Source organism: Bos indicus x Bos taurus, chromosome 15, assembly GCF_003369695.1.
Source record: "Bos indicus x Bos taurus breed Angus x Brahman F1 hybrid chromosome 15, Bos_hybrid_MaternalHap_v2.0, whole genome shotgun sequence".
Taxonomy (NCBI): domain Eukaryota; kingdom Metazoa; phylum Chordata; class Mammalia; order Artiodactyla; family Bovidae; genus Bos; species Bos indicus x Bos taurus.
This window is the reverse complement of record NC_040090.1, coordinates 1768965-1838190: the sequence shown is the minus strand read 5'-3', so window position 1 is coordinate 1838190 and position 69226 is coordinate 1768965. Positions and strand designations below refer to the sequence as shown.

The window sequence follows — 69226 nt, the reverse complement described above, 5'->3', positions numbered from 1 at the left end:
CTTGTGCTTTGTCCAGTCTGGCATTTCTCATGATGTACTCTGCATATAAGTTAAATAAGCAGGGTGACAGTATACAGCCTTGATGTACTCCTTTCCCAATTTGGAACCAGTCCATTGTTCCACGTCCAGTTCTAACTGTTGCTTCCTGACCTGCATACAGGTTTCTCAGAAGACAGGTAAGGTGGTCTGGTATTCCCATCTCTTTATGAATTGTCCGTACTTTGTTGTGATCCACACAGTCAAAGGCTTTAGCGTAGTCAATGAAGCAGAAGTAGATGTTTTTCTGGAATTTCCTTGTTTTTCCTTTGATCCAAAGGACGTTGGAAATTTGATATCTGGTTCTTCTGCCTTTTCTAAATCCAGATTGTACATCTGAAAGTTCTCAGTTCACACACTGTTGAAGCCTAGCTTGGAGAATTTTGAGTATTACTTTGCTAGCGTGTGAGATGAGTGCAATTGTGCGGTAGTTTGAGCATTCTTTGGCATTGCCTTTCTTTGGGATTGGAATGAAAACTGACCTTTTCCAGTCTTGTGGCCACTGCTGAGTCTTCCAAATTTGCTGGCATATCGAGTGCAACATTTTAGCAGCACCATCTTTCAGGATTTGAAATAACTCAGCTAGAATTCCATCACCTCCACTAACTTTGTTCATAGTAATGCTTTCTAAACTATCCCCTGGCTCAGATGGTAAAGAACCCATGTGCCAATGCAGGAGATATAAGAGATGTGGATTCAATCTCTGGGTCAGGACAATCCCCTGGGGAAAGGAATGGCAACCCACTCCAGTGTTCTTGCCTGGGAAATCCCATGGGCAGAGGAGCCTATAGGGCTATAGTCCATGAGGTGACAAAGAGTAGGGCATGACTGAACACCTAATACTTTCACTTTACTAGAGAAGAGAATGGCAAACTGCTTCAGTACTCTTGCCTTGAGAACTCCATGAACAGTATGAACAGGCAAGAAGATTGGGGGTGTAGAGTAAATTTAAAACATAGTCTACTTAGTATGAAGGCCATTTGCAAGGAAATCTCCTTCACGTGGACTTGTCATTGTAACCTAGGGCTCATCATTTAGTAATCAGCCCCTTAGTAACTCTTTATGAAATTATGCCCTATGACCAAGAAAGTTACTGAGAAATCTCTATAAACTCTTAGCATTTGTTGGAAATGCTAATTTATCATCAAAATATGTGCTGTGCTGTGTTTTCTATTGTCCTTTCATAAGATAAAGTGTTACACTGGACAGAATGTGGGCTTTGGAATTCAGCACGTTGGAATTTGAATAAAATAATGAAACCTTTGTGTGTGTGTGAACTTAGCCACTCTAAACCTCAGTGTCTTCATCAATAAGGTTTCAATAATAATATTCATACACAGTGCCCTGCAGTAAGAACCAGACAGGGCACAACTGACTGGTTCAAAATTGGGAAAAGAGTATGACAAGGCTGCATATTGCCGCCCTGTTTATTTAACTTATAAGCAGAGTACATCACGTGAAATGCCTGGCTGGATGAAGCACAGTTTGGAATGAAGACTGAGGGGAGAATTATCAACAACCTCAGATATGCGGATGGCAGCACTCTAATGGTAGAGAGCAAAGAGGAACTAAAGAGTCTCCTGAAGAGGGTGAAAGAGGAGAGTGAAAAAGCTGGCTCTAAACTAACATAGAAAAACTGAGATCATGGCGTCTGGTCCCATCAGTTCAGTCCAGTCGCTCAGTCGTGTCCGACTCTTTGCGACCCCATGAACTGCAGCACGCCAGGCCTCCCTGCCCGTCACCCTTCATGGCAAATAGATGGGCAAAGTGGAAGCAGGGACGAATTTTCTTTTCTGAGCGGACAAACTCACTGCGCACAGTGACTGCAGCCATGAAATTAAGACTCTTGCTCCTTGGGAGAAAAACTATGTCAAACCTAGATAGCATATTAAAAGGCAGAGACATCACTTTCCTGACAAAGATCCATCTAGTCAAAGCTATGGTCTTGCCAGAAATCATATAGGGTTGTGAGAGTTGGACCATAAAGTAGGCTGAGTGCCGAAGAATTGATGCTTTCAAGCAGTGGTGCTGGAGAAGACACAAGGAGATCAAATCAAGTCAATCCTAAAGGAAATCAGTCCTGAATATTCATTGGGAGGATTGATGCTGAAGCTGAAGCTCCAATACTTTGACCACCTGATGGGAAGAGCTGACTCTTTGGAAGAGACCTTGATGCTGGGAAAGAGTGAAGGCAGGAGGAGAAGAGGGTGGCAGAGGATGAGATGGTTCGGCAGCATCACCAGCTCAATGGACATGAATTTGAGCAAATTCTGGGAGACAGTGAAGGACAGAGGGGCCAGGTTGCAGTAGTCCATGGGATTGCAAAGAGCTGGACACGACTTACTGACTGGACAACAAAGAACAATGTTTCCCAGCACTAGACTTGCCATCAGGAAGGAAGTTGGCCTCCATCAGTTTTCCCTCATTGGCCTGCCTCCTCTCCACTGTAACTGGGTTTTAATGGACTGAGTACTGGGAGCCAGAGAACCGTGGCTTTAGTCCTGACTGGCCACCATCCAGCTGTGCTTGATAGTAGAAGCCATTTGCCTCCTAGGGCCTCCAGTTCATTCGAGCTGGATGATCTCTTCGATCTCTGAGCTCTCAAGTTCTCTACACAGAGGCTATGAGTCACCCCCTCAAACTCAGGACTCCAAGTTACTCAATCACTTGGAGATTTTGAATCCTCCTTTAGTGAGGCTGGGGTAGAGGAAACTCAAGTCCCCAAGGAAGAATGGACTGGGTCATTATGTGTGATTATATCTCAGGAATAAAGATGGCCAGAAGAAGTAATTAAAAAAAAAAAAAAGCAAAACGTTACTTCTGCATTTCGGATCTAACACTTTCTTGGGCAGCTGCAGTCTCTGAGTACCATTCTCCCTGTGTCCTACGTGAATCCTTTGGGGTTGATGATGTTGACAAACAGATGATCAAATTCCCACTCACTCTTCATCCAGCCTCAGGGACAGGCAGGTATCTGTTTTGCTAATCTATGAGGCCAGCTCATCTTGACTGAAAAAAATGCACAACTTAGCAGTTGAGAATTATGTTTTATTCATCAGATTTTTCTGAGGATTTCAAGCCTAGGAGACAGTGTCTCAGAGAGCTCTAAGGGACTGCTCTGAAGAGGGAGTAAAGAGCCAGGACGTATGGGAGTCTGGAACAAAAACCAGGCAGTGAGCCGGTTGGAAGATGACTATTAACTAGAGAAAATCAGACCCCCAGCTAATGAATTTAGTGCTTTCTTGAAAACTTGACGGATACTTAATTTACAGTGCTGTGGTAGTTTCAAGTGTACAGCAAAGTGATGCAGTCCTGTCTATATACTCTTTTCAGGTTCTCCTCCATATAGGTTATTACAAGATGCTAGTATAGTTCCCTGTGCTGTATGATAGCCCCTTGCTGTTTACCTGTTATATATCATTTCAGTCATTCAGTCACGTCTGACTCTTTGCGACCCCGTGGACTGCAGCACACCAGGCCTCCCTGTCCGTCACCAACTCCCAGAGCTTGCTCAAACTCATGTCCATCAAGTCAGTAACGCCATCCAGTCATCTCATCCTCTGTCGCCCCCTTCTCCTCCCACCGTCCATCTTCCCCAGCATCAGGGTCTTTTCCCATGAGTCCGCTCTGCACGTCAGGGGGCCAAAGCATTGGAGCGTCAACTTCGGCAGCAGCCCTTCAGGCATATGTGCCTGTTAAGATAGTACTCCACATGTGCCAACCCCAGACGTGTAGTGTATGTCCTCCTCCCCACCCCACACCCAGTACTTTTCTATGTATGGGAAGATGCAAAAGTCCAGCTTCGCCGAAATCATCCCTTTGACATGGGCCTCAGGATCTGGGCAGGCATCCTTGCTTTCAGACCCTGAGTCCTCTCAGGGTGCACCATGTGGGCCTGACTGTGGGGGTGGGAATCCTGCCTCCATCCTGAGTCTCCCTGGGACTCGCCTTTGATTGTGGGAGGCCCGGCATGGCTGGCGTGGCTGGTGGCCACAGTGTCCTTTGTCTTCGGATATGGCAGGAGGCACACTTGGTCCACAGTTTCATTTTTTGTGAAAAGAATAACTTCCCACAGGGTTCCTCAACATTTTTTCCCCCAAATCTTATCAATGGATTTCTTTTTCTCTTTCTAACCCTCGAAGAACGCAACATCAGTGAAGTCTATTCCAACCCTCTGGAGAACTTCCAGGAATTGCTTGAACCGCCAGTGATCATTCACTGGAAGCAAGAGTTCTGGTCCCTGGCCAAGGGTCACATGACAAAAGGTCAGTCCTCAGTATGGTGCAATCTTTATGCTCACACGTGCCAACACCTCCTTCACGTCCTGGGGTGCTTCACAAGACCATTGCTGTTGTTCAGTCCCTCAGTCATGTCTGACTCTGTGACCCCATGGACTGCAATACACCAGCTTCCCAGTCCTTCAGCATCACCTGAGCTTGCTCAGACTCACATCCATTGAGTCAGTGATGCCATCCAACTATCTCATCCTCTGTCATCCCCTTTTCCTCCTGCCCTCAATCTTTCCCAGCATCATGGTCTCTTCCAAAGAGTTGGCTCTTCCCATCAGGTGGCCAAAGTATTGGAGCTTCAGCATCAGTCCTTCTAAATGAATATTCAGGGTTGATTTCCTTTAGGATTGACTGGTTTGATCTCCTGCCTGTCCAAGGGACTCTCAAGAGTCTTCTCTAGCACCACAGTTTGAAAGCATCAATTCTTTGGTGCTCAGCTTTCTTTATGGTCCAACTCTCATATCCATACTTGACTACTGAGGAATAGCTATTGGGGAGCATTATAATGGTTGGAAAAGTCTGACAGTATCTGGACCTACATTCATCTGATCATCAGAAAAGAGAAACAAAGACACTTAACATTCACCCTAATGTGGCACAGTAGAAAGTGCACGAACACAATTATGAGATGTTCTTGCTGTAGAATTAAAACCGAACCTGATCAAGACTCTTGATATAACTGCAAGTTTACAGAAAATGCAGGTGGTAGAGAACAGGTTAAACAACACATAGGCTTTGGAAAAACAAATAAAATTCAGAATTTGGGAATATCTACAGGACAAACAACCCAGTTTTTTTCAACACACAAGTGGTCATAAAAAGAGGAAAAAAAAATGGTGGAGCTCTTGTTTGAATTTTTATCCAAGCAAATCAACTATAAAGAGATGCTTATAGGTAAATCGAATGCTAAATAGACATTCTAAAACAGCAAGAAACTGCTAATTACTTTATCTGTGTTAACTGCACTAAGTATATATGTATATTTTATTTTATTTTGTATATGTATATTTTAAAGATTTGTTTATTTATCTTTTGGCTGTGCTGGGTCTTCGCTGATGGGCCTGGACTTTTTTCTAGTGGTGGCAAGTGGGAGGCTGCTCTCTAGCTGTGGTGCAAGGGCTTATCCTCGTGGTGGCTTCTCGTTGCAGATGCCCTAGAGTGCAGGCCAGCAATATTTGTGCATGTCTCCTATCTTGAGGGACATACTTGCTTCAAGAGTTTCCCGAATGTTTCCAGTGAAATTGTAACAACAATGATAAAAATTTGTTGAGTATTTACAAAGAATCAGACACTGTGTTTGGTAGTTTATAGGAATTCTTTAATTTGTCCTTAAAGCAAGTCAGTAGGAAGTGTGCCATATCTCTTCAGATTCTACAGATGATAATCTGTAAATCTGTAAAGATTCTGGTCTCAAATACCATTTTAACACTGGAACATGGAAAAGCAGCTGATTCCATTTTTGGGGAAAGCAGGTTCTTCATAAGACTTAACTAATTAAAAAAATTTTTTTTTAGTGTTAGAAATTTTCATGCTGTAAAGCAAGAAAATACTTAAAAATTAATAGATCAGATCAGATCAGATCAGTCACTCAGTCCTGTCCGACTCTTTGTGATCCCATGAATCGCAGCACACCAGGCCTCCCTGTCCATCACCAACTCCCGGAGTTCACTGAGACTCACGTCCATCGAGTCAGTGATGCCATCCAGCCATCTCATCCTCATCCCTTTCTCCTCTTGCCCCCAATCCCTCCCAGCATCAGAGTCTTTTCCAATGAGTCAACTCTTCTCATGAGGTGGCCAAAGTACTGGAGTTTCAGCTTTAGCATCATTCCTTCCAAAGAAATCCCAGGGCTGAGCTCCTTCAGAATGGACTGGTTGGATCTCCTTACAGCCCAAGGGACTCTCAAGAGTCTTCTCCAACACCACAGTTCAAAAGCATCAATTCTTCAGCACTCAGCTTTCTTCACAGTTCAACTCTCACATCCATACATGACCACAGGAAAAACCATAGCCTTGACTAGACGGACCTTTGTTGGCAAAGTAATATTTCTGCTTTTCAATATACTATCTAGGTTGGTCATAACTTTCCTTCCAAGGAGTAAGTGTCTTTTAATTTCATGGATACAATCACCATCTGCAGTGATTTTGGAGCCCAGAAAAATAAAGTCTGACACTGTTTCCACTGCTTCCCCATCTATTTGCCATGAAGTGATGGGACCAGATGCCATGATCTTTGTTTTCTGAATGTTGAGCTTTAAGCCAACTTTTTCACTCTCCACTTTCACTTTCATCAAGAGGCTTTTGAGTTCCTCTTCACTTTCTTCCATAAGGGTGGTGTCATCTGCATATCTGAGGTTATTGATATTTCTCCCAGCAATCTTGACTCCAGCTTGTGTTTCCTCCAGTCCAGCATTTCTCATGATGTACTCTGCATCTGTTTATTTAAAAATAAATAAGATCATGTCAAATGAACACAGCAGTTGACCTATAAGGGAAACCCCTGGCCAAAGTTATAATTTGAGCATGAAAAGAAGACTAATGCTTGTAAAATACAGAAATGCATTCATCTGAACCCACAATAATACACAGAAAATTACAGAAAGAAAATTAACAGAAATGAGTCTAAAAGAAGTTGATGAATATTATTGATTATTCTTATCAAAGGATAATCTGAAAGCTTCTAATGCTTAATAATGCTTTAAAGATTATATGTTGGAAGAATTTCAAGCTTATTAAAGTTGAAGAATTGTACAATGAACACCAGGTACTCTTTACATAGAGTCACATTGTTAACGTTTGGAACATTTTCAGACTTCACCCTTTAATCTTTAAATATGTCGTGTATCTTATAGGTACAAGGGTGTTTTCTCCTATAATCACAAAAACAGGAGACTTTATTAGACTTTATCTTTTAGAGGAGTCTTGGATGGAGTCTAAGAATTTTCAAATAATGCCAATGATGCTATTTTGGGGAGCAAACTTTAAGCGACTAAAATAAGTGTGTGCACACGAAGTTGAGGCAAATTATGGACAAAAGAACACAAAAGACCACAAACACCCAACTGCTACTGTTAAAAGCTGGGAGCAAAAATCAGGGTGCTGGGAGCAAAAACAGAGTACTGAGCATGTGTGTATGCATGCATGCATGTACTGAGTATGTGTGCATATGTGTGAGTGGGGGCCTTAACCTCCGATTGCAGAGCCGAGTTTCAAGCTTAGACGGACCAGCGGAAGCAGGTTCTTGACCTGGCGACCACCGTCTTGCAGCTGCTGTTTGCTGCCGGCTCTGGTGCTCAGGCTGCTTCAGGGCTGGGGCAGGAAGCTCTCCCCCTAACCCATCCTGACCAGGAGGAGCAGCTCAGCACACCAGAAACCAGACTCTCCCCTGAGACAACAGTCGACCCGCACAGAACTGGGCATCCTGAAGTGAGGTGCCAAGCTCAAGAGGAGCAGCAGAAATGCACACTGTGCCACCCTCGTCCTCAGCTGCATTCTCAATAAGTTCCCGCCTCATTGGGTCTGGCTGTGCCCACTGTCCTCTCCCCAGGCTCACTCATGCTGTCCCCGTCACGAACGGCTGAGCTTCAACTTGTACAATTAAACACAGCACAGCATCTCTTCATTGTCTGAGGGTGTCTGGTGGCTTTAAGAAGCTCAGCTTTCAGAAACAACATTGAATCATTTTCTCTGGAGTGACAGTAGGGAGTGGGCAGGCTAACAGATATGTTTTTTCTTAGTAAGGCTCCCTGCTACATCACGCATGTGGTGTTTAACGTAGTATCTCATGTATCCCTGCATGTAACATGTTTAATGTACCTGTGAAGCAGAAAGAAGAGAGGTGACCTCAACAGACCTAATGAGTAGAGTCTACTTGCTCTTCACTAAGGGAAGAGCCACAGAAACTCAGGACTAGGTCATAAGGGCCAGGAGGTATTATCCTTCTGGAAAAAGTGGTGAGGCTCTCCCCACTCCTGCCCTAAGAGTCCCAGGGGAATCCATTCAGGGCAACATGTGGCTGATGAGGAAGCCTGGCAGGGATGCCAGGAATGTGGGGAGCAGAATGTGTGCACCCACCACAGGAGGACCGGCCACTGCTCAGGTGGAGACCTCTGAGGCAAGCCCATCATGACCTGAGTGCAGGGCCAGGAGCGGGCCTGCTGGCCATTCACATGGCCTCCCCAGGGCTCCAAGCACACACGCCTTCACAGTGACCGCAGCCACACGCCTTCACAGGGATCACAGCCACAGGCCTTCACAGGGATTGCAGCCACACGCCTTCACATGATCACAGCCACACGCCTTCACAGTGACCACAGCCACACGCCTTCACAGTGACCACAGCCACACACCTTCACATGATCACAGTCACACGCTTTCACATGATCACAGCCACATGCCTTCACAGTGACCACAGCCACACGCCTTTACAGTGATCACAGTCACATGCCTTCACATGATCACAGTCACACGCCTTCACAGTGACCACAGTCACACGCCTTCACATGATCACAGCCACATGCCTTCACAGTGACCACAGCCACACGCCTTCACATGATCGCAGTCACATGCCTTCACATGATCACAGCCACACGCCTTCACAGTGATCACAGCCACACGCCTTCACATGATCGCAGTCACACGCCTTCACAGTGACCACAGCCACACGCCTTCACAGTGATCGCATCCACACGCCTTCCCATGATCACAGTCACACGCCTTCACATGATCGCAGTCACACGCCTTCACAGTGATCACAGCCACACGCCTTCACATGATCGCAGTCACACGCCTTCACAGTGACCACAGCCACACGCCTTCACAGTGATCGCATCCACATGCCTTCCCATGATCACAGTCACACGCCTTCACATGATCACAGTCACACGCCTTCACAGTGACCGCAGCCACACGCCTTCACAGTGACTGCAGCCACACGCCTTCACATGATCGCAGTCACACGCCTTCACAGGGATCACAGTCACATGCATTCACAGGGATCGCAGCCACACGCCTTCACAGGGATCGCAGCCACACATCACAGCCACACACCTTCACGGGGATCACAGCCACATGCCTTCACAGTGACTGCAGCCACATGCATTCACAGTGATTGCAGCCACACGCCTTCACAGGGATCGCAGCCACACATCACAGCCACACACCTTCACAGGGATCACAGCCACACGCCTTCACAGTGACCACAGACACATGTCTTCACAGGGATCACAGCCACACGCCTTCACAGTGACCGCAGCCACACGCCTTCACAGTGACCGCAGACACACGCCTTCACAGTGACCGCAGCCACACGCCTTCACAGTGACCGCAGCCACACGCCTTCACAGTGACCAGAGCCACATGCCTTCACAGCACCCGCAGCCATACACCTTCATGGCAATCGCAGCCACAACGCCTTCATGGTGATCGCAGCCACAATTTATTCTTCCTTCCACCGCGCTCTGCCCCCCATCACGTCCTCATACCCCTCCACCCTGGCTCCTGCTCAGGGCCGCTCACAGAGGCTCACAGTTCCACTGGTTCCAGTCACAGGGCATGGGCATGTGGTTGAGGCTCTGACCCATCTTCTGCATGATCTGGTTCTTGGGGTCCACGTGAGCATACACAGGGAAGCCCCGCTTGAGCAGACACTGGGCCTGCTGGTAGATGGCGTGGGTGACGAGCCCCTGGGCCCAGTACTCAGGCAGGGTGCCTGCCATCCGCATCTCTCCTGTCTGGTCCATCAGGGACCAAGACACAGGGGTCCCCTCGGGCCCCAGCAGGCAGAAGTTGGGGAAGCTCCGGATACAGCGCTCGATGAACCTCAGGCTCCTCTCATTGCCACCGAAAAGCCAGAATCTGTTCACCACAGCTGCGTGGCTAGGATCCACAGATGAGAGCTTAAACATCTCTGGGTCAGCTGTGGGTGTTCCAAGAGAAAAGCACAGTCTGTGACTTTAGAGGTTTGCATCTGTCCCCACCTCTATCATCCTTATAGAGAGAGAGGAGGCAGAGGAGAGAGGGCACACAGAGTCCTGGACTGTGGCTGAGCTTGTGAGGATGGAGGACGAGAAAGAGGCTGCTGCTGCTGGACTGAGTGAGCTAGAAGGGCAAGACAGGTCAGAGAGGGCAGCACAGGCCTGACACGCTCCAGAGGAGAGGGCCTGGTGGCCTATTTTAAGCAGGGAGAAACACGGCTTGAATTACATTTTTTCAAAAAGCTTATTCTGGCTGCCTTGAAGAAGATGGATTGTGGGGAGCCAGGGTAAAAGCAGGCAGACAAGGCTGGAGGCTACTTGCGTATGAGAGGTGTAAGTGGTGCAGAGTAGCTTTTATCAAACTCACATAGCCTTTGGTTTGCCATCGCTGACTGGTAAGTTCTTTACATCCAGCAGGGATGGAGTCAGTTCCTTTATTGTCTCAGATGCCATGTAGAGAATGTTTTTTGATCACTTGACTTTGAAGGATTTCGTGGCTGCAATATTTTGTATTACTTCATTCAGGCTGGACTGTGTACCTAGATGGGATTATAAGGAGACATGCCATGATTTAAGTCCATTCTAAGGAAAAGCTCTCCAGTGGAGTAGGAGTATCTGAGGGTTTATAGACAGAAAACTTTGGAGATGGGCCTGGGGCTGCTTCCCTGGTGGCTCAGCCAGTAAAGAATCTGCCTGCAATGCCAGAGACCCGGATTTGATCCAGAGTTGGGAAGATCCCCTGGAGAAAGGAATGGCAACACAGTTCAGTATTCTTGCCTAGAGAATTCCACTGACAGAGGAGCCTGAAAATCTACAGTCCATAGGGTCACAGAGAGTTGGACAGGTCTGAGCCACTCACACGTTGGTGGTGCTGCTGTATGACTGGGGTTATGTAGTCAAGATCTGTACAGTTTTCCTTGTTTTACAAAATTGAAAACATGTCTAGGAATTCATTCAGTCATGGTCATACCTAGACCTAAGTTTCCTGGGCTACATAACCATGTGGTTCTGATGACCAAAGAAGGTGAGCTATCATCATTAGAGTTGCCACCATCTATGGAGAACTTACTGTGTTTCCAGTATGGTAGATGATTGCAGAGATGACTGCAGGGATGGTCCTCAGTTTGCCCACATGTCCTTGTATCCATTCCCTGGAATAGTCCCCCTCCTGCACTGCATCTGACCTTGGCCATATGACTGGATTTCACCAATTGGGAAAGAGTATATTGATGCAGGGAGGGGCTTAAAAATGCTTGCACGTTATGGCTCACCATGTCTTTGCATTTCTGTTTCCTTGAGATCAACACCGCGTGAATAGGCCTAGGCTAGCTTGCTGAGGAGGTGTGCGCCTATTGTATGTCCACAAGTAGCCAGCCCTGACAGTCAGACCATCATTCAGACATACCTTAGGCCATGTTAGAGAAACCAGCCCATGGCCCACCCATCAGCTGACTGCAGTTGCATATGAAAACCCAGAGGAGACCAACAGAACAACCGCCTTGCCAAGCCCAGCCCACCTGTCAGTTCACAGATTTATGAGCTTTCCTATGCAGTGAAATGCACTGAGACATCCGGGCATTGTACTCAGCAATCCCTGGTCAAGATTTCATTGAATCTTTTCAACACTGCTGTGTTTTGGGTCCTTCATTGGAAGGACTGATGCTGAAGCTGAAACTCCAATACTTTGGCCACCTGATGAGAAGAACTGACTTGTTTGAAAAGACCCTGATGCTGGGAAAGATTGAAGGCAGGAGGAGAAGGGGATGTCAGAGGATGATAGTTGGATGGCATCATTGGCTCAATGGACATGAGTCTGAGAAAGCTCCAGGAGTTGGTGATGGACAGGGAGGCCTAGCATGCTGCAGTCTATGGGGTCACAAACAGTTGGACACAACTGAGCAACTGAACTGAACTGAACTGATTATTCTCAATTCTATATACCTAAATCATGATCTCAGATAATGTCTCTGGCTAGGATCACATAGCAAAGCCACAGGCAAATGCCATTCTAGGTGGTCTGACTCTGGAGGGGTTGCTCATAACCATGACAGCTGTTCTCTGTGACCTGAGAGGTGATCTAAGAACAGAAGTCTCTGGGGCAAGCTCTGCTCTGATACCCAACCATCCTAAGGCACCCTGCAAGTGAAGGGTGAAAGTCTGCAAGTGAAGTGAAAGTCACTCAGTCATGTCTGACTCTTTGTGACACTGTATGGACTGTATAGTCCATGGGATTCTCCAGGCCAGAATACTGGAGTGGGTAGCCGTTCCCTTCTCCAGGGGATCTTCCCAACCCAGGGATTGAATCCAGGTCTCCTGCATTGGAGGGGGATTCTTTCCTGGCTGAGCCACAGGAAAGTCCCTGGGGAAAGCTCTGCTCTGATACCCAACCATCCTAAGATATCCTGCTTATGTCTGCAAAGTGTGGCACAAATCCTTGGCTATCCGGGGACTATGTACAGTCCTCTATAGCATCCCATACAAGCTTGGAGGGCGTTTCTTCCCCTTTACCTGTACAGTTGTAGTTGAACAACAACAACAAAACTGTTGACAGCAGGTGGAGGGTCTGGAGCTTGGAGAAAGGACGTAGACGACAAGAAGAAATTGCTAGGATGGAGAGGTGAGTCCATTCCTGTTACTTACTTTGGATCTGCAGATGCTGTTTCCAATTGATGACTTCTGGTAAGTCAAGGAATTCCTGACAATTCTTAAGATCTTCAGAGTAGACATGGTAAGTATTAGTGTAGTGATCAAGGTCATCTTTCATGTCCTGTTGTCATAAAGAAATGGGGGACAAAATAAATTTCTTATTTTTCATAATTTTAATCCTTTTTTCCCTAAAATCTACTAAACTGTGGTATTTTTCAGTACTAAAATATTGCTGTCTGTATTTGTGCACTACAAATTTTTCTGAATCATTTAAGCTATGAGGTATAAGCTATAAACTATTCAGGTATTCAAATTATGATGAAAAACTGAAGAATATTATATACATTGTGTCAAAATGTCCTCTCAAACAAAGGCACAACTATCTAGAAAGCACTTTTCTATATTTTCATTTTCTCAACAGGGATAAAAGCAATTGACAAGGAAAAGTTTCTGTTGCAAGAATAAATTTTTCTTATTTCAAATACTTGTTGAACATATCAACTAGAGGACGACAATATTAAATTTAGATATTGATAATTCTGGGTTGAAATTTCTATCTATACTTAATTAGGACAAAGAAGATGAAAACCTATTAGAAATGCTTACTCACAATATTAAACTAGTTAACAAACTGTAATTACAGAAAAACAATGAAATCACTTATGCAGAAAAATCCTGTCAAATTATTAAAAAGGGTGTGAGATTATGTGCATGAAAAAGTCACAGAAAAACATAACAGCTAGTGCAGAATCATAGAATTTAAAAAATGTTTGGAATACGTTTCATAAAAATACATTCACAACTCAGCAATGACGTCATTAACAAATTTTGTTTATAATATCCCATTGAAGACAAAAGATCAAATAATTTTATTTTAGTTCAGTGTTTATCAATATATTTATTCATTAAATATGTTTTTTTGTTTCCAGTTTTTAAATAACATTATTTTTAGGAAAAGTATATTTATATATTTATAAAGCTATAATTTTACTGGATATTTTTAATGAACTTAGAATGTTTTGTCTTTGAAATGTATTAACTATATAGTTTTATGACTTTTTAATATTTTTTCAAAATGCATACAGAAATTCTAATATAAGTTTGCTTTTATAATCACCTTAGCTAACTGTCTTATTTTATACCTTCCTATTTTTGTCCTTGCTACTTTCTCTGGTTAGAATGTCCTCCATTCTTTTTCAGCCTAACAAAGATGTATTTATCAACAAAATCCAGTTCCAATGAAACATCCATTCAGAGGTGTCTCTCACCTGATTCTGCAACTTCCGTCTTCAGCCTCCACAGCTCATCAGTTTTCACCAGTGATTTCTTTGTATGCTGTACATTTTCTGTTCTTGTACACTTTGTGCTAAATTATCATTTATTTATCTATCTATATTTCCCTCCGGACTCTGAGGTTCTTGAGGACAGGGGCCTGTTCACTGTCACTGCGTTTCATCTCCGTGTCTCCAGGGTCCACCACACTGCCAGGCACATGCTAGGCACGCAGCAAAGATAAACGTAACACGTTCACTCCACACCTGCCCCTTACCTGCTCCTGAGGGCGGATAACCACGGTCTGAAAATCAGGCCACTTGTCCACCAGGGCCTTTAGATTGAATGGGTTTCCATGGTTCATGTGCATGACGGTCCCATAAACCTGCAGTGTGCAGAGAAAGTGAGGGGGTCAGCCTATCAGGAAGGGATGGCAAAGTACCTTCTTTGATCAGGACAAGGCCTATTTCTATGAAATCATGAAATTTTATAGTGGAAAAAAGACAAATAGGGCATCTATGTCAACAATCTCCACGTGAAACTTTTTTTTTTTTTTACCTGAAATGAGAAAATTTTCTGCCCATCTAATATAAATCAAATTGCCAACATCTATTGGATCATAGAAAAAGCAAGAGAATTCCAGAAAAACATCTAATTCTGCTTCATTGATTACACTAAAGCCTTTGCCTATGTGGATCACAACAAACTGTGGAAAATTCTTCAAGAGATGGGAATACCAGACCACCTTACCTGCCTCCTGAGAAAGCTGTATGCAGGTCAGGAAGCAACAGTTAGAACCGGACATGGAACAATAGACTTGTTCCAAATTGAGAAAGTAGTACATCAAGGCTATATATTGTTGCCCTGCATATTTAACTCATATGCAGAGTACATCATGCAAAATGCCAGGCTGGATGAAGCACAAGCTGGAATCAATATTTCCAGGAGAAGTATCAATAACCTCAGATATGCAGATGACATATCCTTATGGCAGAAAGTGAAAAGAAACTAAAGAGCTTCTTGATGAAAGTGAAAGAGGAGAGTGAAAATGCTGACTTAAAACCCAGCGTTCAAAAAACTAAGATCATGGCATCCGGTCTGATCACGTTATAGCAAATAGATGGGGAAACAATGAAAGCAGTGGCAGATTTTCTTTTCTTGGGCTCTGAAATCACTGTGGATGGTGGCTGCAGCCATAAACTTAAAAGATTGTTCCTTGGAAGAAAAGCTATGACATACCTAGACAGCATATTAAAAAGTAAAAACATCACTTTGTTGACAAAGGTCTGTCTAGTCGAAGCTATGGTTTCTCCAATAGTCATGTATGGTTGTGAGAGTTGTACCACAAAGAAGGTTGAGCACCAAAAAATTGATGCTTTCAAAGTGTGGTGCAGGAGAAGACTCTTGAAAGTCACTTGACCAGCAAGAAGATCAAACCAGTCAATCCTAAAGGAAATCAACCCCAAATATTCATTGGAAGGACTGATGTTAAAGCTGGAGCTCCAATACTTTGGCCACCTGATGTGAAGAGCTACTCATTGGAAAACTCCCTGATGCTGGGATGGATTGGGGGCAGGAGGATGAGATGGTTGGATGGCATCACTGACTCAATGGAGGTGAGTTTGAGCAATCTCTGGGAGACAGTGAAGTACAGGGAAGTCTGGTGTGCTGCAGTCCACGGGGACCCAAAGAGTTGGACACGACTGAGCAACTGAACAACAATAAATATAACTCATATATGCATATGGCAAAATGTTTGGACAAACAAAGTTAGTGATCTTAAGAACATCACTCTTTTTTTTTTGTAGGGTTTGTTATCTTTTCCCAGACTGTCTTCTAGTCATACCCATGTGCTATGCTTAGTCACTCAGTCGTGTTTGACTCTTTGCCACCTCATTGACTCTTGACACCTCATGTTTGACTCTTTGCCACCTGCCAGGCTCCTCTGTCCATGGGATTCTCCAGGCAAGAATACTGGAGTGTGTTTCCATGCCCTCCTCCAGGGGATCTTGCCAACCCAAGGATTGAATCCCAGTCTCCCACATTGCAGGTGGATTCTTTACCATCTGAGCCACCTGAGAACTTCATGGACATACACAATTTTACAAATGTAAAATGATCAGATACATGATCTTTCCCCCCACTGAATAAATTGTGAAAATACTTCTATGTTCATAAATATAAAAAATTTTAGATTATGTTCTAATTGCTGCAGAGGATTCCATTATATAGAATCAGTACCACAGTTCATTTGTACCTTTGCCTGTTAAAGGTCATTTCAGCTGGTTCCAAATTTTCATTTTAACAGATAGTTCTTCAAAGAGCATGCCTGCACAGACATTTGCATGGGCACCTGCTATTTCCTTACATTATCCAGAAGGTAATTACTAGTTGAAAGTTTATGGACACATTTAAAACTCTTTCACATGTCTTCATAACCCCTTGGTGGCAATTTCCTCCCACCAATAAGCAAAGGCTACAGCAAAATGCTCAAGAGAATGGACTGTGGAATCTGGCGGCCTGAGTCCAGTCTTGGAATCCCAGCCCCACCGTGTTGCACACGCTGTTGAGAGAGAGGGAAGAGCAATGAGAGAATGTATAAGGGCACCCTTGGATCTTAAATACTCTAGTTGTTTGGGGGGTGGGGAATGCAGCAGTGAATGAATTCTACCATGGGCCTCGTGACTCTTGTGGACATGAAACCTCTGCAGATACCAGCATGGAAACTGCCAGAGACCAAAGGTGGAAAAAAAAAAAACACAAGTTATCCAGTTGAATGACTTCTACCGTGGTTAATGGTGACCAAAGACTGTTCAACATCTTTCCCTCCTACCACTCTCCACCTCACATGAACTAGTGATGTTAGATCATGGAGAAAGAGGAGAAAAGTCTATGTTGCCTGATCTTACCTGAATGTATTGTTTTCAGCCATGAATGGAGGCTTGAAATAGAAATTCAGTGGAGTGTTTTTACACATCGGCACCTGGGGGTGTAAAACTATTTTATGTACTTGTGTTTAGTCGCTCAGTTGTGTCTGACTCTCTGCAGCCCATGGACTGCAGCCCACCATGCTCCTCTGTCCATGGGATTCTCCAGGCAAGAATACTGGAGTGAGTTGCCATTTCCTACTCTAGAGGATCTTCCCAATCTGGGGATCGAACCTGCGTCTCTTATGTCTCCTTCATTAGCAGGAAGATTTTCTACCACTAGTACCACCTGGGAAGTCTGTAAAACCATTTTATATTAATATATGATTCATTACAAGATCTGAAAATACGTGTAACTGTTCTCTTTCTTATTCCTCTGGCTGAATTAATTAAAACCTTTTTTCTATTGAACTCTATAGTGAGTCAGGCAACTACTCTAAATTGACTCAACTGGAGTTCACACACAATAAAATGTACTGAATAGCCAACACTGAGAAGGGCAGATGGACATTATCTGAACTGAGACTCAAGTACTGAGTTCCAGGTTACAGTTCCATTAAAAGTACCTGGCAAACAAGTACCGTAGATTTGAACTAGGGTATAATGTGCATCTCCAATATACAACCAATACTGTTTCTTCAGGAAAGCTGGGGACCCAAGAGGACCACCTTTTCTTAACACAGAGATGGTCCACATAAGGGCCTTGGACCCACCAACAGTTTTCTCGAAATGTTTGGAGTCCACTTAACTTGAGGAGAAAGTTTTAGGCTGAAGAATATTAAAAAACAGCTACTCACCATAAAAAATATCTTAAGCAAATGTTCTTAAAATGTATGATTGATCTTATCTCTAAGAAAAAATTGACTGTTTCTCTGAGAGTTTGCCTGGATCTTAAGGATTTATCAAGTGAAAGGTAACAGAGATTTGTATTTAGTGGGATCCACTGAAGGGGGTGGTTTTTTAGTTTTAAATTAGTTGATCTGGAGTCATTTTCAGGCAGTAATTTAAAGACAGGGTGAGTTGTTTCATTCGTCCATTTTTCTCTTTTTCAATATTTATTTGGCTGCCCCAGGTCTGAGTTGCAGCACATGCGTCTCTAGTTGCTGCCTGTGCCCCTTTAGCTTGGCACGTGGGATCCAGTTCCATGGCCAGGGATCGGAACTGGGCCCCCGCCTTGGAGTGTGGTGTCTGAACCACTGGACCATTAGGGAGTACCCCCCTTAGTCTATTTCTAATAAATGAAGCCATATGATCTAGAAATAAAATACTGCCAGCACTTTCCACCTTTATACTGAAAGAAGAAGCAGAAAAATCTATTAGAGAGTGAGGGGGTGAAAAATGCATTTACCTAATCTCAACTGTATGCATCTTGTAGGAGTGTCTGACAAAACAGTAGAAATCTAGTTTCTAATCTGACCTAAGAAACAAAAAATATTTCAGGGAAAAATGATTTTACACACACACACACCCATTGTTGCTGTTGTGCAGTCACTCAGTCATATCTGACTCTGCAACCGCATGGACTGCAGCATGGCCGACCTCCCTGTCCTTCATGATGGCCCAGAATTTGCTCAAACTCCCCACAGACACATGGTTGCATTTAAATTCCACTGGAACGGACACCATCCCTTTCATTGCTAAAGAAAAACATAGGCGAGGACCTCGGCCAGTCAGTAGAGCTGCTATGGAACAGTTCTGGATGGGGGCATTTATGAGTATTCCCTATTTAATCCTAACGTTTCTGATCAATTGTACTAGGTGAACAGAGATCCTCAGTGTCAGCCTGACTATCAAAATAGCCTGATGTGCAGTATGTTCAGAGAAACTTGGAAATTTAAGTCAAATAGAAATTGATTCATTGGTAATTTCAAAGGCGGCTCATGATCTGGCAACTGTTCCTTTAGGGAGAAAAAATTAAAAGTTAACAAGCAGTCTTAGCTAATTTTGTAGGAGAGCTCTGGGCAAATTCCCAGTGCTATTATGGAATGTTTCTTAAAAAGGAGCAAGGGAACACTTTTTTATTCAACTTGGAGAAAAAAAGCAATGTTAGGTCTCAGGTATTCCTATGTTCATACCATAGCACTGCAGCTCACTATCTGGGGTATCGGGCAAATCACTTCACCAAGGCCTCCATCTTCACAGCAGTGATGTGGGCATAACAGTGAACATCTTGCAGAGAGGTTATGCATGTTAAACCAGAGGAAACATGCTCTAAGGCCTGGCACAGAATAGGCACTTAGCAAACACTAGTCTCTCTTCTTCATTTGCAGGAACTTCTTAGTCCTCACTCCCCAAGGGGAAAACTCCCCAAGAATTTGCCGTTCTCACCTTTAAGGACATAGGAAGGCTCTTCCTCAAGGATTTCTCCAGCATCTGCAGCATCTGGGCACCTTGCAGCAGGAACATCATGCAAGACACGTAAGCCTAGAGAGACAACCAGGAAACAGCCATGAGTGAGAGGAGCTGAAGGAGATTCAGGAGCAAGAGGAGCAGGTTCTGTGCTGATTGCCAGAGCCCTCTTCAGTGTCTCTCTTCTATTTCTCACGTGTATACAGCTTATAGTCTAATCATCTCTAGTTATAAACCTATTTATACATATTGATATAGAAAAACCACGCAAATACATAGTCCCATTTTCAATACCTAAAAATGAAATGTCTATTTTGATCCATGTGTCAAAGAACTGGCTCATTCATTCACATTGTATTTGTTTTTAAAATTTTTTGTTGGCGTATCACTGATTTACAATGTTGTGATAGTAGTGGAGGTGATGGAATTCCAGTTGAGCTATTCCAAATACTGAAAGATATGCTGTGAAAGTGCTGCACTCAATATGCCAGCAAATTTGGAAAACTAAGCAGTGGCCACAGGACTAGAAAAGGTCAGTTTTCATTCCAATCCCAAAGAAAGGCAATGCCAAAGAATGCTCACACTACCACACAATTGCACTCATCTCACAGGCTAGTAAAGTAATGCTCAAAATTCTCCAAGCCAGGCTTCAGCAATATGTGAACCATGAACTTCCTGATGTTCAAGCTGGTTTTAGAAAAGGCAGAGGAACCAGAGTTCAAATTGCCAACATCCACTGGATCATGAAAAAGCAAGAGAGTTCCAGAAAAACATCTATTTCTGCTTTATTGACTATGCCAAAGCCTTTGACTGTGTGGATCACAATAAACTGTGGAAAATTCTGAAAGAGATGGGAATACCAGTCCACCTGATCTGCCTCTTGAGAAATTTGTATGCAGGTCAGGAAGCCACAGTTAGAACTGGACATGGAACAACAGACTGGTTCCAAATAGGAAAAGGAGTTCGTCAAAGCTGTATATTGTCACCTTGTTTATTTAACTTATATGCAGAATACACCATGAGAAACGCTGGACTGGAAGAAACACAAACTGGAATCAAGATTGCCAGGAGAAATATCAATAACCTCAGATATGCAGATGACACCACCCTTATGGCAGAAAGTGAAGAGGAACTAAAAAGCCTCTTGATCAAAATGAAAGTGGAGAGTGAAAAAGTTGGCTTAAAGCTCAACATTCAGAAAATGAAGATCATGGCATCCGGTCCCATCACTTCATGGGAAATAGATGGGGAAACAGTGGAAACAGTGTCAGACTTTATTTTTCTGGGCTCCAAAATCACTGCAGATGGTGACTGCAGCCATGAAATTAAAAGATGCTTACTCCTTGGAAGGAAAGTTATGACCAACCTAGGTAGCATATTCAAAAGCAGAGACATTACTTTGCCAACAAAGGTTCATCTAGTCAAGGCTATGGTTTTTCCTGTGGTCATGTATGGATGTGAGAGTTGGACTGTGAAGAAGGCTGAGCGCTGAAGAATTGATGCTTTTGAACTGTGGTGTTGGAGAAGACTCTTGAGAGTCCCTTGGACTGCAAGGAGATCCAACCAGTCCGTTCTGAAGGATGTCAGAAGTCCCTGGGATTTCTTTGGAAGGAATGATGCTAAAGCTGAAACTCCAGTACTTTAGCCACCTCATGCGAAGAGTTGACTCATTGGAAAAGACTCTGATGCTGGGAGGGATTGGGGGCAGGAGGAGAAGGGGACGACAGAGGATGAGATGGCTGGATGGCATCACTGACTCGATGGACGTGAGTCTGAGTGAACTTCGGGAGTTGGTGATGGACAGGGAGGCCTGACGTGCTAGGATTCATGGGGTCGCAAAGAGTTGGACTCGACTGAGCGACTGATCTGATCTGATAGTTTCTACTGGATGATGATCCCTGTTTGTTTCTTACTTCAGACAGAACAATCACTCCCTTTTCTCTGCTCTCGTAAGTGCTTTTGCATACCTGCATTACATAACTTGTTACTCTGGGCTAGAGTTTACTTTTCCAGACTGTATTCGCCTCTGGGGCAGGAACCTCATCTTATTTGTTATCCTATCTGTTACACTTCTTGCACTCAGTTCAGTTCAGCTGCTCAGTCGTGTCCGACTCTTTGCGACCCCATGGACCGCAGCATGCCAGGCCTCCCTGTCCATCACCGACTCCCAGAGTTTACTCAAACTCATGTCCATTGAGTTGGTGATGCCATCCAACCATCTCATTCTCTGTCATGCGGCACATAACATGCCCTCAGTAAGTGGGTGATGAGGATGATTTGATGCAAGAAATGCTGTATTTACCTGTTTAGTAACTCCACCTTCCAGAAACATAGAGATTGATTAAGCCAATCAACATATATGTATTGAGTACATAATATATGCTGGACATGGGAAAGGTTTCCAGTTGCTTTGTACTAAGGTATGTCTTGAAGAAAAGTCCAGGGAGGAGGAGCCAAGATGGCGGAAGAGTAGGACGGGGAGAACACTTTCTCCCCCACAAATTCATCAAAAGAGCATTTAAACGTCGAGTAAATTCCACAAAACAACTTCTGAATGCCGGCAGAGGACATCAGGCACCCAGAAAAGCAACCCAACTCTTCGGAAGGAGGTAGGAAAAAATATTAAAGACAAAAAAACAAGAGACAAAAGAGGGAGGGATGGAGTTCCGTCCCGGGAAGGGAATCTTAAAAAGAGAGAAGTTTCCAAACACCAGGAAACCTTCTCACTGCCGAATCTGTGCCGAGCTTTGGAAGCACAGAGGGCAACATAACAGGGAGAAAAAATAAATTAACAATTAAAACTCGCAGATTGAGAGCCCTACGGTAACTCCCCCAGCGGAGAAGCAGCGCAGATGCCTGCATCCGCCATTAGCAAGCGGGGGCTGGGCAGGGAGGCGTGGCGCGGGCTGCATCGCTGAGAGTAAGAATCTGGCCTGAATACTCTGAGCGCTATCTGAGCGAAATAATTTGGGCTAGCAAACCAGACTGTGGGATATCTACCACGCGAAAAGCCAGTCTTAACCTAAGACCGCCAGGCCCGCGCACGGAACAAAGGACTGAACAGAGATAGCCGGCTGCAGACCTTCCCCCTCCGGTGACAGGCAGCCAGAGCCGGAAGGGGGCAATCGCAGCCCCAGAGAGACATTATCTATAAAACTGTAAGCAGGCTTCTTTGCTAACTAAAACTTCTTGGGGGTCTGGACGGTCAACATCTGCCTGAGAAGGTGCGCCGGTTTTACACCCAGATAACCGAGTGGCCGGGAGGCGTTAAGTCGCAGCATTGGTGCTCACCAAACACCTCATCACCTGAGCTGCTCGGACCTGGGAAGAGCAGAAAACGCAGGCCCAAATGAGTCTGCGCCTCTGAGGACTACCCGAGTGCCTGAACCTGAGTGGCTTGGACCTGGGAGGTGCATGCGACCCAGGGCCGGCCTCGGATTGTTCCCAGCGGAACAACCTAGAGCCCGAGCAGTGTGGGCAGGGTGGCTACATGCGCCGTGAGCGGGGGCAGACCCAGGGTGGCTGAGGCACTGCGAGCCCATGCCAGTGTTATTTGTTTGCAGCATCCCTCCCTCCCTCCCCACAGCGCGACTGAACAAGTAAGCCTAAAAAAAAAAAAAAAAAAAAGTGTCCTCCACGGTCCCCTTTGTGTCAGGGCGGAAACCAGATACTGAAGAGACTAGCAAACAGAAGAAGATATAACAGACGGAAACGCCTTGGAAGCTACAGGCAATAGACCAAAACCCTGTGGTTACTACAGACTACATAGGAAGGGGCCTATAGATCTTGAGAAATATAAGTCTGACCAAGGAACGAGCCAAAAATGAACTGAACCCACAACAACACCAAGAAAGTCCTAGATATATTTTTATTATTTTTACAATCATTCTTTCTTTTTTTTAATTAAAAAAAAATTTTTAAGTCCTCTATTGTTCCTTTAATTTTCACTTTTATAACCTATTACTTTGCAAAAAAAAAAAAAGACCCTATTTTTTTCTTCTTCAGCAAACTTCATATATACATATTTTATAATTTTTTGACCTTGTTTTTTGTTTTTTGTTTTTTTTTTTTTTTCTTCTTTTCTTTAACATTGTATTTTTGAAATTCCAGACTCTAATCTAGATTTTTAATTTTCGCTTTTTGGTATTTGTTATCAATTTTGTACCTATAGTTTTTTTTTATATAATTTCTGTGACTTCTTTTTTTCTTCTTCTCTGTTTCTTTCTCTTCTTCTTCTATATAACATTGTATATCTGAATAATATCAATTTTGTACCTGTATTTTCTTTATAATTTTTGTGACATTGTTTGTTTTTGTTTGTCTGTTTTCTCTCTTTATTTTTCTTCTTCTTCTTCTTTTTTTTTTTTTAACATTTTATTTTTGAAATTCCAAACTCTACTCTAGATTTTTAATTTTTGCTTTTTGGTATTAGTTATCAATTTTGTACCTGTACTTTCTTTACAATTTTCGTGACCTTGTTTGTTTTTGTTTGTTCGTTTTTTCTCTTTCTTTTCCTTCTTCTTTTCTTTAACATCGTATTTTTGAAATTCCAAACTCTACTCTAGATTTTTAATTTTTGCTTTTATGTAATTGTTACCAATTTTGTACCTTTAAGAACCCAATCTTCAGGACCCATTTTTCACTAGGGAGCAAGAATACTGGCTTGACTGCTCTCTCTCCCTTTAGACTCTCCTTTTTTCCACCAGGTCCCCTGTGTCTCCTCCCTAACCCCTCTACTCTACCCAACTCTGTGAATTTCTGTGTGTTCCAGACGGTGGAGAACACTTAGGGAACTGATTACTGGCTGGATCTGTCTCCCTCCTTTTCATTCCCCCCTTTTATCCTTCTGGCCACCTCTGTCACCTTCCTCCTCCTTCTCTTCTCTGTATAACTCCATGAACATCTCTGAGTGGTCCAGTTGTGGAGTGCACATAAGGAAGTGACTACTGGCTAGCCCACTCTCTCCATTATTGATTCACCTCATCTCATTTGGGTCACCTCTAACTCCCTCCTCCCTCTTCTCTTCTCCATGTAACCCTGTGAACCTCTCTGAGTGACCCTCATCGTAGAGAAACTTTTCATCTTTAATGTAGATGTTTTATCAATGGTGCTGTATAGAAGGAGAAGTTTTGAAACTACTGTAAAAATAAGATGGATAACCGGAAGCAGGAGACTTAAGTCCAAACCCTGACTCCAGGGAACTCCTGACTCCAAGGAACATTAATTGACAGGAGCTCATCAAATGCCTCCATACCGACACTGAAACCAAGCACCACACAAGGGCCAATAAGTTCCAGGGCAAGACATACCAAGCAAATTCTCCAGCAACAAAGGAACACAGCCCTGAGCTTCAAGATACAGGCTGCCCAAAGTCACCCCAAAACTATAGAGATCTCATAACTCACTGCTGGACATTTCATTGCACTCCAGAGAGAAGAAATACAACTCCACCCACCAGAACACCGACACAAGCTTCCCTAACCAGGAAACCTTGACAAGCCACCTGTACAAACCCACACACAGCGAGGAAACGCCACAATAAAGAGAACTCCACAAATTGCCAGAATACATAAAGGACACCCCAAACTCAGCAATTTAAACAAGATGAAGAGACAGAGGAATACTCAGCAGATAAAGGAACAGGATAAATGCCCACCAAACCAAACAAAAGAGGAAGAGATAGGGAATCTACCTGATAAAGAATTCCAAATAATGATAGTGAAATTGATCCAAAATCTTGAAACTAAAATGGAATCACAGATAAATGGCCTGGAGACAAGGATTGAGAAGATGCAAGAAAGGTTTAACAAGGACCTAGAAGAAATAAAAAAGAGTCAATATATAATGAATAATGCAATAAATGAAATTAAAAACACTCTGGAGGCAACAAATAGTAGAATAACAGAGGCAGAAGATAGGATTAGTGAATTAGAAGATAGAATGGTAGAAATAAATGAATCAGAGAGGATAAAAGAAAAACGAATTAAAAGAAATGAGGACAATCTCAGAGACCTCCAGGACAATATTAAACACTACAACATTCGAATCATAGGGGTTCCAGAAGAAGAAGTCAAAAAGAAAGACCATGAGAAAATACTTGAGGAGATAATAGTGGAAAACTTCCCTAAAATGGGGAAGGAAATAATCACCCAAGTCCAAGAAACCCAGAGAGTCCCAAAGAGGATAAACCCAAGGAGAAACACCCCAAGACACATATTAATCAAATTAACAAAGATCAAACACAAAGAACAAATATTAAAAGCAGCAAGGGAAAAACAACAAATAACACACAAGGGAATTCCCATAAGGATAACAGCTGATCTTTCAATAGAAACTCTTCAAGCCAGGAGGGAATGGCAAGACATACTTAAAGTGATGAAAGAAAATAACCTACAGCCCAGACTATTGTACCCAGCAAGGATCTCATTCAAGTATGAAGGAGAAATCAAAAGCTTCTCAGACAAGCAAAAGCTGAGAGAATTCTGCACCACCAAACCAGCTCTCCAACAAATACTAAAGGATATTCTCTAGACAGGAAACACAAAAACAGTGTATAAACTCGAACCCAAAACAATAAAGTAAATGGCAACGGGATCATACTTATCAGTAATTACCTTAAACGTAAATGGGTTGAATGCCCCAACCAAAAGACAAAGACTGGCTGAATGGATACAAAAACAAGACCCCTACATATGTTGTCTACAAGAGACCCACCTCAAAACACGGGACACATACAGACTGAAAGTGAAGGGCTGGAAAAAGATTTTCCATGCAAATAGGGACCAAAAGAAAGCAGGAGTAGCAATACTCATATCAGATAAAATAGACTTTAAAACAAAGGCTGTGAAAAGAGACAAAGAAGGTCACTACATAATGATCAAAGGATCAACCCAAGAAGAAGATATAACAATTATAAATATATAGGCACCCAACACGGGAGCACCACAGTAGGTAAGACAAATGCTAACAAGTATGAAAGGAGAAATTAACAATAACACAATAATAGTGGGAGACTTTAATACCCCACTTACACCTATGGATAGATCAACTAAACAGAAAATTAACAAGGAAACACAAACGTTAAACAATACAATAGACCAGTTAGACCTAATTGATATCTATAGGACATTTCATCCCAAAACAATGAATTTCACCTTTTTCTCAAGCGCACATGGAACCTTCTCCAGGATAGATCACATCCTGGGCCAGAAAGCTAGCCTTGGTAAATTCAAAAAAATAGAAATCATCCCAAGCATTTTTTCTGACCACAATGCAGTAAGATTAGATCTCAATTACAGGAGAAAAACTATTAAAAAATCCAACATATGGAGGCTGAACAACACGCTGCTGAATAACCAACAAATCACAGAAGAAATCAAAAAAGAAATCAAAATTTGCATAGAAACGAATGAAAATGAAAACACAACAACCCAAAACCTGTGGGACACGGTAAAAGCAGTCCTAAGGGGAAAGTTCATAGCAATACAGGCACACCTCAAGAAACAAGAAAAAAGTCAAATAAATAACCTAACTCTACACCTAAAGCAACTAGAAAAGGAAGAAATGAAGAACCCCAGGGTTAGTAGAAGGAAAGAAATCTTAAAAATTAGAGCAGAAACAAATGCAAAAGAAACAAAAGAGACCATAGCAAAAATCAACAAAGCCAAAAGCTGGTTCTTTGAAAGGATAAATAAAATTGATAAACCATTAGCCAGACTCATCAAGAAACAAAGGGAGAAAAATCAAATCAACAAAATTAGAAACGAAAATGGAGAGATCACAACAGACAACACAGAAATACAAAGGATCATAAGAGACTACTATCAACAATTATATGCCAATAAAATGGACAACGTGGAAGAAATGGACAAATTCTTAGAAAAGTACAACTTTCCAAAACTCGACCAGGAGGAAATAGAAAATCTTAACAGACCCATCACAAGCACGGAAATTGAAACTGTAATCAAAAATCTTCCAGCAAACAAAAGCCCCGGTCCAGACGGCTTCACAGCTGAATTCTCCCAAAAATTTAGAGAAGAGCTAACACCTATCCTGCTCAAACTCTTCCAGAAAATTGCAGAGGAAGGTAAACTTCCAAACTCATTCTATGAGGCCACCATCACCCTAATACCAAAACCTGACAAAGATCCCACAAAAAAAGAAAACTACAGGCCAATATCACTGATGAACATAGATGCAAAAATCCTTAACAAAATTCTAGCAATCAGAATCCAACAACACATTAAAAAGATCATACACCATGATCAAGTGGGCTTTATCCCAGGGATGCAAGGATTCTTCAATATCCGCAAATCAATCAATGTAATACACCACATTAACAAATTGAAAAATAAAAACCATATGATTATCTCAATAGATGCAGAGAAGGCCTTTGACAAAATTCAACATCCATTTATGATAAAAACTCTCCAGAAAGCAGGAATAGAAGGAACATACCTCAACATAATAAAAGCTATATATGACAAACCCACAGCAAACATTATCCTCAATGGTGAAAAATTGGAAGCATTTCTTCTAAAGTCAGGAACAAGACAAGGGTGCCCACTTTCACCATTACTATTCAACATAGTTTTGGAAGTTTTGGCCACAGCAATCAGAGCAGAAAAAGAAATAAAAGGAATCCAAATTGGAAAACAAGAAGTAAAACTCTCACTATTTGCAGATGACATGATCCTCTACATAGAAAACCCTAAAGATTCCACCAGAAAATTACTAGAAATAATCAATGACTATAGTAAAGTTGCAGGATATAAAATCAACACACAGAAATCCCTTGCATTCCTATACACTAATAATGAGAAAACAGAGAGAGAAATTAAGGAAACAATTCCATTCACCATTGCAACGGAAAGAATAAAATACTTAGGAATATATCTACCTAAAGAAACTAAAGACCTATATATAGAAAACTATAAAACACTGGTGAAAGAAATCAAAGAGGACACTAATAGATGGAGAAATATACCGTGTTCATGGATTGGAAGAATCAATATAGTGAAAATGAGTATACTACCCAAAGCAATTTATAGATTCAACGCAATCCCTATCAAGCTACCAACAGTATTCTTCACAGAGCTAGAACAAATAATTTCACCATTTGTATGGAAAAACAAAAAACCTCGAATAGCCAAAGCGACCTTGAGAAAGAAAAATGGAACAGGAGGAATCAACCTACCTGACTTCAGGCTCTACTACAAAGCCACAGTTATCAAGACAGTATGGTACTGGCACAAAGACAGAAATATAGATCAATGGAACAAAATAGAAAGCCCAGAGATAAATCCACGCACATATGGACACCTTATCTTTGACAAAGGAGGCAAGAATATACAATGGATTAAAGACAATCTCTTTAACAAGTGGTGCTGGGAAATCTGGTCAACCACTTGTAAAAGAATGAAACTAGACCACTTTCTAACACCATATACAAAAATAAACTCAAAATGGATTAAAGATCTAAACGTAAGACCAGAAACTATAAAACTCCTAGAGGAGAACATAGGCAAAACACTCTCTGACATACATCACAGCAGGATCCTCTATGACCCACCTCCAAGAATATTGGAAATAAAAGCAAAAATAAACAAATGGGACCTAATTAACCTTAAAAGCTTCTGCACATCAAAGGAAACTATTAGCAAGGTGAAAAGACAGCCTTCAGAATGGGAGAAAATAATTGCAAATGAAGCAACTGACAAACAACTAATCTCAAAAATATACAAGCAACTCCTACAGCTCAACTCCAGAAAAATAAATGACCCAATCAAAAAATGGGCCAAAGATCTAAATAGACATTTCTCCAAAGAAGACATACAGATGGCTAACAAACACATGAAAAGATGCTCAACATCACTCATTATCAGAGAAATGCAAATCAAAACCACTCTGAGGTACCATTTCACACCAGTCAGAATGGCTGCGATCCAAAAGTCTACAAATAATAAATGCTGGAGAGGGTGTGGAGAAAAGGGAACCCTCTTACACTGTTGGTGGGAATGCAAACTAGTACAGCCACTATGGAGAACAGTGTGGAGATTCCTTAAAAAACTGGAAATAGAACTGCCTTATGATCCAGCAATCCCACTGCTGGGCATACACACCGAGGAAACCAGAAGGGAAAGAGACACGTGTACCCCAATGTTCATCGCAGCACTGTTTATAATAGCCAGGACATGGAAGCAACCTAGATGTCCATCAGCAGATGAATGGATAAGAAAGCAGTGGTACATATACACAATGGAGTATTACTCAGCCATTAAAAAGAATACATTTGAATCAGTTCTAATGAGGTGGATGAAACTGGAGCCTATTATACAGAGTGAAGTAAGCCAGAAGGAAAAACACCAATACAGTATACTAACGCATATATATGGAATTTAGAAAGATGGTAACAATAACCTGGTGTACGAGATAGCAAAAGAGACACTGATGTATAGAACAGTCTTATGGACTCTGTGGGAGAGGGAGAGGGTGGGAAGATTTGGGAGAGTGACATTGAAACATGTAAAATATCATGTATGAAACGAGTTGCCAGTCCAGGTTCTATGCGCAATACTGGATGCTTGGGGCTGGTGCACTGGGACGACCCAGAGGGATGGTGTGGGGAGGGAGGAGGGAGGAGGGTTCAGGATGGGGAACACATGTATGCCTGTGGCGGATTCATTTTGATATTTGGCAAAACTAATACAATTATGTAAAGTTTAAAAATAAAATAAAATTTAAAAGAAAAGAAAAGTCCAGAGCCTTGTTGTGTATTGGAGGATTTTTTTTTTTTAATTTATTTGTTTTATCTATTTACTTTTGGTTTTACTGGGTCTTCCTTGCTGTTCAGGCTTTCCTCTAGTTGCAGCGAGCCGGGGCTGTTCTGGAGTTGCAGTGCACGAGTTTCTCCCTGCAGTGAGTGAGTTTTTCCCTGCAGTGTGGAGGCTTCTCACTGCCGTGTGCGGGCTTGTCATTGCAGTGTGGGAGTTTCTCACTGCAGTGCGGGGGCTTCTCACTGCCGTGCGTGGGCTCTCACTGCCAGGCGCCAGTTTCTCCCTGCAGTGTGCGCAGTGCGCGGGCTTCTCGCTGCCCAGGGTGAGTTTCTCACTGCAGTGCGCGGGCTTCTCATTTCAGTGCGGGAGTTTCTCACTGCAGCATGCTTGTTTCTCACCGCAGTGCTTGGGCTTCCCACTGCAGTGGCTTCTCTTGTCATAGACCATGGTTTCTAGGGCACGTGGGCTCAGTAGTCATGGCCCCGGGCTCCAGAGCACAGGCTCAGTGGCGGTGGTGCACAGGCTTACTTGCTCCGTGGCATGGGGGATCTTCCAGGAACAGGGGTAACACCCATGTCGCCTGCATTGGCATGCAGAATCTTTACCACTGAGCCACCAGAGGAGCCCTATTTCAACATCTTAGGACTGTAAAAAGGATAGCATTCCTGAAGGCTAATCTTACCTTTCATCTCGAGGCAACTCATAAGGAGTTACCCGAGTATAAGATGACCCCGTGGGGTGAGGTCAGAATAGCCATCATTAAAAAGTCTACGAATAATAAATGTTGGAGAGGCTATGGAGAAAAGTGAGCCCTCTTCCACTTCTGGTAGGAATGTAAATGGATGTAGCCACTATGGAAAGCAGTATAGACGTTCCTCAAAAAACTAAAAACAGGGTTGCCCTTTGATCCAGCAATCCCACTCATGGGCATATATTCACACAAAATTGTAATTCAGGAACATATATGCACCTTTTGTTCACAGCAGCGCTGTTTACACCAGCCAAGACATGAAAACACACTGAACGCCCATTGAGAGAATGGACAAGGAAGACACAATATATGTACACACACGCACACATATATATACACAGTGGAATAGTACTCAGTCATAAAACAGAATGAAATAATACCATTTGAAGCAACATGGACGGATCTAGAAATTATCATACCAAGTAAAGGAAGTCAGAAAGAGAAAGATAAATACCGTGTGATATCACCCGGAAGTGAAATCTAAAATGTGACACGAGGGAACATATGTGTGAGTCAGAAACCGACTCACAGATGTGGAGAACTGACTTGCGGTTGTTAAGGGGGATGGTGGTCCGGAAGGGAAGGATTGGGAGTGTGGGGTTAGCAGATGTGAGCTATTACATATAGGATGTTAGGGTCAAGAGCAAAGTTCTACCATACAGCACAGGGCACTATACTCAACATCCTGTGATAAACTATAGTGGAAAGGAAAGTCAAAAGGAATATATAAAAATATATATGTGTTCAACATGTATAACTGGAGAATTTTGTTGTATAGCAGAAATTAACACAACATTATAAGTCAACTATACTTCAACAAAGTTTTTAAACAGTCTGTGGGGTATAATATCACCGTATTTCCTGAAAAGCATAGGGTTTAGAACCATCCTTTACGGATGCACACAGGAACCAAAAACCAAGCTTGGTGGGTAGACTGAAAACAAGTGAGCCCGAGATTCATAAATCAAGTAGACTGAAAGCAACCGAAACAGGAATCTGGACAGACTACAGGGCTTTGGACACGCTCACCCTGAGCTGCAGAACTGGGTAACAGGCAGCGTCCTGGGGAGCGAAATCCAAACCTTTGACTTAGTTATTCCCAGAAGAAGAAATTAACCCAAAGAAAACAATCCAAAAGGAAGCAAAAACGCTCTCAGCAGAAACTGATTAAGCTACATGAACATAATAAGCAAGGACTGAACAAAAGCGCAGTGTGCAGCTGAGAGAAAGGAAATGTGAACTATGATACAGGTCCATGATGGTCACCTCTTCTTCATACACAGGGATGGACGAGAAAAAGCTCATATACCACATCAGATCAGATCAGACCAGATCAGTCACTCAGTCGTGTCCAACTCTTTGCGACCCCATGAATTGCAGCACGCCAGGCCTCCCTGTCCATCACCAACTCCCGGAGTTCACTCAGACTCACATCCATCGAGTCAGTGATGCCATCCAGCCATCTCATCTTCTGTCGTCCCTTTCTCCTCCTGCCCCCAATCCCTCCCAGCAGCAGAGTCTTTTCCAATGAGCCAACTCTTCGCATGAGGTGGCCAAAGTACTGGATGCATCAATGGAGCTTTAGCATCATTCCCTCCAAAGAAATCCCAGGGCTCATCACCTTCAGAATGGACTGGTTGGATCTCCTTGCAGTCCAAGGGACTCTCAAGAGTCTTCTCCAACACCACAGTTCAAAAGCATCAATTCTTCGGCACTCAGCCTTCTTCACAGTCCAACTCTCACATCCATACACGACCACTGGAAAAACCATAGCCTTGACTACACGGACCTTTGTTGGCAAAGTAATGTCTCTGTTTTTGAGTATGCTATCTAGGATGGTCATAACTTTCCTTCCAAGGAGTAAGCGTCTTTTAATTTCATGGCTGCAGTCACTATCTGTAGTGATTTTGGAGCCCAGAAAAATAAAGTCTGACACTGTTTCCACTGTTTCCCCATATACCACATACGTAGGCATAAATTCAAAAGAGAACACAAAAAGATGGATTGTGGTGGTAGAAATATAAGTGAATTCTTTAAAACAAGTTTATTACAGCAGATCTGTTCTGTATTCTTGTCCTTACTCATCTGCTCATTTCCTCTCTAACATAAAGTACAACAACTTTCTTATCATTAAAGAGACAAAATGCTGCCTATCTTAAAATATGACCAGAAGGATTAAACAGGGTGATGTTTAGAGTGCCGTCTTCACATATTTAGTTCAATTCATTTCAGTTCAGTCACTCAGTCGTGTCTGACTCTTTGCGACCCCATGAATTGCAGCACTCCAGGCCTCCCTGTCCATCACCAACTCCCGGAGTTCACTCAAACTCACGTCCATTGAGTCAGTGACGCCATCCAGCCATCTCATCCTCTGTCGTCCCCTTCTCCTCCTGCCCCCAATCCCTCCCGGCATCAGAGTCTTTTCCAATGAGCCAACTCTTTGCATGAGGTGGCCAAAGTACTGGAGTTTCAGCTTTAGCATCATTCCTTCCAAAGAACACCCAGGACTGATCTCCTTTAGGATGGACTGGTTGGATCTCCTTTAGGATGGACTGGTTGGACTCCAAGGGACTCTCAAGAGTCTTCTCCAACACCACAGTACAAAAGCATCAAGTCTTAGGTGCTTAGCTTTCTTCACAGTCCAACTCTCACATCCACACATGACCACAGGTAAAACCATAGCGAAGTGCTCCTTTTACCCACACACTTCTGGGAAAAGTCCAGATCTTTCCTCATTCCTTTATTAGTTCAGATCTGGAAAATGCAAGATTTTTTCATGGTACGTAACAAGTTGCGTTTTCCAGAATAGGTGCTGGATACACTTTTCTTAAGTTCCAGCTATTCCTTTTTCTTATATTTATCATCGTATTCTGAGCATAAGACAATATGAGCACTTTGATTTGTCTTATGTAAGTGGAGAAGATGTCACAGAGCAATGATTATCCTTTTTTTTGGAACGGGTACTTACCTGGAAAGCTGTCTTCACACCAAGCATTGCGGGAACACCTGAAGAGGAGCCTTCTGTAGATGATGAAATTTCTCTTTGATGCAGTCAGTTTGGTGGTGTCTTGCTGAGTGCCTTTAGGGATGCTTTCTGCAGAAATTGCTAAGCGGAGGCTTGTGATGTGGACCTTGCACTGAGGCAAACAGTTAGGAGCCAGTGTTCATGAAATCCAGCCCTTGCCGTCTGGGTCTCGTGTTGCGGGAACGGGTTCTGAAAGGTTGGGAGGCTGCCAGTGTGCACGTGAGCTCCTCTTTGTGAAACACCAGGCTGCTCTTTGCCCAAAGGCCCTGCCGTTACTCTGAAATCCAAGCTGCAGGAAACCAATAGGCTGGATCCCAGGTCACACTTGGTAGACAGTACCTCCCTCCTCCCCTTCCCGGTCTCTGTTGTTGCTGTTGTTTAGTTGCTAACTCGTGTCCAACTCTTTTGCAACCCCATGGACTGTAGCCCTCCAGGCTCTTCTGTCCAGGCAAGGAACTGGAGTGGGTTGCCATTCCCTTTGTCAGGGGATCTTCCCCACCCAAGGATCAAACCTCATCTCCTGCATTGGCAGGTGGATTCTTTACCACTGAACCCCCAGGGAAGCACTTCGCATTCTCAAGCACCTGCAATGAGTAAGATATTGGGAAAGATAGGGCTCCAGTGTGATTTGCATAATTTGATCTCCCTTTTTATGTATATTCAGAGCAGATCATTTGCAAGAATCCTAAAGCTGTCAGGATCCTCCTTTTCCTAGGATGAGCTGTGTTCTCTTCTCTGTCCATACTGAGGCTACAGTTAAACATCTCCACAATGGGTCAACTTGGGCCTGAGTTTCACTTTTATCAAAAAGGAAACTAAGGCTCAGTGTGGCTGAGTTAGACAGAATTTCAGTCCAGAGCCTTTCATGCCAAAGTACCCTGGATCCCACGTGAACACTTGTCCTACCACCCTCAGAAAAGAAAGTTGTGTTCATAGAGAAGATAGTCCACTGGGTGAAACAACCAAGGAAGGACGTTTGAATCATCTGGGTCATTGTCCTCATCACTCTTATCCTTGTTTACGGGTCAGTGGGCAGTTTCTTTATGGAAGGAAGGAGTCACTCTGATCAGAGGAGCAGGGACAAGGGTGATTAATGTCTGGAAAGTCGAAAAAGCTTGTACGCTCCTTCAGTCCATAGACCAGCACAGCACAGATTTGCACACGGTTACCTCTGCCTTCCTAGAATATTATTGCTCCACCTTGTCTCCTAGGGTTAACGTTTGCTAAATTATTCATTAGTCTTCCTCCAAGGTTAAAGGCTGTGGAAGCGCTTTTGTCTCAGAATGGCCATCATCAAAAAGTCTACAAATAACAAACGTTGGAGAGAATGTGGAGAAAAAGGAGCCCTCGTACATTTTGGTGGGAATGTAAATTGGTGCAGACACCATGGAGGATGGTATGGAGGTTCCTTAGAAAAACTAATGGACGGACCATATGATCCTGCAATCCCACTCTTGGTCATATACATGGACAAGACAAAAACTCTAATTCAGAAGGATACGTTCACCTCAGTGTTCATAGCAGCACTATTCACAATATCCAGGACATAGAGTCCACCTAAATGTCCATTGGCAGATGAAATGAAGAAGACGTGGAATAGCTGTCTTCACTCCCATGTTCGTTACAACATTATTTTACAATAGCCAAGATAAGGAAGCAACGTAAATGTCAGAATGATGGATAAAGAAAGTGTGGTACATACCTACAGTGGAGTATTACTCAGCCTTGAAAAAGGAGGAAACACAGCAATATATGACAATGTGGATGAAACTTGAGGACTTTATGCTGAGTGAACTAAGCTAGTCCCAGAAGGACATGACTCCCCTTACCTGAGGTATCTAAAGTAATGCTGCTCATGGAAACAAAAAGTGGAGTGGTAGTTAGGAGGAGAGGGAAACAGGATGAGCTGCTTATCATTGAGTATAAAGTATCCACTGTGTACGATGAAAAAGTTCTAGAGGCCCTCTCTACCATACTGTGTTCACAGATAACAACACTGTCCCATACACTGAAATATTTGTTAAGATCTCATACTATTTTTCAGCTACAGGAAAATAAATACATAAAATTTAAAAGTAGGGGGACAAAGCAGTCAGAGACAAAAAGACATATTGCATTGAGGGAACAACAACAATCGCCCTTGGCTTCTTATCACTACAAAGTTAGAAAGAAGTGCATCAAGAGCATAAAAAAGGCTTCAGGAAAAACACTGAAAAAATTCTATGTTCAGTGAAAATATCCTTCAAAGTAAGTAGTTAATGTACTTTATTACTGGAATCTGTGCTGTTTTATGTTCTCAGTACTCAGGAAATTCCAGTGATATGATGATGATCACAGCTGTGATATAGAAATCCTGTCTTAGATCAGCAGTTTCAGTTCATCTTCCTGAAATGAGGAAGTACTTCTTCCTCAATGTATTGGCTTGGAGAATTTTTTTTTTCTACCACTGATACAGCCATCCCCAGTATCTCTCTTCTCCGATAATCATACCCGTGTTACACTAATTCATTAGAGATGTGAGCATCTTGTTGTCTTAAAGTTTTGTGCTGTGCTGTGCTTAGTTGTTCAGTTGTGTCTGACTCTCTGCAACCCCATGGACTGTAGCCCACCAGGCTCCTCTGTCCATGGAATTCTCCAGGCAAGAACACTGGAGTGCAGTGCCGTTTTCCCTCCAGGGGATCTTCCCGACCCAGGGATTGGCAGGCGGGTTCTTCACCACTGAGCCACCGGGGGAGCCCCGTATACTCTAGAGAGAAATTCGACAGTGCTGGAAACAGTATGGAACACTGGAATAGGGAGTTGCATTCATCCTTTATCGATTATGGGCACTTCCTTACTAGCCATAAGTGTTACAAGAAACTTATGAACCTGTGAAATAAACCAGACAGGAACAGGGATACGGCCTGATGATATCACTTAGACATTTTTTTAATGTTTCTTCAAAGCATTGACTTTATTCTTCTAATTTATTTCTTAATTGGAGGAAAATTGCCTTACAAAGTTGTGTTGGTTTCTGCTATACAATAGCACAAATCAGCCATAATTATACATATATCACCTCCCTCTTTATACATGGGGGTCTTAAAAAGAAAAAAAGTTGAACTCATAGAAGCACAGAATAGCGTGGTGGGTGCCAGGGTTGGAATGTGGAGGAAGCAGGAAGGTGTGCAAGACCCAAAGGGAAGTCCGTGGGTGAGCAGTGAGCAGGGACTCTGGGGTTCTGTTGACCGTTCACCGCTCTCCCACCCCAAACAGCCCACGCTGCTTCCCCGCTGATGAAGATTCATTCTTCCTTCCCGCCCAGCCCTCTGCCTCTCTGGCCACATGTCCAGCCCACCCGGCGCTGTCTCAGGTGGAGGCCCACTTTACAGGGGCTCACAGTTCCACTGGTTCCACCCATGGGGGATGGCGATGTGATGCAGGTTGTGACTGACTTTCTGCACGATTTTGTTGGCTTTGTCCGTGTGGTTATACACGGGGATGCCGAGCTGGTCCAGAGCCCGGGTGTGGACAGCCAGCATGTGGGAGATGAGCCCGTGGCCACGGTACTCGGGCAGCGTGGCCCCCATCCGGATCTCTCCTGTCTGGTCCATCAGGGACCAGGAGGCAGGGGTCCCCTCAGGCCCCAGAAGGCAGAAGGTGGGGAAGGCCCGGATACAGCGCTCGATGAACCTCTGGCTCCTCTCGTTGCCACCAAAATGCCAGAATTTATTCACCAAAGTGGCATGGGTAGGATCCATTGATGAGAGCTTAAACATCTCCTGGTTACTATTGACAAGAAGGAAAAAAACAAAACAAAACTCGTAAGTCACACATACTGAGAAGTATTATACATATTGTTTGCCCCCAAATTGTCTTCAGATGATGCATTTGAGAGTGCAGGGAAAGGCACAGATTCTGCAATAAGGCTACCCAGATTCATAATTCAAAAGCTGTGTGATTTCAAACAGGAAACATGCTGTCTCTCTGCCTCCTTCCTTTATAAAGTGAACCTATCAATCGTACCTTCCTCAAAAACTGATAGAAGAGCAATTACACCATAAGGACCCAGGACTTGTGCCTACCAGCAGTCAGTTCAGTTCAGTCCAGTCGTTCAGTCATGTCCGACTCTTTGTGCCCCTATGAATTGCAGCACACCAGGCTTCTCTGTCCCTCACCAACTCTCGGAGTTCACTCAAACTCACGTTCATCGAGTAGGTGATGCCATCCAAGCATCTCTTCCTCTGTTGTCCCCTTCTCCTCCTGCCTCCAATCCCTCCCAGCATCAGGGTCTTTTCCAATGAGTCAACTCTTCCCTTGAGGTGGCCAAAGAACTGGAGTTTCAGCGTCAGCATCAGTCCTTCCAATGAACACCCAGAACTGATCTCCTTTAGGATGGACTGGTTGGATCTCCTTGCAGTTCAAGGGACTCTCAAGAGTTTTCTCCAACACCACAGTTCAAAAGCATCAATTCTTCAGTGCTCAGCTTTCTTCACAGTTCAACTCTCATATCCATACATGACCACTGGAAAAACCATAGCCTTGACTACACGGACCTTTGCTGGCAAAATAGTGTATCTGCTTTTGAATATACTATCTAGGTTGGTCTTAACTTTCCTTCCAAGGAGTAAGCGTCTTTTCATTTCATGGCTGCAGTCACCATCTGCAGTGACTTTGGAGCCCAGAAAAATAAAGTCTGACACTGTTTCCACTGTTTCCCCATCTATTTGCCATGAAGTGATGGGACCGGATGCCATGATCTTCATTTTCTGAATGTTCAGCTTTAAGCCAACTTTTTCACTTTCCTCTTTCACTTTCATCAAGAGGCTTTTGAAGGCTCTCCACTTTTCTGCCATAAGGGTGGTATCATCTGCGTATCTGAGGTTATTGATATTTCTCCCGGCAATCTTGTTTCTAACTTGTGCTTCTTTCAACCCAGTTTTTCTCATGATGTACACTGTGTATAAGTTAAATAAGCAGGGTGACAATATACAGCCTTGATGTACTCCTTTTCCTACTTGGAACCAGTCTGTTGTTCCATGTCCAGTTGTAACTGTTGCTTCCTGACCTGCATATAGGTTTCTCAAGAGGCAGGTCAGGTGGTCTGGTATTCCTCTCTCTTTCAAAATTTTCCACAGTTGATTGAGACCCACACAGTCAAAGGCTTTGGCATAGTCAATAAAGCAGAAATAGATGTTTTTCTGGAACTCTCTTGCTTTTTCCATGATCCAACAGATGTGGCAATTTCATCTCTGGTTCCTCTGCCTTTTCTAAAACCAGCTTGAACATTTGGAAGTTCACGGTTCATGTACTGCTGAAGCCTGGCTTGGAGAATTTTGAGCATTACTTTACTAGCGTGTGAGATGAGGGCAATTGTGGGGTAGTTTGAGCATTCTTTGGTATTGCCTTTCTTTGGGATTGGAATGAAAACCGACCTTTTCCAATCCTGTGGCCACTGCTGAGTTTTCCAAATTTGCTGGCATATTGAGTGCAGCACTTTCACAGCATCCTCTTTCAGGATTTGAAATAGCTCAACTGGAATTCCATCACCTCCATGAGCTTTGTTTGTAGTGATGCTTTCTAAGGCCCACTTGACTTCACATTCCAGGATGTCTGGCTCTAGATGAGTGATCACACCATCGTGATTATCTTGGTCGTGAAGATCTTTTTTGTACAGTTCTTCTGTGTATTCTTGCCACCTCTTCTTAATATCTTCTGCTTCCGTTAAGTCCATACCATTTCTCTCCTTTATCAAGCCCAATTTTGCATGAAATGTTCCCTTGGTATGTCTAATTTTTTTTTGAAGAGATCTCTAGTCTTCCCATTCTGTTGTTTTCCTCTTTTTCTTTGTATTGATTGCTGAGGCAGGGTTTCTTATCTCTTCTAGCTATTCTTTGGACTTCTGCATTCAGATACTTATATCTTTCCTTTTCTCCTTTGCCTTTCACTTCTCTTCTTTTCATAGCTATCTGTAAGGCCTCCCCATACAGCCATTTTGCTTTTTTGCATTTCTTTTCCTTAGGGATGGGCTTGATCCCTGTCTCCTGTACAATGTCACGAACCTCCATCCATTGTTCATCAGGCACTCTACCTATCAGATCTAGTCCCTTAAATCTATTTCTCACTTCCACTGTATACTCATAAAGGATTTGATTTAGGTCATACCTGAATGGTCTTGTGGTTTTCCCCACTTTCTTCAATTTCAGTCTGAATTTGGCAATACTGAGTTCATGGTCTGAGCCACAGTCAGCTCCTGGTCTTGTTTTTGCTGACTGTATAGAGCTTCTCCATCCTTGGCTGCAAAGAATACAATCAGTCTGACTTCGGTGTTGACCATCTGGTGATGTCCATGTATAGAGTCTTCTCTTGTGTTGTTGGAAGAGAGTGTTATGACCAGTGCATTCTCTTGGCAAAACTCTATTAGCCTTTGCCCTGCTTCATTCCATCCTCCAAGGCCAAATTTGCCTGTTACTCCAGTCAGAAGTATCTAAAAGTTAAGTACGATTGCTGTCGGCAAAGCAGCGACTCAGCATTTAATGAGGGAATTGATAAGAGTGCATTTTACCCATAAGAAAACTAGGTTAACAGAAAATAGATGAGTGCCCCAAAGCACATGCTAGCAACTGTGGGTAAAGCCAGAGCTTAGGAATCATGGAATCGTAGAATGTTGTTGTCAGAGGGTCCTTGGCCACTATGGGAACTGAAGTCCAGAGAAGGGGTGTGATGTGGAGTGCAGGCAGCCCCAGAAGCACAGAACACTGGGCCTGAAGTCGTCTTCAGGCTGTAAAGGGCTTTGGAAAGGGTCTCGAGATGGGGAACTAGGAGATCTGTACTCAGGCCCATCACACCCTTAACTATCCACATGACCTGAACAAGCTATTTCATCATCCAAGCCTGTTTCTGTCAGGAAAATAGGGATAATGTCTCCAATCTTGTCTACCTCTGAGGTGGACAACAGAATCAAATGAGACTATAGATGTGGAGGCATTTTCAGGTGTTCGTGGGATGTTGCTCAGTCGCTAAGTCATGTCGACCGCCTTAGTGCCTCCATGGACTGTAGCACGCCAGGCTCCTCCGTCCTCCACCGTCTCCTGGAGTTTGCTAAAATTCAAGTCCATTAAGTCAGCGATGCTGTCTAACCATCTCATCCTCTGCCGCCCCTACACCCCTTCATGAATCACAGCCTTGTCATGGCGAAGGGGCTTATGTAACTCAATGAACCTATGAGCCATGCTGTGCAGAACCAGTCAAAATGAACGGGACATGGCGCAGAGTTCTGATATAACATGATCCACTAGAGAAGGAAATGGCAACCCACTCTAGTATTCTTGCCTGGAGAACTCCATGGGCAGTGATGTATGATACTGTGAGTAAAACGTTTCCAGTCATTTTAACACAGAGAGGAGCAGAGGACTGGGCATCTCTGAAGAAATGGCATTTGAGAGAATGAATGACAATAAAGAGGCAAGTATATGAAGATCAGAGGGAAGGACATTGTGGGAAGACAAAGTGGAAATGCAATGGCCCAAAGCCATGTGTGGGTGCATGGGATCAAGTTGTATAAAGAGGGTCAGAGCTGCTGGTGGGAGTGAGGAAGGGCAACAGGATAAAGTCCGAGAGGTGATGAGTTCCAGGTCTTATGGGACCTTGGAAGTTCATAAAGGAGTTTGACTTTGATTTTATTTTCTTGGGCTCCAAAATCACTACAGATGGTAACTGCAGCCACAAAACAAACAAACAAACAACAACAACAACAAAAAAAACCATCTTTCTCATTGGAGGAAAAGCTATGACAAACCTAGACAGCATATTAAAAAACAGAGATACCACTTTCCTCACAAAAGTCTGTCTAGTCAAGGCTATGGTTTTTCCAGTAGTCGTATATGGATGTGAGAGTTGGACTGTAAAGAAAGCTGAGTGCTGAAGAATTGATGCTTTTAAACTGTAGTGTTGGAGAACACTCTTGAGAGTCCCTTGGATTGCAAGGAGATCCAACCAGTCCATCTTAAAGGAAAGCAGTCCTGAATATTCATTGGAAGGACTGATGCTGAAACTCCAATACTTTGGCCACTTAATGTGAGGAGCTGACTCATTGGAAAAGACTCTGATGCTGGGAAAGATTGGGGGCAGGGAGAGAAGGGGACAACTAGGATGAAATGGTTAGATAGCATCACCGGCTCAATGGATATAAGTTTGAGCAAACTCCTGGGCATGGTGAAGGACAGGGAAGCCTGGCGTGCTGTATGTAGTCTGTGGAGTTGCAAAAAGTCAGACACGATTTAGCGGCTGAACAACAACAGCAAGCTGAGAAACCTCAGTGGCTCTTCGGCAGGTGAATGGATGTAATCCACATCACACTCTAAAAGCATCACTCTGGAAATGGATTGCGGGGAGCCAAGAGTGAATATGGGGAGAGAAGTTGGGAGGCTACTGCAATGGTGAAAGAGCATCTTTTTTCAAACTCACATGGCTTTGGGTGCGCCATATCCAACAGGTAAGTTCTTTGTCTCTGGCAGGGAAGGAAGAAGTTTCCTCGCTGTCTCCGGCATCACATAGAGAATGCACTGTGTGTGCTCGACCTTAACAAATTTAGTGGCTGCAAGATTCTGTATCACCTCATTCAGACTGGACTGCGAACCTAGAGAGGGGTAAAGTTAGGGGAGAAGTAACTGCCCTTGTAGATGCTTCTGGAAGGTTCCCAGCAAACTCGTCCAGGATTGAAAGTCAGCAACTTTGTTTCTGGTATTGCAAGCGACCGTGTGACCATGGCCTCATCACTGCCTCAACCTGTTTGCTCTTACCCAATACAGAGATAACACTAGAAATACTGTGGAATCGAGAATACATGGCATTCAAAAAATCGTAGCAAAACTTGGGCTTCCTTGGTTGTCCAGTGGTTAAGAATGCGCCTGCCAATGCAGAGGTCATGGGTTCGGTCCCTGATCCGGGCAGATGCCTTGGAGGGCCTAAGCCTGTGTGGTGCAGCTTCTGAAGCCCGCTTTCTTAGAACTTGTGGTCCACAACAAGAGGACCCACGGCAACGAGAAGCCCACACACCACAACGAAGAGCAGCCCCTACTTGCTGCAACTAGAGAAAGCCTGCGGGCAGCAACAAAGACCCAGCACAGCCCAAGTAAATTAAAAAAAAAAAAATAGTAGCCAACCTTCGACATGCCCTGGTATTGGTCTAATACCGCATTTAATCCTTACATTAACCATATGTATTGCATGCATGCTCAGTCATGTGCAACTCCTTGCAACCACACGGACCACAGCCTGCCAGGCTCCTCTGTTCATGGGATTCTACAGGCAAGATTACTGGAGTGGGTTGCCTCCTCCAGGGGGATCTTCCCAACCCAGGGATCGAACCCACATCTCCTACATCGGCAGGTGGTTTCTCTACCACTGTGCCCCTTGGGAAGCCCAGACGCAAGTTTCAGGTACTGCTATTATCTTCATTGTTTATATGTGAGGGGACTGACAAATAGATATGTTACACTACTTGCTCAAGATCACGAAGCAAATAGTAGGCAGAACAGGGATGTCACCCAAGGGAGTCTGATTCCAACAGTGACAGGTTTTCCTGTGACTGGGGATGTGTCTATGGCACAAGGACTTATCATTCCAATTGTGGCTCAGTGGCAAAGAGCCCACCTGCCAGTGCAGGAGACACAAGAGCCACAGGTTCGATCCCTGGGTCAGGAGGATCCCCTGGAGAAGGAAATACAACCCGCTCCAGTATTCTTGCCTGGAAAATCTCGTGGACAGAGGAGGCTGGCGGGCTGCAGTCCCTGAGGTTGCAGAGTTGGACACAGTTTAGCAACTAAACAACAAACAGCAAGAAGGCCAGAGGGTGAGCTCTGCTCTCACACCCAGCCACCCTAAGGGATCTTCAATATGTCTGCAAAACATCAGGAATCCTCATCTAACAAGAACTAACATTTCTCACATGTTCTTAAAAGAACCCTCTAGTTTGCAATGTTTGAATTCAACTCCACTGAAGAGATGGTGTTAGCTGACTCAGGGTGTCACCATCAAGCTGAGTGTCTGGGGTCTAGTAGGAAATACTGATTGTAGGGGATGTACTCAGGATAAAGTGACACTCCAGGTACAGATATGAGCAGTCCCCTCAGTGGGCAGATCCCAGATCTCTTACGTACTTTGGATCTGCAAATGTTGTTTCCAGTTGATGACATCTGATGTGGCAAGGGACTCTTGACAGTTGTTGAGATCCTTGGAATAGATTTGGTAGGTGTTGGTATAATGATCAAAGTCATCTGCCATCTCCTGTGTGGTTGGGTAATATAAATAAATCAAACTGATCATATGCAGTGATTGGACACTTGTTTGGTATTTCAGTATACAGTGCTATTTGACAAACTAAATATTGCTATTCTTCTTGGTGTGCTATCATCATTTCTGAATCATTTTCACCATACGTCTAAGTCATGGATTTAATGAATAATTCCACTTACAAGTAAGAAAAACTTGATGAAGGTATTTTTCTGCTGCATGACAATTTCAAATCAACCAAACACTTACAGTTTAGAGTGCATTCTTCAGTGATTTTACAATCCTCAGGAGAAAGAATGAAATTTTGTTAAAGACAAGCTTCAGTTGCAAGAGTAAATGTTACTCTGTTTCAAAGAGTCTTAGAACAAATGGATTATGAGGACAATATTGAAATGGACACAGGTAACCTTGCATTAGAATTCTCACATGTGATAAAGCTGTGCAGAATGAAGACCCAGGATGCCTTAAAAATGTAAACTGCAAAGCACTGTTTAAAAAATAATTCATATTTCCAAAAAAGCTAAAACAAAATTTGCTCAAAAATATTGTCTCAACATTAACAAATAAAAGATGATGAGATTATTTTGAAGCTGAAGGAAGAAATCAAAGAACAACTACCCAACAAGGGCAGAATAGCTGGAAATTGTTGCCCAGAAATGCCCTTCCCATTAATACCACGAACAACCTGGTTTTTAAAGATTGTATTAAAAAGTGAATATTATCCCCTTTTTAGATTTCAATAATTAAAGTATCTTTACTTTTGTATTCTGTTTAATTTGGTACTTTAAAAAAAATCACTATACATTTAAATTTTACTTCCAAATAACTCATCAAATGATATTATACAGTTACATATTTTTGATGTGGGAATTTTTATACTTCATTTTCAATATGCTTAGAAGGAAAGTTACGACCAACCTCGATAGCATATTCAAAAGCAGAGACATTACTTTGCCAACAAACGTCCGTCTAGTCAAGGCTATGGTTTTTCCTGTGGTCATGTATGGATGTGAGAGTTGGACTGTGAAGAAGGCTGAGCACCGAAGAATTGATGCTTTTGAACTGTGGTGTTGGAGAAGACTCTTGAGAGTCCCTTGGACTGCAAGGAGATCCAACCAGTCCATTATGAAGGAGATCAGCCCTGGGATTTCTTTGGAAGGAATGATGCTAAAACTGAAACTCCAGTACTTTGGCCACCTCATGCGAAGAGTTGACTCACTGGAAAAGACTCTGATGCTGGGAGGGATTGGGGGCAAGAGGAGAAGGGGACGACAGAGGATGAGATGGCTGGATGGCATCACTGACTCGATGGATGTCAGTCTGAGTGAACTCCAGGAGTTGGTGATGGACAGGGAGGCCTGGCGTGCTGCGATTCACGGGGTCCCAAAGAGTCGGACACGACTGAGCGACTCATCTGATCTGATCTGATAACATATTTATATTTGAAACAGATTAACAACTTAGTCTGAGTGATTTTTAAAAGTCTAGTACTGAAAATATATTCCCAAATACACGCATCATAATCTGTTCTTTTTATTTTCCTAATGTTATCATTGGAGTAGGAAATGGCAACCCACTCCAGCGTTCTTGCCTGGAGAACCCCATGGTCAGAAGAGCCCGGTGGGCTGCTGTCCATGGGGTCGCAGAGAGTCAGACACGACCGAAGCGGCTTCGCACACAATGTTGTCATGTTTACCTTCACACATGTTGGGGTGTTCCTTTCTCTGCTTAGAACGCAACCTCTGTTCTTGTCAACCAGTTAAAAACCTATTACTCTTCAAAATTCCCTTTTGGCAAAACGTCTTCCGTGAAAGCTCTCTGGTCCTTGCCCCACATCCTGACCTCTGTAGCCTAACCGTCTCTTGGCCAGCGCTCCTCCTGTTTCTCCCATATTTACTGTACCTTGTCACACCTCGCTGCATTTGCTTTGCTTGTCTGCTTCCCTCCAGACTCTGAGGCTCTTGAGCACAGGGGTCTGTTCACTGTCACTGCATTTCGCTTCAGTATCCACAGGGTCTCCCACATTGCCAGGCACCTGGTGGGCGCATAGCGAATGCAAACACAGATGCACATTCATTCTGCCCCTGGCCCCTTACCTGCTCCTGAGGGCGGATGACCACGGTCTTAAAATCAGGCCACTTGTCCACCAGGGCCTTTAGATTGAATGGGTTTCCCTGGTTCATGTGGAAGACGGTCCCGTAAACCTGCCGTATCCCGAGAAAGTGAGAGGGTCAGCTTATCAGGAAGCGATGGTGAAGCGCCCTGTTTGATCAGGACAAGGCTTATTTCTGTGAAATTAGATTAAGTACCTAATATGCCTTTATTTTTGTCTTCAGGTTCTACTTTACTACTCCAAATGGAAATAGACTTTGGGGTCAAACTGTGAGAACATTATACTGTGTGCGTGTGTGTTAGTCGCTCAGTCGTGTCCAGCTGTTTTTGACCCCATGGACTGTAGCCCGCCAGGCTCCTCTGTCCATGGGATTCTCCAGGCAAGAATACTGGAGTGGGTTGCCATTTCCTTCTCCAGGGGATCTTCCCAACCCAGGAATAGAACCCAGATCTCTGCCTTGAAGGCAGATTCTTTACTGTCTGAGCCACCAGGGAAGATCAAAAATTTTATTAGTATATTTTAAAATCCAGGTAAATAAAATGAATAAATTAAAATCATCTACTAACACGTTGTAGAATTTAGTGTTATATCTTTCCATTTTATTCCATTTATTTACTCACACACATAGTTTTCAGGGTTCCCTGATGGCTCAGTCAGGGAAACTAAAGAAATTGCCTGCAACGCAAGAGACCCGGGTTCAATCCCTGGGTCAGGAAAATCCCCTGGAGAAGGGTATGGCAACCCACTCCAGTATTCTTGCCTGGAAAATTCCATGGACAGAGAAGCCTGGTGGGCTACAGTCCATGAGGTCACAAAGAGTTGGACACGACTGAGTGACTAACACACACACATACAGTTCTTAAACATGAAATTAATTACCTAATACATATTAACTTAACATCTGTCCCCCTCACATACACATACACACTAGCTTGTTTCCACATCAATAAATAGAAATCTATACAATCATTTTTAATGGCTGCATAACTTGCATTATATGGAAGGACTACTTCAACTTTACTGTCTGACTGCTGGTCATTTCAGCGTTTTCTTATTTTTAATAGTTTATTTTTCAATGAACATTGCTTTTGCATCAATATTTGCAAATATGTCTGATATTACAAATTCTAGAAGGGGAATTTCTGGGTCAAACACCAACTGTTGTTTAAATATTTTATTTTTCTTGCACACATCTCCGAATCACTTTCCATAAAGGTTAAATGAATTCCCCTCGGGAGGAGCCAAGATGGTGGAGGAGTAGGACGGGGAGAACACTTTCTCCCCCACAAATTCATCAAAAGAGCATTTAAACGTCGAGTAAATTCCACAAAACAACTTCTGAATGCCGGCAGAGGACATCAGGCACCCAGAAAAGCAATCCAACTCTTCAAAAGGAGGTAGGAAAAAATATAAAAGACAAAAAAAGAGACAAAAGAGGGAGGGACAGAGTTCCGTCCCGGGAAGGGAGTCTTAAAAAGAGAGAAGTTTCCAAACACCAGGAAACCTTCTCACTGCCGAATCTGTGCCGAGCTTTGGAAGCACAGAGGGCAACATAACAGGAAGAAAAAATAAACAATTAAAACTCGAAGATTGCGAGTCCTACGGTAACTCCCCCAGCGGAGAAGCAGCGCAGACGCCTGCACGCGCCATTAGCAAGCAGGGGCTGGGCAGGGAGGCGCAGCGTGGGCTGCATCGCTTAGAGTAAGAATCTGGCCTGAATACCCTGAGCACTATCTGAGCGAAATAATTTGGGCTAGCAAACCAGACTGTGGGATATCTACCACGCAAAAAGCCAGCCCTAACCTAAGACCTCCAGGCCCGCGCACGGAACAAAGAATTGAACAGAGAGAGCCGGCTGCAGACCTTCCCCCTCTGGTGACAGGCAGCCAGAGCCGGAAGGGGGCAATCGCAGCCCCAGAGAGACATTATCTATAAAACTGTAAGCAGGCTTCTTTGCTAACTAAAACTTTTTGGGGGTCTGGACGGTTAACATCTGCCTGAGAAGGTGTGCCGGTTTTACACCCAGATAACCGAGTGGCGGGGAGGCGATAAATCGCAGCATTGGCGCTCGCCAAACACCTCATCACTTGAGCTGCTCGGACCTGGGAAGAGCACAAAACTCAGGCCCAACTGAGTCTGCGCCTCTGAGGACTACCCGAGTGCCTGAACCTGAGTGGCTTGGACCTGGGAGGTACATGCAACCCAGGGCCAGCCTCGGATTGTTCCCGGCGGAACAACCTAGAGCCCGAGCAGTGTGGGCAGGGAGTCTACACACGCCGTGAGCGGGGGCAGACCCAGTGTGGCTGAGGCACTACGAGCGCACGCCAGTGTTATTTGTTTGCAGCATCCCTCCCTGCCTCCCCACAGCGCGACTGAACAAAGAGAAGAAATACAGCTCCACCCATCAGAACACTGACACAAGCTTCCCTAACCAGGAAACCTTGACAAGCCACCTGTACAAACCCACACACAGCGAGGAAAAGCCACAATAAAGAGAACTCCACAAACTGCCAGAATATAGAAAGGACACCCCAAACTCAGCAATTTAAACAAGATGAAGAGACAGAGGAATAGCCAGCAGATAAAGGAACAGGATAAATGCCCACCAAACCAAACAAAAGAGGAAGAGATAGGGAATCTACCTGATAAAGAATTCCGAATAATGATAGTGAAATTGATCCAAAATCTTGAAATTAAAATGGAATCACAGATAAATAGCTTGGAGACAAGGATTGAGAAGATGCAAGAAAGGTTTAACAAGGACCTAGAAGAAATAAAAAAGAGTCAATATATAATGAATAATGCAATAAATGAAATTAAAAACACTCTGGAGGCAACAAATAGTAGAATAACAGAGGCAGAAGATAGGATTAGTGAATTAGAAGATAGAATGGTAGAAATAAATGAATCAGAGAGGATAAAAGAAAAACGAATTAAAAGAAATGAGGACAATCTCAGAGACCTCCAGGACAATATTAAACGCTACAACATTCGAATCATAGGCGTTCCAGAAGAAGAAGACAAAAAGAAAGACCATGAGAAAATACTTGAGGAGATAATAGTTGAAAACTTCCCTAAACTGGGGAAGGAAATAATCACCCAAGTCCAAGAAACCCAGAGAATCCCAAAGAGGATAAACCCAAGGTGAAACACCCCAAGACACATATTAATCAAATTAACAAAGATCAAACACAAAGAACAAATATTAAAAGCAGCAAGGGAAAAACAACAAATAACACACAAGGGAATTCCCATAAGGATAACAGCTGATCTTTCAATAGAAACTCTTCAAGCCAGGAGGGAATGGCAAGACATACTTAAAATGATGAAAGAAAATAACCTACAGCCCAGATTATTGTACCCAGCAAGGATCTCATTCAAGTATGAAGGAGAAATCAAAAGCTTCTCAGACAAGCAAAAGCTGAGAGAATTCTGCACCACCAAACCAGCTCTCCAACAAATACTAAAGGATATTCTCTAGACAGGAAACACAAAAATGGTGTATAAATTCGAACCCAAAACAATAAAGTAAATGGCAACGGGATCATACTTATCAGTAATTACCTTAAACGTAAATGGGTTGAATGCCCCAACCAAAAGACAAAGACTGGCTGAATGGATACAAAAACAAGACCCCTACATATGTTGTCTACAGGAGACCCACCTCAAAACAGGGGACACATACAGACTGAAAGTGAAGGGCTGGAAAAAGATTTTCCATGCAAATAGGGACCAAAAGAAAGCAGGAGTAGCAATACTCATATCAGATAAAATAGACTTTAAAACAAAGGCTGTGAAAAGAGACAAAGAAGGTCACTACATAATGATCAAAGGATCAATCCAAGAAGAAGATATAACAATTATAAATATATATGCACCCAACACGGGAGCACCGCAGTAGGTAAGACAAATGCTAACAAGTATGAAAGGAGAAATTAACAATAACACAATAATAGTGGGAGACTTTAATACCCCACTTACACCTATGGATAGATCAACTAAACAGAAAATTAACAAGGAAACACAAACGTTAAACGATACAATAGACCAGTTAGACCTAATTGATATCTATAGGACATTTCATCCCCAAACAATGAATTTCACCTTTTTCTCAAGCGCACATGGAACCTTCTCCAGGATAGATCACATCCTGGGCCAGAAAGCTAGCCTTGGTAAATTCAAAAAAATAGAAATCATTCCAAGCATCTTTTCTGACCACAATGCAGTAAGATTAGATCTCAATTACAGGAGAAAAACTATTAAAAATTCCAACATATGGAGGATGAACAACACCCTGCTGAATAACCAACAAATCACAGAAGAAATCAAAAAAGAAATCAAAATTTGCATAGAAACGAATGAAAATGAAAACACAACAACCCAAAACCTGTGGGACACGGTAAAAGCAGTCCTAAGGGGAAAGTTCATAGCAATACAGGCACACCTCAAGAAACAAGAAAAAAGTCAAATAAATAACCTAACTCTACACCTAAAGCAACTAGAAAAGGAAGAAATGAAGAACCCCAGGGTTAGTAGAAGGAAAGAAATCTTAAAAATTAGAGCAGAAATAAATGCAAAAGAAACAAAAGAGACCATAGCAAAAATCAACAAAGCCAAAAGCTGGTTCTTTGAAAGGATAAATAAAATTGATAAACCATTAGCCAGACTCATCAAGAAACAAAGGGAGAAAAATCTAATCAATAAAATTAGAAACGAAAATGGAGAGATCACAACAGACAACACAGAAATACAAAGGATCATAAGAGACTACTATCAACAATTATATGCCAATAAAATGGACAACGTGGAAGAAATGGACAAATTCTTAGAAAAGTACAACTTTCCAAAACTCGACCAGGAAGAAATACAAAATCTTAACAGACCCATCACAAGCACGGAAATTGAAACTGTAATCAAAAATCTTCCAGCAAACAAAAGCCCCGGTCCAGACGGCTTCACAGCTGAATTCTCCCAAAAATTTAGAGAAGAGCTAACACCTATCCTGCTCAAACTCTTCCAGAAAATTGCAGAGGAAGGTAAACTTCCAAACTCATTCTATGAGGCCACCATCACCCTAATACCAAAACCTGACAAAGATCCCACAAAAAAAGAAAACTACAGGCCAATATCACTGATGAATATAGATGCAAAAATCCTAAACAAAATTCTAGCAATCAGAATCCAACAACACATTAAGAAGATCATACACCATGATCAAGTGGGCTTTATCCCAGGGATGCAAGGATTCTTCAATATCCGCAAATCAATCAATGTAATACACCACATTAACAAATTGAAAAACAAAAACGATATGATTATCTCAATAGATGCAGAGAAAGCCTTTGACAAAATTCAACACCCATTTATGATAAAAACTCTCCAGAAAGCAGGAATAGAAGGAACATACCTCAACATAATAAAAGCTATGTATGACAAACCCACAGCAAACATTATCCTCAATGGTGAAAAATTGAAAGCCTTTCCTCTAAAGTCAGGAACAAGACAAGGGTGCCCACTTTCACCATTACTATTCAACATAGTTTTGGAAGTTTTGGCCACAGCAATCAGAGCAGAAAAAGAAATAAAAGGAATCCAAATTGGAAAACAAGAAGTAAAACTCTCACTATTTGCAGATGACATGATCCTCTACATAGAAAACCCTAAAGACTCCACCAGAAAATTACTAGAACTAATCAATGATTATAGTAAAGTTGCAGGATATAAAATCAACACACAGAAATCCCTTGCATTCCTATACACTAATAATGAGAAAACAGAAAGAGAAATTAAGGAAACAATTCCACTCACCATTGCAATGAAAAGAATAAAATACTTAGGAATATATCTACCTAAAGAAACTAAAGACCTATATATAGAAAACTATAAAACACTGGTGAAAGAAATCAAAGAGGACACTAATAGATGGAGAAATATACCATGTTCATGGATTGGAAGAATCAATATAGTGAAAATGAGTATACTACCCAAAGCAATTTATAGATTCAACGCAATCCCTATCAAGCTACCAACAGTATTCTTCACAGAGCTAGAACAAATAATTTCACCATTTGTATGGAAAAACAAAAAACCTCGAATAGCCAAAGTGACCTTGAGAAAGAAAAATGGAACAGGAGGAATCAACCTACCTGACTTCAGGCTCTACTACAAAGCCACAGTTATCAAGACAGTATGGTACTGGCACAAAGACAGAAATATAGATCAATGGAACAAAATAGAAAGCCCAGAGATAAATCCACGCACATATGGACACCTTATCTTTGACAAAGGAGGCAAGAATATACAATGGATTAAAGACAATCTCTTTAACAAGTGGTGCTGGGAAATCTGGTCAACCACTTGTAAAAGAATGAAACTAGACCACTTTCTAACACCATATACAAAAATAAACTCAAAATGGATTAAAGATCTAAACGTAAGACCAGAAACTATAAAACTCCTAGAGGAGAACATAGGCAAAACACTCTCTGACATACATCACAGCAGGATCCTCTATGACCCACCTCCAAGAATATTGGAAATAAAAGCAAAAATAAACAAATGGGACCTAATTAACCTTAAAAGCTTCTGCACATCAAAGGAAACTATTAGCAAGGTGAAAAGACAGCCTTCAGAATGGGAGAAAATAATAGCAAATGAAGCAACCGACAAACAACTAATCTCAAAAATATACAAGCAACTCCTACAGCTCAACTCCAGAAAAATAAATGACCCAATCAAAAAATGGGCCAAAGATCTAAATAGACATTTCTCCAAAGAAGACATACAGATGGCTAACAAACACATGAAAAGATGCTCAACATCACTCATTATCAGAGAAATGCAAATCAAAACCACTATGAGATACCATTTCACACCAGTCAGAATGGCTGCGATCCAAAAGTCTACAAATAATAAATGCTGGAGAGGGTGTGGAGAAAAGGGAACCCTCTTACACTGTTGGTGGGAATGCAAACTAGTACAGCCACTATGGAGAACAGTGTGGAGATTCCTTAAAAAACTGGAAATAGAACTGCCTTATGATCCAGCAATCCCACTGCTGGGCATACACACCGAGGAAACCAGAAGGGAAAGAGACACGTGTACCCCAATGTTCATCGCAGCACTGTTTATAATAGCCAGGACATGGAAGCAACCTAGATGTCCATCAGCAGATGAATGGATAAGAAAGCAGTGGTACATATACACAATGGAGTATTACTCAGCCATTAAAAAGAATACATTTGAATCAGTTCTAATGAGGTGGATGAAACTGGAGCCTATTATACAGAGTGAAGTAAGCCAGAAGGAAAAACACCAATACAGTATACTAACGCATATATATGGAATTTAGAAAGATGGTAACGATAACCCTGTATACGAGACAGCAAAAGAGACACTGATGTATAGAACAGGCTTATGGACTCTGTGGGAGAGGGAGAGGGTGGGAAGATTTGGGAGAATGGCATTGAAACATGTGAAAAGTCATGTATGAAACGAGATGCCAATCCAGGTTCAATGCAAAAAAAAAAAAAAATTAAAATACATTACTTACAGGAATTTCAGTAGAAGAAAAATAAGTGATTAAAAAATATCTATATCAGTTTTCAGAACTTGGAGAACACCGAGCAGCCAACTCACCACCAGGAACATGGAAATGAAAAACATGATTCTCTCCTTGTGGTTCAACTGTAGGATAAACTCAAAGGTCTGGACATTACCTAAAATAACAGAACTTTCCAGATGGGAGGACTTGAGTGTTTCCCAATGAGATGCCTCCAAATGGTGTCTGGAGACCTGAAAGCCTGGAATTGGGGGCTAGAGGAACATTGTTAGTGCCTGCTGAAGCACTATCCACAAAAAACCCCTCAGCAGCCTGTAAGTTCCTTGGTCCCAGCCATTTGATTTGTAGGTTTGATCCCCTTTCTCGATTCTGTACTCCAAAAGCCCCCTTCTGATTCAGATTTGTTTTTCCACTTTAGGACTACCTCTAGAAAAAAGAGTACACTGGTTCTATAAGTACAACTGTTTCAGTGCATGTGGAAATTAAATTTCACTTAATAATTGAAAATAAATAAATAAATAAATGAATTCCCCTCTATGTAAAAAGTAGAGACAAAGCATGGTGTTAACAACACAAGCTTTGGTGGCCAAGGTCCAAGGGCAACACTTATTGGGCAATTTTTTTAATCTTTGCAACCACCTGTTCAAACATTGGTTCCCTCAAAACATTGAAGAGGCTGAGAAAGAGATTGTCCAAACTGGAATGAGCCACGTGGTTGTGGGGAGAGGAAAAACAGCAATCCATACAAGGGTGGACCTTAGGACCTAGATGCATTGAAACAAGACGCCTTAGCAGAAGGCATGGAAGAATGCCAAAGACCAGGGCCAAGGAAATGGTGACTATTTCAGTGACAAAGGACCACCTCTCACCCCGTGCTTCCCTACTCTTGCCATGAAATGTTAATGTCAGACTAAGGCAAAAGAGGAAGAGGCAAACTTTGACTTTGTTTTCCAAACTTTGACTTTACTGAGTTTTTATAAATTAAATTTCTGCCATTAGCAGATGCTCAACATAGAAATTAAATGCAGTTTTAAGGAAAATAAAATACATGCTTTTCCACATGGCGTTTGGAACCAGTGGCATTTATATACACATTTCTGTGCTCGTGATAGTGTCATTTAACCGGAACATGGTGACTCAGGCAGCCACTGCAAAGGGAAGGGACTGAGGCTCACAGGTGAGCTACACCCACTTAGTTCCCTCTGCTTGGGAGATAGGTGGGCAGTCCTTCAGGCTGCAATGCTCAGATTTTTCTCTCACCTGAGACTTATTAGCAACTAGTCAATGAGTTTTAGGTCATACATTTGTAACAAGGATAAATTTTACAGATAACCTAGATTTCTGCTTATGGGGAAAAAGCTATGTCATCAAAGAATCAGGTGAGTAGAGAGGAAAAGAACCTCATTAAAACTGAGGATCTCATATTGAGAGTCACTTTGCCTTACAGTAGAGTTGGGCTAAGACTAGTCGTGCCAAGAATTTTCTCCAAAAACTTTGAGATCCACTTAACACAAAAAGTAAAGAACAATTCAAACCCCAGACATAGAGCATAAAAGAAAACAATTTAACTTGAAAAATTTTCCAAGTAGACTTGGAAAAATTTTCCAGTAAAGACAAAAATTATTCAGGCACCTAACTGATTTAGTTCCTTCTCCTCCTCCTCCTGAAAAAATACTTTTGAGGTTATACTGAATACATGGTGTAGTTCCTGATATTTGGCAAGTGTTATGGCACCCTACTCCAGTACTCTTGCCTGGAAAATCCCATGGACGGAGGAGCCTGGTCGGCTGCAGTCCATGGGGTCACTAAAAGTCGGACACGACTGAGTGACTTCACTTTCACTTTTCACTTTCATGCATTGGAGAAGGAAATGGCAACCCACTCCAGTGTTCTTGCCTGGAGAATCCAAGAGACTGGGGAGCCTGGTGGGCTGCCATCTATGGGGTCGCACAGAGTCGGACACGACTGAAGCGACTTGCAACAGCAGCAGCGGCAGCAAGAAATATTGGCTATTAATTTTATCATAACTTAGTTAACCCTCCAAACATCTCTGCAAGGTAATGATAACCCTACTTAGGGCTTCCCTGGTGTTTCAACTGATGAAATATCTGCCTGCAAAGTGGGAGACCTGCATTTGATCCCTGGGTTGGGAAGATTCCTTGGAGAAGGGAATGGCAACCCATTCCAGTATTCTTGCCTGCAGAATCCCATGGACTGCAGGGGCTGGCAGGCTACAGTCCATGGTCTCAAAGAGTCAGATACAGCTGAGCGACTCACACACACACAACCCTGTTCAAGGTTGAGGAGTGTCTGCCAAGAGTATTTACTTTCTGGTTTTACTCATTTTACATGCAAGAGCACTGAGATTTTTGCAGTGTTACCCAGAAAACAATGAATTTGTGGGATCAAAGCCGTCTGACTCCTGACCTTGTTCCTCTCAAGAGCTCCCTGCCCTACCCCTCAGTGTAGCGTGCCTCTGGCTACACTAAGCGCCCGTGGCCCAGCCTACACACGACCCCTAAACAAGGTGTCAGGGCACCAAGGAGAAGACGCGTTCGGCGCTTTGCCACCCCGTGGACTATAGAGTTCATGGGATTCTCCAGGCCAGAATACTGGAGTGAGTAGCCGTTCCCTTCTCCAGGGGATTGTCCCAACCCAGGCATGGAACCCAGGTCTCCTGCACTGCAGGCGGATTCTTTACCAGCTGGGCCACAAGGGAAGCTCCCCCCAAACCCCCGGCCAAAAAAGGATATAATATGATGCTATTCCTTTCAGGTTTCCCATCAGCATGATCAGTATAATTAACTCTACTAAATTCTACATCATATTCATGCTGCCCTGAGAAGTCTGGAGCTGTGATTCATCACTGAAAGGAAAAGCGTTTATTTTCCAGACAAGCCCTGTATGCTAACAGAGTTTATACTTAAGGGTTTTTGTTGTTGTTGTCTATTGTTTTTGTCTATCTTATAAATTGTATTGATTTTTAATTCCAATTGTCCATTGCGAGTACACAGAAAACCAATTTTTGTGTTTTGTGTATTCACCCTAAGGCCTTTGCTAAACCTAGTTGTACATCTAGGAGCTTTGGGATTTTGGTAGATTCCTTAAGATTTTTCTCATTAGACAATTATACCATCTGTGAATAAACACTGTTTTATTTTTTTCCAATATGTATTTCTCTTTTTCTTGTCTTATTGTGCTGATTAGGATATCTAGTACCATTCCCACCGGGAGTGCTGGGAATGAATATCTTTCCCTTGCTACTGACCTTAGCAAGAATACTAAATCTTTCACTATTTAGATTAATCTTAGGCATAGATTTTTCCAGTACACGTTTTATCAGGTTGAAGAAATTCCTTCCTATTTCGAGTTTGCTGAGAGTTTTATTTTTATCAGAAATATTACATTCTGTCAAACATTTTTCTGCATCTACTGAGAGAAGATCTATGGCTTTTCTCCAGTCTGTTGGTAACAGTGAATTGAACTGATTGATTTCTGAATGTTGAATCTGCCTTGCCTTTCCAAGATGAACTTCCCTTGGGTATGATGTATTATCCTTTTGATATGTTGATGGATTTGACTTGATATTATTTTGTTAATGGATATCTCTGTTCACAAAGAGTATTGTTCTGTAGTTCTCGTTTTGGTGTCAGGGTAATTCTGGACTCATAAAATGATTTGGGAAGTGTTTTCTCCTCTGCTCTATTCTGCAAGGGTTTTTGTGGAAGTGATATTTTTTCCTTACGTGTGTGGTAGAAATTGCCACTGACAATATCTGAGCGTGGAATTTTCTTTGTTGGAAGGTTTTAAACTACAAAGTCAATTTCTCCAATGGATAGAGGGCAATTCAGGTTGCATATTTCTTCTTCAGTGACCTTTGGTAATTCATGCTTTTCACAGAATATACAAAGTGAAATGTATGGACTTAGTATTGAAAATCATTCTCACTGGAAGTGCCAAGTCTTAACGACTGGGCTGCCAGAGAAGTCCCTAGACTGTTATTCTTTTTCAGTATAAGCACTTAATGCTATCTGTTTCTCGGTTATCAACTGCTTTAGTTGCATCCCAAAGCTTTTCATACCTTGTATTGTTATTTTCATTCAACTAAAATGTTTTCTAATTTTCCTTGTAAGTTTAAACATGACTTATTTAGAAGTGTGTTGTATACTTTTAGAAATTCAGGTATTTTCCATATATCTTTCAGGGCTTTATTTTTTTAGTTTAATTCTATATTGCTCAAGAACGTACTTGCTGTACTTCAATTCTTCTAAAATTTTAAAAAATATGGTCTATTTTGCTAAACATTCCATGTGCACTTGAAAACAGCATGTACCCTGCCATGGTTGTGGGAAGTATTCTATAAATGTCAGTTTCTTCAAGTTGGCTCGTAGTATTTCATATACAATAAGTTCACATATGTATTTATAGGTTTTCTGCTTATTCTACAAATCACTGAGCGAGAAGTGCTGAGCTCTTCACGCCTGTGTCCTTCCAGATTTCTTCTCTCAGTTTTCTCAGTTTCTGTCTCGTGTCCTTTGAGCCTCTGTTGCCAGGCGTATGCATTTCAGGTTTTCTTACATCTTCTCTGTGAATTGATTCCTTTATCATAATAGTGGCAGTCTTTATCTCTAGTAATAGCCTACTCCCTTTGTAATATATATTATTGTAAGAAAAATACTTCCACTTCTCTACGGTACAAGATCATTCGTTAAACACAATTTCTGTCTCATTCAAAGTTAAACATAATCCTTGGGGTTTGACGAAAAACAGAATTTGACCAATTATTAATTACAAAGAAGAACCATAATGGATAACTTTTCACCAGGCACTTGATTCTTTGCTAAGAATAAACATTGACTTTGCCAATTCTGGAAAAAAAAAAAAAAAACAAACTTCCAGAGTTACATAACATGAGCTGAAGGGCACGAGGGAAAGCTTTGGTGTCATCACACAACAAAGATCACAATGGGTTCAAATCATAGCCCTGCCACTCACCACCGGCATGATCTTGGTCAAGTCATATGACTGAGCCTGCCTTTCTCCTTTGGTTCTACAGACATGACATAGCTGCCTTGCAGATAGGTGAGGTAAACCAAACGAGCAGCCAGGTGGGTGAGCTTGGCACAGAGTAGTGCTCAGGGATTCCTTGTTCTCTTTCCCACCTTCCCTCAAGCTGTCCCTAGCCCTTTCCCCCTTAAGAAGGCTCCACTCTCACCTTTAAGGACTCGGGGAGACTCTTCCTCAAGGATTTCTCTAACATCTGCAGCAGTTGTGGGCCTTGTAAATGGAACATCTCGGCAGGTCCCTTAACCTAAGAGAGGATCGACAGACAAGGAATGAGAAGTGCTGGAAGACACACAAAGATGCCCAAGTCCCTGTTTCCTGGGAAACAGCAATGGTTAAAAAGCAAAACAGAACAAAAAACCTGCCACTCCCTTCGTGTTTCTGAGTGTCTTCCTGCAAGGAACTGCCCTTCTCCCATTGGGCTTAAGACTCACCGTGACCCTCACGTTGTCTGTGACAAGGCCAGGTACTAATCCTTCAAACTCCCCATCTTCAACAGCTCATAGAAGTCAACATAAAAAAAACTTCAAACAAACAAAAAGCCAAACAATTCCATTAAAAGGGCAAAGAACTGGATTCTTTCTGTTTACTCTCCCTTCCTACATGGTTAGGTGGATGGTTTATCCTGGCTTAACAATCACAACAAAGTGTTCTAACAGCTTAACAAAGATTAAAGCTTGACAAAACGTTAATCCGTCTTCTCTCCTGCACCCAGTCCTCTGGCTGTGATCCACCCTCAGCCCAAGCCAACACTGGCATTCAGAATGATCCTCCATGAAACTTTGCTGACTCCTTTCCATGAAACAACCCCTTTCTGCCTGACCTTTCAGATGTTTGTAGATCTTACCATCTGAGAGTTCTTCTGTTGAAATAATACCCTCTTCCTATTTCAGCACTCCTTTTCCCTCTTGAAATAATCCTTTCAAATAAAGTCTCTCCTTACCAAAGTCTGGCTTTGATTTTTTATTTAATGGTATTTTGGTATAGTTTCATTATAATTTAAATAGACTTTTGTGACTAGACTGGAAACCTAAGTATTGCTTTATTTATCTATAAGTCATTCACTTATTCAATCACTCAATAAGTGTTAATATTTATTGAGAACTTAATCTATTCAACAAATGAGGTGTCACCTCCGCTAGGCTGAACTACATTTCCCAGAATTCCCTTCCCTTTATGTTTCCACTTAGGGTGGACCACAGAGATTCTCTGGTAGCTCAGCTGATAAAGAATCCGTCTGCAATGCAGGAGACTCCAGTTTGATTCCTGGGTTGGGAAGATTCCCTGGAGAAGGGATAGACTACCCACTCTAGTATTCTTGGGCATCCCTGGTGGCTCAGTTGGTAACAAATCCACCTGCAATGCAGGAGACCTGGGTTGGATCCCTGGGTTGGGAAGATCCTCTGGAGGAAGGCATGGCAGCCCACTCCAGTATTCTTGCCTGGGGAATCCCCATAGACAGAGGTGCCTGGCAGGCTACAGTCCATGGGTCACAAAGACTTGGACACGACTGAGCGACTAAGCACAGCACAGCACGGAGAGATTCCTATGGAAAACCTGGTTGCTGTTGTTCAGTTGCTCAGTTGTGTCCGACTCTTTGTGACCCAATGGACTGCAGCACGCCGGGCTTCCCTGTCCCTCACTATCTCCTGGAGTTTGCTCAAACTCAAGTCCATTGAATCCGTGATGCCATCCAACCAGCTCATCCTCTGTTGCCTCCTTCTCCTCCTGCCCTCAATATTTCCCAGTGGAAAACCTGGAGAGCAAAATTAAAGCAGCGGGCATTTTGCAGCTAACCTCAGGGATTCCCAGGTGGCTCAGTGATAAAGAATCCACCTGTTAATGCAGGAGACTCAGGAGATGTTGGTTCGATCCCTGGGTCAGGAAGATCACTTGGAGGAAGAAATAGCAACCACTCCAGTATTTCTGCAGGAAAACCCCATGGACAGAGGAGCCTGGCAGGTTGCACAAAGTTGGATGTGGCACAGTAACTCAAAATATAAGGTAGTAGCTGGGCTGGAAGTGCTTCTCTGTCCCCTGCGTCTACCTTCAGCCTGTCTGTCACCTGGGACAGGGGAATATTAACCCCTTAATGGTTTGCAAATGTTTTCTCCTATTCCATAGATTGTTCATTTTGTTGATTCTTTTGCTGTGCAGAAATTTTTAGTTTGATATAGCCCCACGTGTTTATTCTCTGCTTTCAATACTTGAGCTTTTGTTGTCATAACCAAAAAAATCATTGCCAAGACCACGGTCAAGTTTCCCACCCACCCACACCATGTTTTCTTCTTGGAGTTTTATGATTTCAGGTCTTAGTACATTTAAGCCTTTAATCCAGTCTAGGTTAATTTTTTGAAGTGGTCTTTGTATCTTGATTGTAGCTGCTGTGGGCAGTCACTGAGGCTGGTAGGAATCACTTAAGTCCTGTAAATATATATTTTCTTTACTACAAGGTGAAGTCTGCTAGTCTCCTCTGTTGTCCTTCTTTTCCACACAAGACCACAGAATATTTCTTTAACTCAGTATCTGATTTAACAAGTCTGGACTGTCTTCATTTTATTTAGGCCCTAATTCCAGAAGACCTTCAAAATCCAGCTTTTGTTCCCATTCCAAAGTCTTACTCAAATTTCCCTTTTCTCTCTATTGACTCCCTTTAGTTCCTCAATCCCAAAGGAACAGATCACTCTTTTTTTCTGTACCCCCCAAAGATTATGTACACATTTCAATCAAAACTTGTTACAGCCCTCTAGGTTATCAGTCCTCTGGGCAGGATCTTAAATAATTTATTCTATTATTCTCAATGTTTATTACACTGTCGTGCACACAGTAAGAACTCAATGTTTATTGATTTAATGTATGACATGCTTGCATAAACACAATCATCTCTTTAATCACTCTGCTTACCAAGGGAAAAGACTCATTCTTTCATTCAACAGGTGTCAGTAGAAGAACCAACTACATTCTGGGCTTGGGCATTCCTACCAGATGTTTCTTTGGAAAAAAGGCTCAGACCAGAATAGAAGTACCTGTGCCATATCTTGGAAAATATGAAGACAGTAGAACTGTATCATTTCTAAACATTAATCAGACATTGCATGTGTGCTGAGTTGCTTCAGTTGTGTCCGACTCTTGCAACCCTTATGGACTGTAGCCCTCCAGGCTCCTCTGTCCATGGGATTCTCTAAGCAAGAATACTGGAGTGGGTTGCCATGCCCTCCCCCAGGGGATCTTCCTGATCCAGGGATTGAACTCCTGTCTCTTATGTCTCCTGCATTAGCAAGAGGGCTCTTTACCATTCGTGCCACCTGGGAAGCCCATTCACACATTAGCTAGGAATATTTCACAAAAAGACTGCACGAGAATAAGAAAAGTTGAATTTGATGCCGGATTACTGGGATAGAATACTAAAGTTCTGACAAGTACATTTGGGAAAACTTTTTGCACTCGCATATATGCACACACACACACACAAAATGAACACAAATGTGATGTTCAATAAATGCAGTTGACTAAAACTGAGGAGATTCGTTTTAGGGGGGTGCCAGCCTTGATAACAGCCAAAGTCCTGGGAAGCACAGTTTGAAACCTTTGGCAAATCCATTCCAGTACTGGGAATTTATCCAAAGAAGACAGTTCAAATGAGGAAAAATACTCTGAAAAAGTTTGAAAGCAATACAATATTAACTCACAGGCATGTACAGGACACAATCTCAGTGTCCTGTTATACATACAATTCATGTAAATATGATCTATCGTTCTTTTACTACTCTAAAACCCATTTTCACATGAAGGTTATATGTTGCCATGTGAGAAAGTCTTCAAGATGAACATGAAAAGAGGGACATGACACTGCAAAAATAACTAGAGGCCTTTTTGTGTGCATATTCACATAAATCACAGACGATAAAAATTTAGAAGGAAACACCAAATTATATAGGAGCATTATAACTGAGATTTTAAAAATTACATTTCTTTTTTATGGTTTTAAATTAATATTAATCTCATCTGGATTGTAGTCTGTTGACTACAGTCTACTTCGTCTTTTGGAAACTTTAAGAAGGGCACTTAATTTCCCTGGCCATCATTTATCCAAGGGGAGGGGGGGAATCTGACTACCATATAACGTTTCTAGGGAATTGAATGAGATCGTGTTTGCATGGTATGTCTACAAACTGTTCCATAAATATCACCCAAACCCACATACTTCTTCCCAGAAGCTGTTACTTTTTCTGACACGCCAGCTGTTAACAAGAAGTTTCCAAATCACGCCACATTTACGTACCAATTCAGAACAAAAGCCTGTCCTTATCCAGGGAAAAGTTCTTACAGAATCAGGACACTGCTCCGTACATGGTACATGCCTGATACAGATTTCTCAAAGGGAACCACTTCCTTTTCACCTGATATAACTCTCAGCACTCAGAAATTCTTATCCACATCCAACGTTTTGATTCATCCGCTTCAGTGAGGAGACAGGGGCCAGGCGTCTCAGAGCAGTGATCCTCCTTGGCTTTCACCTGTAACAATGTCTTCCCACTCAGTCTCTGTGGAGATCCCCGCCAGAAACAAGAGGCAGAAGATCATTCCAGAAGATGACACGTATCTTCTGGCTACTGTGGTCTTGAAAAGTGTGCTTATTGGTCTGATCCCCAACCTGCTGAGCTGAGAGTCTTAACTGAACCCACACACCAAGCTGCGCTTCGGTGGCTGGGTGTGGGGAGTCCCTCCTCCCAGGTCCCGTGTTTGGCAGAGTGCCCCCCTGAGGCTCGTTTTTTTCCAGAGGTCTGAGCTGCTTTCTGATCCCACAGGTCCTTCCAATCCACCCAGTCCTCAGCAACTCTGAACTGTGAGATCCTGGAGGCAGGATCTCTACAGGCAATGCCTGCTGCGCTCTCTCCATTTTCATGAATACCTGCAGCAAAGCAAGAGAGGGCGACTGTTTGAACAGAGATGTAGAGAATCAGAGCTCTTTTGTTAACCATAAGAAATTACGAACTTGGAAAGACTTAAAGGGCCTAGAAAGTACCCCACCCCCCACCCTCACCTTTAGGATAAGTTCGGTTAACCTCAAATGGAAGAAACAGAAGGAGAACCACTCCCCAGACATATCATAATTAAACGATTAAAAATCCCAGATAGACAGATAACCTTAAAGGAAGCCACAGGAAAAGCACGTGTGACATGTAAGGGAACAGAGGTGCACACAGTGGCTGGCTTTCAGAAGGTGCGTGAGGTCGGGAAGACAGTGGTGTCAGTGAGTCCAGTCTTACACTGCTTGCAGCTCGGTAGTCTAGTAAATCAAGAGACGACAGTCCTGGCAAGGAACGGTGACTATTCAAACGCCAGCAGGCCAAAACGACAGCTGGCTTGCGTCCCAGAGAACCGTCTTGGCTGACCTAGAACTCAGGCTTCTTTTCTACTTAAAGGGGAGGGATTAAAATCAAACATTTCCTAGTTTGGGTCAGCCTCTGGATGGGACCTGTTCATTTCTTCCTTCCTACAGTGATTCGCAGGTGGGTCTGGTCAGGACGTTTCCTGTGAGCTTAACAAAAGTATGCTAGCTTGAAGCTCCTTATCTGGGAGGCAGAGATAATAGGGAATTATGTAGATTATACGTAATACCCATCTCTCATTCCCAGAGATACAATTTAAGCTTAAAGGTAGTACTGTTTTAGTGAGTAACTTGTAGTAGAATACAAAGGTTCTTCCCTGTTAGGTTTCTCCACTGTTAATGTTCATTCCACAAACTTGCAGGGAAAGGATTAAGACCACTCTGGCCATTTCCTGCCAAATGGGGAGATGAATATTTCGTAGAATCTTCAGTCAGTGGTAAAAATCCTCTTTCCTTTTTTATCTACAGCTGTTTGAATCTGATAAAACCCTTTAGCACTTTGTCCCACCAGCGTTACCATCTCTAGGGATGACTTTCCAAGGCTTGAAACAAGGCATGTGAGCACTTGGCTCCATCATGTTGTCACTGTTCCAGCCAGAAATTGCACGGATGCTACCGTGTCAGAGTTGGAGCCAATTTTCTTCATGCAGGTGCTGAATTTCTTAGTGAAGTCCTCGTCTCTCCTGGCTGTAAAGCGGCTCAGTGGGATCTGTCATTATGTCCAGCAACTAGATGTGTCACACCGAGAGTGGAAGCTAGAAGGGCATGCCCAAGGGTCTGCCATTCCTGGAGACGCCTCTTTCACATTCCCCGGCAGCAACAGCAATCAGGTCAGCATCATCAGTCTTTGATGTCCCGTGATCACGTTTCTGATAAGGTCCCTGTGTCCTGGGGCATCAGTGACGGTACTTGCTAGTCTCAAATGTCCACAGGGAGATATCAATGGCGATACTTTGCTTGTGTTCAGCTTTCAGTTTGTTCAAGACCCAGGCATCCTCTTCAGAGACGTTCTGTCCAAGTGGGATATGCTTTCACCCACACCGAAAAAAATGTCCACAAATATTAGTGGCTATCTTTTCACAGACCCAGGAGGGAGTGAGGTTGGTAAAGCGGGGAAGACCTCTGTCTCCTTTTCTGGGGTTTCCATGAGCACCATCTGTATAGGCTTAAAGTGCAGTCTGATGGGACTCTGACCCCAAGCTCTTGGTGAAAAACTTCAGGACGAGGTCTATCGCCAGGAAGTTCATCAGCTCATCCCGCACCGTTTTATCCTGGGCTCCTGGGGGGAATTAGGCACCTCAAGTCCAAGGGAGCCCTGGGCCTTGTCCTTCCTTACTGTGATCATCTCTACCGTATGAGAGGCTCTCATCTTTTATCATTTTTCTTCTTATGTTTTGGCCTAGGGCAATCACTTCTTCGTGTTGTCTTTCTTGCCGTTAAGGGCATTTTTCCTTCCTCAATAGTGCTTTACCTGTCTCCAGGTTACTTGCCTTTCAGATGTTCAATGCTGCCCCCAGGAGAGTGGCATTTGCCTTGCATCTTTCCTCTGCTGTTCCCTATTGAACGCTTCATAAGCAACACCAACCAACTGAGAAGTATTCATTCTAAATGTAATACCTAATCTTTGCAACTTTCTCCTGATCGAGGTACTTTGCTCAAAAACAGGTCAAATTTACCATTCTATATTTTCAGGGGCTTCCGAGTCTGCATTAGTATGGCATCTGTGTGTGTTAGTCACTCAGTCATTTCTGACTCTCTACGACCCCGTGGACTGTAGCCCACCAGGATCCTCTGTCCATGGGCGTCTCCACGTAAGAATATTGGAGTGGGTTGCCATTTCTTTCTCCAGGGGATCTTCCTGACCCAGGGATCAAACCTGTGTCTCCTGCATTGGCAGGCATATTTTTTACTGTCTGAGCCACCAGGGAAGCCCTGTAGTCTTGATAAATCCTTTCTAAAACTTGAGAGAGGTCTTCATTTGTTTTGCTGAATTTCCTGAATATTGTTCAAACTCTTTAGCCTTGGTTTCCCTTTTCAAAGCCCTGTCCGAGGCATAATAAGTGGTGTCCTAATAAGGGCAGCCTTCCCTCATGAGGTCCCAGTGTGGTTCAGCTGTGGTTACTGCCAAGCCCGCTCAAGGTGTCGAGGATCCTCCCTATAGGGATGGCTGTGATCTCGCCAATTACGGACTCCTGAGAAACCCAGCAGGCTGCCCATTTGCATTTAGCCTCCTGCATAACATTCACAGGGTTCTCAAGAATACTGAAGTGGTTTGCCATTGCCTTCTCCAGTGGACCACGTTTTGTCAGAGCTGTCCACCATGTTGAAAGTGAAAGAGGAGAGTGAAAAAGTTGGCTCCAAAATCACTGCAGATGGTGATTGCAGCCATGAAATTAAAAGACACTTACTCCTTGGAAGGAAAGCTATGACCAACCTAGATAGCATATTAAAGAGCAGAGACATTACTTTGCCAACAAAGGTCCATCTAGTCAAGGCTATGGTTTTTCCAGTAGTCATGTATGGATGTGAGAGTTGGACTGTGAAGAAAGCTGAGGGCCAAAGAATTGATGCTTTTGAACTGTAATGATGGAGAAGACTCTTGAGAGTCCCTTGGACTGCAAGGAGATCCAACCACTCCATCCTAAAGGAGACAGTCCTGGGTGTTTATTGGAAGGACTGATGCTAAAGCGGAAACTCCGATACTTTGGCCACCTGATGTGAAGAGTTGACTCATTGGAAAAGACCCTGATGCTGGGAGGGATTGGGGGCAGGAGGAGAAGGGGACGACAGAGGATGAGATGGCTGGATGGCATCACCAACTCGATGGACATGAGTTTGACTGAACTCCGAGAGTGGGTATGGACAGGGGGGCCTGGCGTGCTGTGATTCATGGGGTCGCAAGGAGTCGGACACGACTGAGCAACTGAACTGAACTGAACTGAACTGAACTAGGTTTGTCATAGCTTTTCTTCCAAGGAGCAAGTGTCTTTTAATTTAATGGCTGCAGTCACCATCTGCAGTGGTTTTGGAGCCCAAGAAATTAAAGTCTGTCACTTTTTCCACTGTTCCCCTATCTATTTCCCATGAAGTGATGGGACCAGATGCCATGATCTTCGTTTTCTGAATGTTGAGCTTTAAGCCAACTTTTTCACTCTCCTCTTTCACTTTCATCAAGAGGCTTTTGAGTTCCTCTTCACTTTCTGCCATAAGGGTGGTGTCATCTGCATATCTGAAGTGATTGATATTTCTCCCGGCAATCTTGATTCCAGCTTGTGCTTCTTCCAGCCCAGCGTTTCTCATGATGTACTCTGAATATAAGTTGAATAAGCAGGGTGACAATATACAGCCTTGACATACTCCTTTTCCTATTTGGAACCAGTCTTTTGTCCATGCCCATTTCTAACTGTTTTTTCCTGACCTGCATATAGGTTTCTCAAGAGGCAGGTCAGGTGGTCTGATATTCCCATCTCTTTCAGAATTTTCCACAAGAAACACCTGGAGTAACAGGCAAATTTGGCCTTTGAACACGGAATGAAGCAGGGCAAAGGCTAATAGAGTTTTACCAAGAGAATGCACTGGTCATAGCAAACACCCTCTTCCAACAACACAAGAGAAGACTCTACACATGGACATCACCAGATGGTCAACACCGAAATCAGATTGATTATATTCTTTGCAGCCAAAGGTGGAGAAGCTCTATACAGTCAGCAAAAACAAGACCAGGAGCTGACTGTGGCTCAGATCATGAACTCCTTATTGCAAAATTCAGACTGAAATTGAAGAAAGTGGGAAAACCATGAGTTGACCTAAATCAAGTCCCTTATGATTATACAGTGGAAGTGAGAAATAGATTTAAGGGACTAGATCTGATATAGTGTCTGATGAACCATGGACAGAGGTTCGTGACACTGTAGAGGAGACAGGGATCAAGACCATCCCAATGGAAAAGAAATGCAAAAAAGCAAAATGGCTGTCTGGGGAGGCCTTACAGATAGCTGTGAAAAGAAGAGAAGCGAAAAGCAAAGGAGAAAAGGAAAGATATAAGCATCTGAATGCAGAGTTCCAAAGAATAGCAAGGAGAGATAAGAAAGCCTTCCTCAGCGATCAATGCAAAGACATAGAGGGAAACAACAGAATGGGAAAGACTAGAGATCTCTTGAAGAAAATTAGACATACCAACGGAATATTTCTTGCAAAGATGGGCTCAATAAAGGACAAAAATGGCATGGACCTAACAGAAGCAGAAGATATTAAGAAGAGGTGGCAAGAATACACAGAAGAACTGTACAAAAAAGGTCTTCATGACCCAGATAATCACGATGATGTGATCACTCACCTAGAGCCAGACATCCTGGAATGTGAAGTCAAGTGGGTCTTAGAAAGCATCACTACAAACAAAGCTAGTGGAGGTGATGGAATTCCAGTTGAGCTATTTCAAATCCTGAAAAATGATGCTGTGAAAGTGCTGCACTCAATTTGCCAGCATATTTGGAAAACTCAGCAGTGGCCACAGAATGGAAAAGGTCAGTTTCCATTCCAATCCCAAAGAAAGGCAATGCCAAAGAATGCTCAAACTACCCCACAATTGCACTCATCTCACATGTTAGTAAAGTAATGCTCAAAATTTTCCAAGCCAGGCTTCAGCAGTATGAGAACTGTGAAATTGCAGATGTTCAAGCTGGTTTTAGAAAAGTCAGAGAAACCAGAGATCAAATTGCCAACATCCACTGGATCATGGAAAAAGTAAAAAGTTCCAGAAAAACATCTATTTCTGCTTTAT

General features: G+C 42.8%; 2 protein-coding genes across 6 annotated transcripts; both read right to left on the bottom strand.

The window, feature by feature from the left end:
* Positions 1 to 9738: 9738 nt before the first annotated feature.
* Positions 9739 to 34226, bottom strand: LOC113905240 (glycine N-acyltransferase-like). Its single transcript, XM_027562243.1, is given in 6 exon segments — positions 9739 to 10240; positions 10667 to 10838; positions 12940 to 13066; positions 14495 to 14602; positions 19473 to 19568; positions 33988 to 34226. Coding segments are annotated over 6 exon segments (933 nt in total). The 5' UTR covers positions 34015 to 34226; the 3' UTR covers positions 9739 to 9837.
* A 2722-nt stretch (positions 34227 to 36948) lies between these two features.
* On the bottom strand, positions 36949 to 63919 carry LOC113905238 (glycine N-phenylacetyltransferase). 5 transcript variants are annotated; one of them, XM_027562238.1, is made up of 7 exons: positions 63337 to 63919; positions 59206 to 59301; positions 46413 to 46520; positions 44184 to 44310; positions 42490 to 42661; positions 40189 to 40320; positions 36949 to 37812 (listed from the first exon to the last, which is right to left on the bottom strand). In XM_027562238.1, the coding sequence occupies exons 2-7, from the start codon at positions 59281 to 59283 to the stop codon at positions 37410 to 37412; spliced, it is 1020 nt and encodes a 339-aa protein (XP_027418039.1). In that variant the 5' UTR covers positions 59284 to 59301; positions 63337 to 63919; the 3' UTR covers positions 36949 to 37409. The 5 variants fall into 5 exon arrangements, with proteins under 5 accessions (XP_027418039.1, XP_027418041.1, XP_027418042.1 ...); XM_027562240.1 differs by lacking the exon at positions 40189 to 40320 and adding an exon at positions 59489 to 59553 and having other exon boundaries at positions 36955 to 37812; positions 63337 to 63777; XM_027562241.1 differs by lacking the exon at positions 40189 to 40320 and having other exon boundaries at positions 36955 to 37812; positions 63455 to 63777.
* Between the last annotated feature and the right edge of the window lie 5307 nt (positions 63920 to 69226).

What these genes read in the sequence shown, in the direction of transcription:
- LOC113905238 (XM_027562238.1), bottom strand. Translation starts at nt 59,283, where the DNA reads ATGTTCCATTTACAAGGCCCACAACTGCTGCAGATGTTAGAGAAATCC. An exon ending in ACAACATTTGCAGATCCAAA is followed by an intron (nt 42,662 to 44,183) that starts GTACGTAAGAGA and finishes ACCCCTCTCTAG; the next exon opens with GTTCGCAGTCCAGTCTGAAT. An exon ending in TATGGCGCACCCAAAGCCAT is followed by an intron (nt 40,321 to 42,489) that starts GTGAGTTTGAAA and finishes TATTCTTTGCAG; the next exon opens with CCAAGGATGGAGAAGCTCTA.